We start from the raw sequence: 72089 nt of genomic DNA, 5'->3' as shown, positions 1-72089 counted from the left end.
TGTTGAATAAAGAATAAATAAAGAGTTAAAAAATAAATTATAATAATAATATTAAAAGAGACCTAAAGATCCCTTTCACAGACAATTCTAATCCATTTATGTCATTCCTAGGAGTGAAAATATAGTAGAGACTAAACTATTGTTCTCAAATACTCTCTCAAATTAAATATTTATCTGAGCTTTTTTTGTATATTTCTAGATTTTTCATACACATGGTATAAACAGATAGATATAGATAAGAAATGATCTACTGACTTAGAACAAGGCTTACAAATAAATTAGAAAAAATGCTTATAAACCGGTACAGAGAATCCTTATCTTGGATTTATCATAATCATATTTTATTTTTGTGCCTGTGTAGCACACTGCCTGCAATTAGCTGTACACAAACATTACATGGAGATAGATTAGGAGGTGATTGAAAACAATCAGTAATGTTTTTAGAATAAGGTAAATGTGGTCTTGATGAAATTATAAGCCACCTACTTCTCTACAGGAAAGTAAAAGAAACATATGTTATTATAATCTGAGACATTAATAGAGATGAGTATGCTCTTCCTTAACACATTAATTGTTATGAATGGGACATGAACAAGAAGATATGTAAACAATCAGATGCAGGTGCCTAGTTCCAGCTTCCCACTTACCTGGACTAGTTTTCCAACCAGTCAAGCCCTTTCGAACCCAGATCCACGCTCCTGCTGCAGTGCTCTCACACTCCCCTCTCACTCATGCTAGATTGCACTTTTCCAGCTTTTTGCCTCTTTTTGTCTTTTACTCATGCCTCTCTGCTTCTTTGCCGTTTACAACTTTTGACTCTTTTTGCCCAGTTTGCCTTTCAGTCGTGCCTTTTTTGCTTCCTTGCTATTTCTCAGCTTTTTTATCCTTTTGCCTTCGCTTGTGCATCTGTGCTCTTTTCTGCTTTGCCACCTTTTGCCTTCTCTTCTGATCTCTTTCCTTCACCCCTTCAACTGTTACCAGCGGTCTCCACCTGCTCCCCTCTCCCCTCTAACACCTCCTCCTTCTCCTTACCTGTTCTCCTATACATCTTTCGGCCTCTGCTTCACTCCTTTGCAAGCCCCACCCACTTCCCTCCACCCCCTCACACCTCCCAGGAGCTCTTACTGGTGGCCACAGCATGGCTGCGCTGCCGCTGCAGTGAAGGCAGGCCAAAGGCAAGGCCATTTACGCCAGTCTATGGCTAGACCACGCCCAGTTTCCCGAACTGTGGGCCATCGGCCCTTTTTAGAGCTACACCTCCTCCGCTCTGTGCACTCTTGACACTGGTCGCCGCAACTAACATTGATGCTGAGTTGCCCCTCTTACCACGGTAGGACCTTTCACCTGCCACTCCATGCACACTCCTACAACCATAGGTCACCCTCTGACCACTCCAGGCACTCAGCACAATAGTGGATCTACTGAACATGCGCTCTCTCACCAAACACTCTGCTGAGGTCTGGGAGATCATCAACTCGCTTCCACCAGATGTCTTCTTCCTCACGGAGATCTGGCTCAACCCATCATCAGCCTCCAACATCGCAATGGCTATCCTGAAGGGGTACAAGATCACCCACTGTGACTGTGACAACAAACCAGAAGGGTGGCATGGCATAATTGACAGAGACTTTATCAAATACACCACCAAAGTAGACGCCACTTCCGAGGCCATGGAATACATGAACTTCAAACTCCAAACCAATAAAAGAACAGCCATGAAAGGAGCCCTCATGTACGGCCTACAGGACCACAAACCAGTTTCACAAAACTCATTGCAGACTTCATTGCTCACCTCGTCAAATCCAAAGAGTACATGATCCTTGGAAACATCAATTTCCACCTAGATGAACTCACAGACCCCAACTCCGCACAACTCCTTAACTTCCTGGACAACAAACACTCCTATCTCAACCACCGCCTCCACTTCCATCAACCCACTAGTTCCTATGGTCTGTCTCTCTCTCTCTTTTGCCCAAGTACCCCGCATATGCAGAAGCAAAGCCGGAGACCAATCCTTCTCCTACCCCACAGCGAAGCCCTGGAACACATCCCTCTCCAAATCAGGACCTCCATGTTCCTCACGGAAATCCGAAAGGAGCCGAAGACATGGCTCTTTGACTAGCACTCTAGTCGCTCCGACGACCACCGCTAGACTCAGGTTTCTCTTACCTAGCACCTGGATACCCTCACAGATGATAAGTCGCGCTCTACAAATCCGCTAAAATAACATAATAATAATAATATGAAAGAAAAGTACACTTGAAAGTTAAATAAATAATTTGAACTGGGTTTGTGCTGATTATCAGAACTATGTTTGGCATGTGTGATGGGCGAAAGTAAAACAGGTTTCAAATAAAAAAATATATTACAAAATACAAATGTAAAAATGTTGAATAAGGGAGTACTTAGGGGCTCATTATGATGGCGGGCGGAGGCACAAATGCAGTGCTGGCGGAAAATGACCTTTCCCGCACTCTAAGAGCGGTCTTCGCGCCCGCCATATTACAATCGGCAAACATAACCCATTTTCCACCCATCGCAGAGCAACGTGAACTGCCAGAAATTTGCGCCCACCACCACGGCGGAGGGAGCCAATAGAGACCGATGGCCGTAAAATGACGTCCCGTCCGCCGTACAAATCACGATGCCCCAAACAGCCCATCAGACTGCAGTGGAGAATCCACCCACCCGGAGACGGTGGCAGCACGACAGCAGAGCGCGAAACCAGACTCCCGGTCCCCTTCACCCAGTCCGGACCGCAACGGATCCTGCTCTTCAAGCCTTTCCGCTGCTGTACCTCATCCACTACCAGCCAATATTGGACCGTCGTGGACAATGCCGCATGTACGGAAATACACTACTCCACACACTACAACAACACACAACTCCTGTGCTGATATACTGTTCCTGTCCACATCAGACACTCTGGTGGGGACAGGAACACATTCCCAAGTGTACCCACACATGTCCTACCTGTCAGAAACACACCCCTCCACATCTGGGTCACCCATCAACCGCAAAATCACTGCGATGTCCCGGTCACGTCACCACAGCGGTGAAGACGTAGGAAAACCTGCGCACAATGTAGTAGGCAGGGCCGGCGCCAGGCATTGGCAGTCCACAAAGATTTACAGGGCTCCAGTTCCACCTTTCACACACTACACTTCCCACGCCCATTTAGGAACATGCTGTGTGCTCCTTCTGTGCCCCCCTGCACAATTCATCTGCCAGGTGTACCTAGACCTTGCACCTCACACACCAAAGGACAAGGGAGCCTGACTTGGAAGGTGGGGGTGGAGAGGACCACCCTGCACAGAAGCTCAGGGGCTGGACAACTCTCCTCCTCTCACCTACCTTCCGCTCATGTGAAGCAAACTGAGTATAATTCCAAAATAGAGACTCACACTGCCTAGAAACATCCACCGAACTGTTCACACTCTGTCAAGTCACTCACAAACACCCCACACTGACAATCTGCCACATACTCATACCATAGGTCAACAGCAATGGAGGATAATAAATGGGCCAGCCAAAAGTGGACAGTACTGGAAAGCCATGGAGCAAGCCACATAGCATGTGTGCATCACATGCAAGAGAAGGAACATATCACACCATTCTTAGGCCATCAAATCAGACATGGGTGGCACAGTGAGTGAAGTGACCTCCATGCAGCAACTCAGGGAGACATCAAGGCAAGCCATGCATTAGGCACAGGAATGATAGGAAGTGTCTGAAGTAAGCCTGGGCAAAGCACTACACTACGCTTGCGTAGTTTGCAAAGTTTGCGCTACTTCGCTTTACGCGAATTGCACGTAGCACAGTGCAAACATGCGTAGCGTAGTGCAGCGGTCATTTTTTGATTGCTCGTGGTCCTCAACATCTAGTTGGCAACCGCGAGCAAGCAAAATGACATCCCGGCGAGACTTTTTCCTCGTTCGCGATCAGCAACATCAAGTTGCCGATCGCGAGCGTGGAAAATAAACCTCCCAGCGAGCTTCTCAACGCAGAGAGTTCAGGTTTCTCATTGCGAGTGGTCGTGTATACTCGTGACCGCTCGCGATGAGAAACTACCAGTCCGCGTTGAGAAAGCTGCCGCTCGAGTAGAAATCTACTTGAGCGGCAGAAAACGACCGCTTGCACTGTGCAAGATGCAGTTGCACTGATTGCACAGTGCGGACAAGCATCCAGCACTGTGCAATCAGTGCGAACAGCATCTTGCACAGTGCACTACGCAGTTTGCGAAGCTACGCGTAGCTCGCGTAGTGCGAAGTGCACTTTGCTTAGCTACGCGTAGCGCTACTTCGCAAACTACGCCCAGGGTTAGTCTGAAGTCAAACAGTGATCAGCCACACATCTGTGTCAATTTACTTGACGTGTATGTCATCTGCACAACACACATGGCTCATTGTCACACTCCCTGACTGTCAAACACAAGTAGGACCTTCACACATGCCCCTCCTCTACCCACCTGACACCTGCAACACTCAACATCTGTGTGAAACACACAGAATGGTGCAAATTATGTCCTGTGAGTTCACTGACAACCAATCACACTCCCTGGTGTGCATCCACAAACATCACACTCACACTCAGGGATGCTTGTACCAATGCGGACACAAAAACAATAGCCAAACACAAAGCTCACAAACCTACACAGAAGTCCAACAAGCCCACACATGGGCAGCCGAACAGTGGAAAGGCAATGTGACCCTAGACAGAACAGGAATATACAACATTGTCACTCAGGGCCAATGCACAGACACCATACCTCAACACAAACAAGAAGTGCATCCTCAAAAATCAATGATGAACACTAACTGGGATCAATGAGACAATCAGCTAACACAAACAGAGACACCACACCACTCATAAAGAGGAAAAGGTGCCATATTGTACCACAAGCATGCACATGCACAATTCTGACAAGTGACAGGTCAAAAATAGGAGGACAAACCACCAATGTGCACTCAAAACAAGCCCGGCAACAAGAATCCACCTTGCTGCATGTGACAGACACACAAGTAATGCACACCACATCTGCTAAATCATCTGAATGTATCACACAGCAACTACTCACACACAATGTCATGCAAATAGAACATCACACACACATAGCATCTGTCAGTAGAAAGAGCCAACACAGGCCAAACACTGCATACATCCACAACAAAAACACAACAGATGCACAGACCAATACATCACATTGCAAAGTCAGCTGCACATCAGGGGGATGCACAACAAGCAAGTACAAGGCAACATACACTGACAACATTGCATGCACAACAAGCAGTGTATGCACACCAACCAAATCAGAAGCACACACATCTGAGTGCCACACCATATACTCCCACGAAACAAATCATCAAGGCACACAGAGAACATCACACTCAGGAAGGGTAGCAGTACCTCAGCAAACACACATACAGCTTAGCCATCACCCACAGATGCACAACTCAGGGACACCCAGGTGCGAACAACACTGTTCAAAGCAAAGGACTGTGCTGCCCAAACATCTGCACTGCACATGAGCAACCATGACAGCAAACCAGTACAAGAAAATAACACAAAGCTAATTGGGAAACTGTCCTGAGTAGCACATTGGTCCTGTACACAGATCAGCCTTACACAGCATAGTGTCACACTGTGAAGTGGTGGGGAGGCTCACACACTGGCAAACCATGGTTTGGAAGACACGAGATTGAATTGGTGTGTACTTCAGTAGTGGACAGATGAGGAGTGTACAGTACACAAACACATAGAGAAGCTACTCACAATGTGTAGGCATCAGAAGCACATATAGGGGATGGCATTACCACATACCATACTGGAGCCAAACATGGGTCAAGTGACAGCAATGCATGACAAAAATCACAAATAATATCAGGTTGGCTGAGCAGGTCTGCACAGTGAGCACAAACAGTAACAAGAAACATGGCTGATCAACAAAACACAACACTGACTTGGCTGTCACACACTGTGCATACTCACAACTGGCAACAACAACAAGTAGGTGTCCCCCAGGAGTGCAAGGACACACCAACACACTGCACAGTGCCCAACCTACAACTCCTACATGTGCCCACATTAGGAAGCACATGGCAGACAATTGAAACAAACAGGCACTCATCTTCTGGGTCATACATGTGTGCAGTTGGCATTGCAGGGGCACATACACATCAACACTACTGACAATGTCAGCCCTTTCACACTTTATAACCACTCAAGTGCACACATTCAAATGTACCCATGTGACGAGGAAGACAGATGACCATACATCAACACTGCTGTTCACACATCAAGAAAGATCACACAGATATGATGGACCCTGGCCCGCCCATAAGTACTCCTGTGGATAGAATTCACCTCTGTTGTGGTATTGCATCATAATATGACATGTGTACAATTTAGCAAACATGACCATATGATGAGTATGATAATAGCAGATCATCACAAACACCCATCATTGCACCCTCAAGCCTCAGAATGAAGAAGAACTAAAGTGCCTCTCACCACTGGCAAACCCTGAAAAAGTAAAAGAAGCAATTGGCAATGTTAAAGTGGCATACAGAGCATTTGTCACATGGAACCATACCCATACAGAAAACACTTTTATTTAGCAAGGACACTGACAAAGCAGACAACAGGAGTAACTGTCTTCATTACATATCACCAAGATAGGAATCAAAAGTAGACAACAGCAAGGCCAATGGCCAGTCAATAGTTCAAAGGAGGTACATGTGTGCATGAGAACCTGCACAGGAAATGGGCATCCAAAGTGACAAACAGTACATGTGTGCATGAGAACCTGCTGCACAGGGAATGGACATCCAAAGTTACAAACAGCAAGGCCAGTGGCCAGTCCATAGTTCAAAGGAGGTACATGTGTGCATGAGAACCTGCACAGGGAATGGGCACCCAAAGTGACAAACAGCAAGTCCAGTGGCAAGTCCATAGTTCAAAGGAGGTACATGTGTGCATGCGAACCTGCACAGGGAATGGGCATCTAAAGTGACAAGCAGCAGGGCCAGTCCATAGTTCAAAGGAGGTACATGTGTGCATGAGAACCTGCACAGGGAATGGGCATCCAAAGTTACAAACAGCAAGGCCAGTGGCCAGTCCATAGTTCAAAGGAGGTACATGTGTGCATGAGAATCTGCACAGGGAATGAGTGACACCGTACACTGCCATGGTAAGCAACACAGCTAGGGGGATAACAATGGGCAGTTCAGGCATCGTTGTGGGAGAGATAGGTTTGGGAGGGGGACTTTTCCTCAGACTTGGCTGTCAGTCGAAGTGGGAGGTGGCTGATTGTCGTGGCCAGTTGGAGCACTGGACCTGGGGGAGAGAGAGGACCGCTGAGGTAGATGCATCAGTGGCTTTGGGAGCCAGAGGGCTGCTTGGACCGGATGGCGTGGTGGCACGCGGAGGCGAAGACATGCTGCCATGAGACACAGTGTGTGAGGGTGAATGTGGAGGGCTGCCTCTCCACTTCTTGGGGATTCGATAGCCCAGAACCGTCTTGGTAGGAGTGGGAAGTGGGGAGGGCACAACAGGCATACTCTCCACCAAAGGTGCATCAGGTGCAGGTGGTGGCCCTCCCTCCGGGGATCTGTTGGATCTGGTGGTACACTTGGCCTTGCCTTTTCCCCTCCATCCCCTGTTGACCAGGTGAACTCCCCACAGTGCCCCCCTGTCCCAGCTTCACAGGGAAGTTGGTGGGAGTAGAGGTTGTGGGTGAATCTGCCTTAGAGCACTGTTTCTGCACACTCTTTGCAGGCACCAGCTTCATCGCAGGCACGGCAACGGTTTACCTGTATTTGAGAGCCGGTTTTGGGATGAGAGTGTCCTTGGGGCTGATTTTGAGGCATGTGAGCCTGAGGCCTGTTTCTTGGCTTGATGCCTCTGAGTGCCACATGAAGGACTCTTCCCTTTGAGCTCCTCTGTGACTTTTTTTTGTTTGGGGGATGGTGTCTGCGCTCTGGGCCGCTTGGGGTGCTGCAGTTGTGTGCTGCGTGTGGAGTACCTGGAGCCTGAGGGCTGTGGTGTGTGGTCACTCTTGTCAGATGTTGCCACTGGCAAGGGGGGTTGCCGAAGGGACTGGAGCTGGACTCTGAGCCTGTGACAGCTGAATGGCTGCCGTCACTGTGGAGGACAAAGACTGGACAGTTCTGTGTAGCCCACCCACGTCAGAATGAATGCCCTCCATGAAGGCAACTACCTGTGCCAACTTCTTGTCATGATCCTGGTAGGCATTCAGGAGAGTAGTCTGACCTACACACAGCTGGTGCAAAATGTCCACCATCTCAACACTGAGGGAAGCAGGGAAAAAAGGGGCAGGGGCAGCAGTGCCTGGGGAAGGACACTCTTCCTTTATTACTTCTGCTGGCATGTGCAGCACTAGTGGAAGTAGCTGGGAGGGTGGGCACTGGATGATGTGTGGTGGAAGAAGAGGCAGATTTCCCACTTCCTGTGCCCTCCAACATCGAGGAATCACCCCTGGCATCAGATGGTGTCTCTCGGCGTAATTCTTCAAGTGTACTCCTGTCCCCCTCTGAGGCGCTGGTCACATCAGTGTCAGTGAGATCATGAGTAGCGGTCGTGCCAGAAGCTTCACCACTGGTGTCCGTCGCCTGTCCTTCTTTGCCCTCGGTAGATGCTGCAAGAGACATAGACGTAGGTTCAGTTTAGTGCCATACTCACAAACATCATATGCAAACATAGCACAAAACAAGATGATGATAACCCCATGTTGCACACAACCCTGTGCAGTCTGCATGTGCAACCTTAATGCAAAAATCAAAAGATGCATGGTAACATGCCTCATTGGCATTAATGACCCATGTGATGTTCACACAGCCAAATAGCTTGACCGTGCCTCCATGCAACCTGACATGCAGATTCCTGTAAGCATACCTATGTGCCTGTAGGTGAAAAAGATGTACATCTCAACATGTTGTCACAGTCACATATGGAGTCACTTTAAGGGGACAACACAGATACAGACTCCCAAATTTCCTTTTGCAATGGCCAGAAGCTCCTGCTATCCACCATGTTGTGCTTTGAAGCACAACTACAGTTGCACATTGGTGTCAGATGTGTAGTTCTCACAATTTCGAGGTCAGGCATCGATGAAAGCACACTAAGATGAGGCACACTTCCGTTCACTGCCCAGTGATGTCCATGACTCCCCTAATGCAGCAGATGCCATAAGGTCACATCTCAGCATGCAATGTCAAGGGACATTACATTAAAGACATGAGAAAGTTAATGTATTGTAAAGGCATGACAGCTGCACTCAACACAGAGGCCATAATATCACACTAGAAACATCACAGAGCTCCGCACTGGCTCAGGGTTGAGATACATGCAGTCACTCACACCCAATTCACACTATGCAGAATACTCACCCCCAAATTGCTGCTGATGGGCCATCAAAAGTCCATCCAGCTCTGGCTTTGTCACTGCCAAGATGCGGGCCATTAGGGGTGTCATGCTCCTGCGCGCCAACCTGACAGTTCGAGGGAGCAGACCCAGCGTAATTTCTGCTATGTTTTTGCTCAGCCGGCAGATGTCCTCCCACCTCTAGTGACAGTGTGTGTGCTGTCGGTTGGAGACACCCAAAGCCCGCACCTTGCGTACAATGGCCATCTATAAGGCCTTACGCTGGTGGACTTTAAGTTGCAGGCATGGGAGACAAGAGGAAGAAATATCAGTAACACTGGGTTATGTACCACTGTGCCTCAGTACAGGAGCATGCACAAACTTAACACAGCTATTCTAGATATGTTTAGCAGAGGCCATACAGCATGACACGTAGTACATTAGCATAAGACAATCGTACCTAAATGCATGCAAGTATGAGGATGGACACAGTTCCTGGCCATCTCATACACATGCAGAATGCCATCACAGAAAGCAATGTGAAGAAGACCCACATCTGCAATGCAGTTTGTGAGTGAGCAAGAAATACATCATATTATAAATGATGTTTCGGGGCAGAATCACTGTGTCCAACAATGCACACCCCTCAATGTCCTTGGCCTGTGAATGGCTACCTGTGTCATGGAGGTCACATTTATGGACATGATCTTACATTCTCACACCCTTCTCACAAGGTCTGTCTTGTGCAATCCACAGGCCAGAGATAGCTCATTGAGGAATAGGGTGGCAGACAACACATATGTCTCACTCTGTCCATTCAGTGATGGGTCCCTGTCAAATTGGGCAGTAACTGTGCAGGCCAGGGGGGCTCACACTGAGGTTAAACGTGGGCCATCAGAATAGTCACATGCATGTATAATATGAGAGGGCAAACAGTGCCTACACATGCGAGTCAGTGCACATAATGAAAAGACTTCAAGGGGGATGTTTCAGAAGTACAACAACGTGCTGTGTCATATGGGAATTTCCACAAAGAGTGTCACCCGCAGGCATTTCACTCTTGTGCATACTTCTCACAGATCCATGGTGGCAATAAAACACACTTCCATCAGTACCCTCTGGACGAATAGTCTTTGTAATGTCACAAATGAGCACGTGAAAACCTCATGGACTCAAACATCCATTAGCACAGACAATGTCTTTTCTGACTTCCACTTTCCAAACCAGCAGTGTCCCTGTATGGCTGCAAAAACACTGCATGCACCTCCCATCCTGAAATGTAGCCCGGGATATGTGCAAAATAGGCTGCAAACCCCATTTTCCTGAAGTCAGCATGCTAGGCAGTGTATCACACACACCCACACTCTCAGGCACATACTGCAGCAGATCAGCTTCATGTGTGCACTCCCTGCACTCTCACTTCCACTCTGAAACACTTACCATGACATCTGGAGCACCATATCGCCTCCCATACTGTGAGAGCACCTCATCCACAAGGACCTCCAGCTCCTCTGTGGTGAAGGGACAGGCCCTGATGTTCTCAGTTCTCATCATCACTGGGTCCAGGAGACAGGAACATCAGCAGTTGGTGGTGAAGAGTGTCAGTCAGCAATGTCTGGAAGCAATGGAAATGTGTGGCTCTCTCCCACACATATATAGCCCCCTGGGGTTGTTTCAGTGGTACTCAGCTGCTGCAATGGGTGTTCCAGGTCAGCTTTTTTCAAATGCGACCAATGACCAGCCCTGCGGTAGCGGAGCACACCTACCGCGATTTTCAAAACTGCAATTGTCTACCACGATTGCGGTTCCCATTGGCTGTAATGGCATGGGCATTGGTGGTGACACACTGCGGTCCCAGGCGGTTGCTACTGCGATTGGCAGCTTGACATTGGTGCCTATTGCCATGATTGTGGTGGCGGAGCACGCCAACTTCCATTTTCTAATGTGTATATCACTACCGTGATAACGGTTCCCATTGGTTGAATGGACATTGGCGGTGCCACACTGCGGGGCCCAGGCGGTCGCTACCGCAATTTGGCAGCTTGACATTGGTGCCTATGGCTGTGATTGAGGTGGCGGAGCACGCCAACTGCCATTTTCTAATGTGTATATCACTACCACGATTGTGGTTCCCATTGGTTGAATGGGCATGGGCATTGGCGGTGTCACACCACGGGGCCCAGGCAGCCGCTACTGTGATTTGGCAGCTTGACATTGGTGCCTATGGCCGTGATTGTGGTGGGGGAGCACTCCAACCGCCATTTTCTAATGTGTATATCACTACCGCGATTGCGGTTCCCATTGGTTGAATGGGCATGGGCATTGGCGGTGTCACACCGCGGGGCTCAGGCAGTCGCTACCGCGATTTGGCAGCTTGACATTGGTGCCAATGACCGTGATTACGGTGGCGGTGCACGATTACGACACCTATGGGCACATCATGCTGTAGCAATGGCAATGGCCACTCAACATTGAACAGTAGACACTTACTATGAATCATGCCACCAGATAGTTCAAACCAATGCTAGTGTTACATTTAACTCACTGATGACTACACATGCCATGTCAGTGCACAAGATTACATGCATTGGCATGTACTCCCTCACATGTCACTTATGATATTGTTGTGCATTTACACAGATCCGTGGTGTGATGGACTCTCAAAAATGTACACATGTCAATGTGTGAGATGGCTAAGCATCACACAGTAATGAAGGTCTGACTACATGATGTGCCTATTTCACTGTGTGCATTGCTGAGCTCATGTACATACTTGATCTTTATGCACACACTGTGCTAATTGTGTTGTTAATGTGTGCCTTGTCCGACTTACGCAAGAAGGTGTGGCAGGTACAGCAACTATGTAGAAGCCAGCAGTGTTGCTCTTTCACACATGTGCTATGTCAACTACTCTCAGGGCTGGTGACACAAGATGTTGGAATGTACCTTTTGGCATTCACATAGTCTGAATCTGTTTTGGTGGTACTCACTGTGCAAATACTGGACAAGTGTACAACTAGTTTAGATCAAGGTGTCCCTACATGTGACTTGTGCTGTAAGCTGTAGTTTCAAGCCAGTCATTGTTGCTGCTGTGTCAGTCAAAACGTAAGATGTTGGACACATCTCATAGGGGAATTGAATTGACATGTGTCCCCTTTCATCTCACCTAGGAGGCGACCAAATGTGCATCGTCCATTCACATTGCTTGCGGACATGGAGGATGAGGACATCATACGGAAATTCCGTTTGGATCGACCTAACCTTCAAGACCTATGTAGTCAGTTGGAGCCACATTTGAGGCTTCACAGAACCTATCCTACTGCTTTGACACCAATGTGTAAGGTGATGGCAGCCCTGCATTTTTTGCAACTGGTTCATTCCAGTACACGGTGTGCAGCACAGGTGGGATGTTTCAACCAATGTTCAGCATGGTGCTACGTGATGTCCTTTCCGCTATGATGACCTACAAGGACAGCTACATCCATTTCCCCAGGAGGTATGAATTGGCAGCTGTGAAGGGTGAATTTTATGACCTTGGCCACATCCCTAATGTTGCTGGTGCCATTGACTGCATACATGTTGGCCTGGTTCCACCAGAGGCACGTGAGCAAATCTACAGGAACAGGAAGCATTTCCATTCCATCAATGTGGTATGCCAGTCGGATATGATAATCTCCCATGTCTGTGCCAAATATCCAGGATCAGCCCATGACTCCTACATCCTGCGTAACAGCATCGTACCACAGCTGATGGCAAATCTGCATCCAGGGCGTGCATGGATTGTGGGTGAGTACGCAGAGTCAAGTAGCGTGCTGTATGTGTGACATGCTGTCCTCTGCCACAACCATGGTACAAAATTGTTATGTGTATCTCACACCTAGGTGACTCTGCATATCCCAACCGGCCTTGGTTGCTGAGCCCACTGAGGAATCCCAGGACCCCAAGTGAAGTCTGCTACAATGATGCTCATGGGAGGACACGTCGTGTGGTGGAGCGTACTTTTGGTCTTATAAAGTCTTGATTCCGGTACCTGGACAGGACCGGAGGTGCACTCATGTACTCTCCCCAAAAGGTATGTCAGGTCCTAGTTGCATGCTGTATGCTCCACAACCTGGCCTTGCGCAAAGAGATCCCCTGCTCCTGGACGATGATGAGCAGCCAATGCCCCAGCCTGCAAACCCACACATGTCCAGTGACGAGGATAGTGGAGAGGAGGAAGGTGTTGACTTGCGTCAACAGCTCATCAACCGCTTCTTCCCTTGAAGGTGAGAGACATTGTACAATGGTGCCATTGTCAGATGTTTTTGATGTCGTTGAAAAGGCCTAGGGAAGCTCTGTGACTGCTGCCTGTTGTTGGCTCTGTGCTGAGGGCTAATGTTTCTGGGAAAGGGTAGTTATGCACAGCTACATAATGTCTATGTCAATATTCCTGCTCATTGTAATGTGTGCAGGTTTGAGTACCTTGATAACAAGTGTTGTGTAATGACTGTGATGCCCTCACCTGACAAGTGAATGTTCTTCTCTTGAGTTTTCCTAGGTCCCTTTAGCCTCTCAATGCCTCAAAACAATTAGTGCTCCTGGTACATTGTAATCAGAGTCAACATGGTACATTCTGTGATATACATGGAGCTGACACGAAAACATAGGTGTGGAAAGAGTGTTTATTTACAATAAGTATTTGTGACAAGGAAGTGATTATTTACAAAAAGGTGCAAAGTGAATCAATGAGTTGTCAGTGATGGTAGACAAGACAATAGAGTAGTCACCACAATGATGTGGTGACACAGTCCAACAGACGCCTACCATCAACATGGCAGTGTGGGTAAGGATAGTCAACAAAGTCAATTCTCAAGGTGAAGAGAGGTGCCATCATGGCTGGCTCTTTGAGTGGCGTTTGGCTGGTGCTTTGCCATGTGATCCTCCCGTGGTGTTCCTCGGATGGCCCCTTGAGCGTTTGGCAGGGGGGGTCTCTGCTGCGGGCTCAGGGGTATCTGAGGACTCATCCTGTTCCAGATCACCACTCTCTGTGGCCGCAGGTGAGGTGGTGGGACTGTCATCCTGCGGGCCACTGGAGGGAGGTTGAGCTGTCCTTAGGGCCGCAGGCTTGTCCCTCAGAATACCCACAAGCTGGCCCAAGAGGTCCACGATTTGGCCCATATGCATGTCCATGGACTTCAGCAGCAGGCGGACCTCACACACTTCTTCCAGAACCTGGCCCATTTGTCCCTGGGTGTATTCATATGCCCCAAGGACTCTTGCGATGTTGGCCAGGGCTTCGGCCCCAGTGTCCTGTTGGATTTGTCTCCCAGTTGCCCTCCCACCTGCCCTGCTGTCCCGAACCTGTGGCGTCACCACTCGACGCACCCGCTGACTCTCCCTACCCTCCTCAGATTGTGGGGTGGTGTGGGTATTCTCTGAGGCAGGGAGAGCGTTGCAGGCAGCACTGGTGGAGGCCACACAGGTCGTTACAGAAGGGGTCAGAGCAGTTGTTGTTGTTGAGGTGGTGGTGGCGGGGACAATGGTGGCCTGGGACCTGGTGCGCCCTGGCACGCCTGATGGGCCAGGTTCTGGGTCGGCATCTGAGGAATTTAAGGAGTCTGCATCCAAGAGTCCATGTTTCGGGGGGGGGGGGGACTGGCTCTGCAGGTTGGTTATGTCATCTGCAGCAGTCAATTCTTGGTCACCTGTTGAACAGAGATGAAATGGTCATTGAAGTGCACCCCACAAACTTGGTGTTAGATGTTTGGATGTTACATGTTATACACCACACAGTTTACATTGAGATCACTTTGTATCGCTGCACGGTACTGTGCATCGTAACATGATGTAGAGATACATACATTGCTTGTCCATGGTATGACATGTCAATAGAGAACATGTTCCACGTACAGATTGTGTGATTACAACAACTTTATGTAAAGCGTCTTTGTTGTTTACTCTGCATGGAAGACGTTCATTCTGAGCATGTACTAGCCATTGTTATCTCATGCATCCCTCTGTCATATCATGTGCTTTGCTTTCTTTTTACAACTGAGCATGCTTGGTTTGTTGTCATATGGACCTTAATGATCTGCCCACATGGCACTTACAGATAGCATTCACTGCTGTGCATGATTGTGCCCTGAATTTCTTCAGCATGTGGTTTGGTGAGTCAAACTTTAATTTCTGTGATGGTTAGCTGTCTGCACACTGGAAGTGGCTATTGTATCTATGCCAAGTTGGGTGGGATGTGAGGGCTGGTGTGGTCATATGGCTCTATGCTTTTTGAAAGAAATGGCAGGGTGCATGCACTGTCTACCTATCTCTTTTGTGGCACAGTTGCTGGGAATTGCTGCCGCATGTTTCTGGGTGTGGGGGGAGTGCTCCATCCTGCTGAGATGTGGGACAAGGGGGCCTGGTGGGAGTAGTAGTGCAGTCTCCCCACCCACAAACACCCCTCCCTGTTAAGATGGCCACCTACCTGTTAGATGAAGGGGAGCAATGCAATGGCTGACACATGCTTCTGGGTGGGGGGAGTGCTCCATCCTACTGAGCTGTGGGACAAGGGAGCCTGGTGGGAGTAGTAATACTGGCTTCCCAATCACAAACACCCTTCCCTGTTAAGATGGCTACCTACCTGTTAGGTGAAGGTGATCAATGCAATGGCTGACACCTGATTCTGGGTGGGGGGAGTGTTTCATCCTGATGAGCAGTGGGACAAGGGTGACAAGTGGGAGTTGTAGTGCTGGCTTCCCACCCACAAACCCCCCTCCCTGTTGAGAAGGCTGCCTCTCTGTGAAGTGGAGCAGAGGAAGGGAATAGGTTGCACATGGCTCTTGGATGGGGGAGTGTTCCATCCTGCTCAGGGATGGGACAGGAGAGCATAAGATGGCTACCTACCTGTAAGTTTGATGAGTGAAATACAATGGCTGCCACATGGATATGGGTGTGTGGAGTGCTCCATCTTGCAGGGCAGTGGGACAAGGGGGGTCTGGTGGGAGTTGTAGTGCTGTCTTCCCACCCACAAAGACCCCTCCGTGTGAAGATGGCTACCTACCTGTAAGTTTGTTTAGTGAAATACAGTGGCTGCCACATGGCTGTGGGTATGTGGAGTGCTCCATCCTGCTGAGCTGTGGGACAAGGGTGCCTGGTGGGAGTTGTAGTGCTGGCTGACTATCCACAAACACCCCTCCCTGTTAAGATGGCTACCTACCTGTAAGTTGATGTGAGCAAACCCCCTCCCTGTTAAGATGGCTACTTACCTGTAAGTTTGATGAGTGAAATACAATGGCTGCCACACGGTTGTGTGTGTGTGTGTGGAGTGTACCATGTTGCAGGGCAGTGGGACAAGGGGGGGCTGATGGGAGTTGTAGTGCTGGCTTCTCACCCACAAACACCCCTCCCTGTGAAGATGGCTACCTACCTGTAAGTTTGGTTAGTGGAATACAATGGCTGGCACATGGTTGTGGGTGTGTGGAGTGTTCCATCTTGCTCACCTGTGGGACAAGGGGGCCTGGTGGGAGTTGTAGTGCTGGCTTCCCACCCACACACACCCCTCCCTGTGAAGATGGCTACCTACCTGTAAGTTTAATGAGTGAAATACAATGGCTGGCACATGTTTGTGGGTGTGTGGAGTGCTTCATCTTGCTCAGCTGTGGGACAAGGGGGCCTGGTGGGAGTTGTAGTCCTGGCTTTCCACCCACAAACATCCCTCCCTGTGAAGATGGCTACCTACCTTTAAGTTCAATGAGTGAAATACAATGGCTGGCACATGATTGTGGGTGTGTGGAGTGCTCCATCTTGCTCAGCTGTGGGACAAGGGGGTCTGGTGCGAGTTGTAGTGCTGTCTTCCCACCCACAAACACCCATCCCTGTGAAGATGGCTACCTACCTGTTAGTTTGATGTGATCAAACCCCCCTCCCTGTTAAGATGGCTACCTACCTGTAAGTTTGATGAGTGAAATACAATGGCTGCCTCATGGTTATGGGTGTGTGGAGTGCTCCATTTTGCAGGGCAGTGGGACAAGGGGGCCTGGTGGGAGTTGTAGTGCTGGCTTCCCACCCACAAAGACCCCTCCCTGTGAAGATGGCTACCTACCTGTGAGTTTGGTTAGTGAAATACAGTGGCTGCCACATGGCTGTGGGTATGTGGAGTGCTCCATCTTGCTGAGCTGTGGGACAAGGGTGCCTGGTGGGAGTTGTAGTGCTGGCTGGCTATCCACAAACACCCCTCCCTGTTAAGATGGCTACCTACCTGTAAGTTTGATGTGAGCAAACCCCCTCCTTGTTAAGATGGCTACTTACCTGTAAGTTTGATGAGTGAAATACAATGGCTGCCACACGGTTGTGGGTGTGTGGAGTGCACCATGTTGCAGGGCAGTGGGACAAGGGGGGATGGTGGGAGTTGTAGTGCTGGCTTCCCACCCACAAACACCCTTCCCTGTTAAGATGGCTACCTACCTGTAAGGTTGGTTAGTGGAATACAATGGCTGGCACATGGTTGTGGGTGTGTGGAGCGTTCCATCTTGCTCAGCTGTGGGACAAGGGGGCCTGGTGGAAGTTGTAGTGCTGGCTTCCCACCCACAAACTCCCCTCCCTGTGAAGATGGCTACCTACCTGTAAGTTTAATGAGTGAAATACAATGGCTGGCACATGTTTCTGGGTGTGTGGTGTGCCCCATGATGCTCAGCTGTGGGACAAGGGGGCCATGTGGGAGTTGTAGTGCTGGCTTTCAACCCACAAACACCCATCCCTGTGAAGCTGGCTACCTACCTGTAAGCTTGATGAGTGAAATACAATGGCTGGCACATGGTTGTGGGTGTGTGGAGTGCTCCATCTTGCTCAGCTGTGGGACAAGGGGGCCTGGTGGGAGTTGTAGTGCTGGCTTCCCACCCACAAACATCCCTCCCTGTGAAGATGGCTACCTACCTTTAAGTTTAATGTGTGAAATACAATGGCTGGCACATGATTGTGGGTGTGTGGAGTACTCCATCTTGCTCAGCTGTGGGACAAGGGTGCCTGGTGGGCGTTGTAGTGCTGGCTTCCCACCCACAAACACCCCTCCCTGTGAAGATGGCTACCTACCTGTTAGTTTGATGTGATCAAATCCCCCTCCCTGTCAAGATGGCTACCTACCTGTAAGTTTGATGAGTGAAATACAATGGCTGCCATATGGTTGTGGGTGTTGGGTGGAGTGTACCACCCGGCTCAGCTTTGGGACAGGGAGGCCTGGTGGTAGTTGTAGTACTGGCTGCCTGTACACATGCCCCCATTGTAATGCTGCCAGCTACCTTTGGGGTGAATCAGAGGGAGTGAATGTTGGATCTGTGAGACATGTGTTGGGGAGTGTGTGGTGCACATGAATGCGTTTGTTCCTAGGAGGTGTTGCTTTCTAGTTGTGCAAGACAGTACATAACAGTGTGATGGTAGACATTTGTTGGTACTTACCAGCCTCCACTCCCCCGGGTACTTCTGTGAGACTCTCTGGATGTAGTATGCCAAGCACCTTCTCCTCCCATGCGGTGAATGTTCTTAGTTGAATGGGAGGGCCACCGCCAGGCCTCTGAGCCAGCTGACTGTTCTTCTTCTTTTTCACCTTGCTCTTGAGGTCATGCCACCGCTTCACGATCTCCTGCTTGGTGCGCGGGACAGTCCCTACTGCATTGACCTTGCTGACTATCCTACCCCACATTTGTATTCTGGTGGCTAATAGTGTCTGTTGGACCAGGTTTCCAAACAGTTCTGGTTCTACTCTGATTACCTCATTTACCATGACTGACAATTCATTGTCAGTGAATTTGGGCATTTTCTTCTGTGCCATGGTGTATGATGTGCAAATTGGTTAAAGGCGCAGGTGTGAGAGTGGTGGTGGTGATGTAAGTGGTATGTGTGTGTGTTGTTGTGCTGGTGAGATGTGTGGTGGTTTGCCTCACCTTTGCGCTGTAGGGTTGGTTCCTTCAGTGGTGGAGTATTGCAATGGATTCTGGTCAGGGAAGGCGCTGGTTTTATACTCAGCTATGTGGGAGTGTCAAAATGGAGTATTGCTGTCAGGTGTGTTGTGTAGGTTGACCTGGGATTTGTATTTTTTTAGTTGCCATGGGGATGTGTCATTGGGGTGTGTTAGGTGTTTTCTTAGGCTGAGACTGGTTAATCGGTACACTTGGTGGCCTTGTTGTGTGTTTTTTTGGTCGACCGCCATAATTCTTCCGGAGAGGCCGCGGCGGTAGATATACAACCGCCCTTCCGCCGGCTCTCCATTCATCACTGGTTGCAATCTTGGCACTCGGAAACAGCGGATCGTTCCGCTGTCACCTCAATGGTATCCTAATTTCACGTGTGGTCAATTCACTGACCGTGCGGCGGTTTGGGGCTTTTCCGCCGCGTATCTGACCGCCATGGACGTATTTTCACCTGCTCCGCACGCTACCGGCGGTCTTTCGTAGCATTCTTACGCCATAGTCTGATTTTTCTGCCGGTTGAGCCTAATCGGTCTGTCAGTTTTGCCGCGGTACATGCAGACGGTTTATTTCCGCGACCACGGCGGTCGGAATGGTTTTCCGACTCTCAACCTAATCGACCCCTTAGTTATATAAACCTGCATACTCCATGCATAGTCCCTTAGCCTGGCATGATCCGTCTTTGATGAAGTTAGGCTCTGCCTTTATATTCTGCTATCTTGCTTAGGCTCTCAATATATTTTTCAATGAAAGTGGCACACATTGATAGCTACCTGCTAATAGCTGAGTTCCAGTGTTCTGACAGCTGAGGAGATTATAGCATTTTTGGAAATAGTGGGACCGGAATTTAGGAAACCTATTTATATGCAAGTGTACAAATTATTTTCTCTAACTATTGGCTTACTGAAAGTATAATTTTCGTAGTGGTTGCTTAATTTGCCGATCTATAGGATAACTCAATGGAAACTCTGCACTTAATGTTAATGTCAAGAAAGGCACAACTACCTCTGAGCGCATTGTATATTTCAAATATATTTCAAAGAAATCTCCAGGAGGAACGAACTTTGAAGAATTATATTTTGTGGAAGTAAGTTAAATTTGAAGAATTATATTTTTTGCGAGTCATTAATACAGTAAACCACCTGTCTTCGATTGTCTTAGATTGCAAGAATAATACACACGTTTTGGAACATTTATCTAGAGTATGAATTAATTGTTCATAACTTCACCAGAGACTCCCTGAACCTGTGTTTACAGCCAACAAAATATTTTCTTAACAATACCCTCCCATTATTTTGATATTTGTTACATAGAGAAAACAATTTTCAGCAGCAATAGATCTTGCAAATGTTGAACTGTTTGTTTAGTGCAATACAACCTCTAAAGACACAGATGTTTTAACATCTAGGTGCACATTTATCAAATTTTCATGCAGAGAAATGCAGCAAGCCACATTACTGCACTGCGCTGCATGAAAGAGAAAGGGTAGGAACGCACCAAATTTTACATCATATGGCCAATTCCTGTCCTATCCCTGCTCTGGCTCACTCTTGGCTGCCTAGCGCCAATGCAGGCACCCTTGCACCATGGTGCAAGGGTGTCTGTGTTGTAAGCAGAATTGTGTTTGTGCAGAAAGGGACACCTTCCTGCACAAAAACAATCCTCTGTGGCATTTCCCTCTTTTTATGTGTGCTGCAGAACACAGCAACCGTAGAAAGTGGAAAAACATTTCTCCTTGTTACACCTCACCTGGGGAGGTGTAGCATTTTGACACATTCACAGGTCTACCAGTAATGGTGAATCTGGGAATGGGCCAAAATCCATTTGTAGATGCATGGGAACACCCACATTCAACCCATGGAACTTCTGCATGGGGCAGAGTAATGCAAGGCAGAAATTAAAGGAAATCTTCCTGCATATTATGCAGTGGCGGCTGGCAGGAAATGAGGGTGAAGTGCGGGGGGAAGGTGGGCATAATAAGAAAAAACACCACTTACCTCTTCCACTGGCGGTCTCTCCTTGCCTCTCCAGAGTCCGGAGCCAGGAAGCACCCAAGGTCCCCATAGCCAATCACAACGCTGCAATGCAGTGTTATGATTGGCTCCCCTAAGCCATGGATTGGTCTGCGTATTTAGTAGGTATTACTTCAAATGTTATTTGATTAAATATTATGGATTTGTCTTGTAATAAAGCAAGATGAATGCTTGTTGATACTGTCTGTTCAACAGACCGAATGAAATAGTTTGTGTAAAATGTTCAATTTCAACCAGCCTAAAGAAAAAGGGGTGTCTATTTTATTCTGCATATTCCATTTATGTTTTACAATTTTTCCTCATTCTTTGTTTTAGTCTAAGTTCAAATTAGATCTCTGGAGTCAAGATTTTCTATTGAGAACCTGCCTTGCAGTGCAATATTTTAGTTACGTGTGTTTCAGCCGGATTCAACAGAAGATGACTCGTTATTTCTTGCAAAGTAGCTGATGTGGCATTGTGCTTTGTATGCAGGGCTATCAATACATTTTGATCTCATTGAGCCAGAAATTGTTTTGATGGAATCTGTGAATTATGCTGCAGATGGTCATGTATGTGGCAAGTGTGGCAAACTGGAATCATGTGGGCCCACCTATATTTCGCTGTCCTCAGTGACATAGTATGCGAAGGGAACATGCAACAACGTAAGAGGGAATTTCCATTCCATAAGAGGTATTGGAAAAGAAACCAGCACATGGAATTGTGGTGTGTGGAGTGAACTCTATGGTATTGTAAAGCACTAGCCTGATGTGGCCTTACGGACAGAGCTGCCAGCTTTGGAGCTGGGGAACCAAGCTTGAGCCCGGCATCAGCTCAGCATTCTGGGCAAATCACTTGGGGGCATATTATCAAGCCAGGTGATAAAATTATCGCCGCTTTAGCTGCAGAAAACTGCCGCTAAAACAGCGATAATGGGCTTGATAATATGCTCTATGGAATTCCAATTGAAGCCCATGTTAGATGTGAAGGACATCTAACCTGAGCTTCAATTGGAATTCCATAGAGCATATTATCAAGCCCATTATCGCCGTTTCAGCGGCCGTTTTCTGCCGCTAATGCGGCGATAATTTTATCGCCTGGTTTGATAATATGCCCCTTAATCTCTCTGTGCCTACCAAAAATTAATGTGTCCTCTTGTGTAACGTAACTGGTGCTCATGTAAAGCACTTCAATACCTTCGCGTCGAGTTTGCACCATAGAAATCTGCAACAACAAAAAAAATAGCTTACATGCAACACTGTGAAGATTATGTTGTTTTTGTTCTGAGCCTACGAGGGAAGTGTTTCCATGTTGTGCCTAATCTAAACATAGCAGTGATTATCGTGTTATGGGATGCAGTGCTTAGATGTGTGATGGATTAGGAAGTCTGAGAGAAAGGTGCGCACTATATGGTTTTGAGTAAACTGGCAGCTTTGAACAGGTTTGCAGGACCATTTACAGTATTTAGAATCCCCTTAAATGATTACTGCACTGGGATGTCCATGCTGAGATATTGTGTTCAAAATTTATGGTAATGACAGGTTGGAGGAAAACATGGTGGAGAGATCTGCTGAGATGGACTTTGGTAATATCATTCCATGTCAGATCGTCATTATGAGATGGCAATAGGCAGTCATAGTATGTACTCTAAATAAAAAAGGCAGAAGATGGATATGCTAAATTGATCTGCACATCATCACTGTACTTATTTCATCATAATTACTTTGTTATGAATACACAAAATGGTATAGGGTGCTGATACAGTGCTCAATACTTATCCATCAATAGTATTGTACTTTGTTTTATAACCACAGTGTAGTCAAAAACCATTCAATTGATCCAATAGGCACGGCAGCACACCAAAGTACAGTTAAATAATTCGTAGTCCAGATTAAAGCACTTCCTCATTGGTAAATCTCAATTTGTTCAAATTCTGTCAGGTACCCAAAATTTTATAGAAAATTGTCCAATTCCATGTTGTGATGTCAAAATATATTTTTATTTCCAAAACCACGTGACAGCCGACGCGCGTTTTGCCCACAGGGCTTTTTCAAGGCTCTAGAAAGTAAATTCTTTGGACATAAGTCCTCCCTGAGTTATTCCAATAGAACCCTGTTGTGCATGTTCCGATGTAGTGTTTTATCCAAATTGAGTTGTTGTCATCAAACGCCACAAGTATAAACTTATATATCCAAGTAAAGGACCATAATACGTCCTAATCATCCGCTGTCCTGTATTCCGACAGCCACGTTTCCCGAGTCATTCCGCGTTGCACAACAGGATTCTATTGGAATAACTCAGGGAGGACTTATGTCCAAAGAATATACTTTCTAGAGCCTTGAAAAAGCCCTGTGGGCGAAACGCGCATCGGCTGTCACGTGGTTTTGGAAATAAAAATATATTTTGACATCACAACATGGAATTGGACTATTTTCTATAAAATTTTGGGTACCCGACAGAATTTGAACAAATTTAGATCTACCAATGAGGAAGTGCTTTAATCTGGACTACGAATTATTTAACTGTACTTTGGTGTGCTGCCGTGCCTATTTGATCAATAGTATGTACTCTGTTGGGACCTGCAATTGTGGACTAAATTAAAGTCCTCCTTTGACCATCATCATGTGTCAGATCTCTTTAGTTATTTCATACCTGTTCAGTTGGTGATTGGTGGATCTTTACCGTAGTCTGGTACAGTACTGAGTGGTGGACATGACCCCTAGCAATTTTGTCTGATGTGAGTGTGAGAGTGTCGAGCTGAATAAGGAAATTATTATGCAATCTGAATGAACTACAACTGACTGCCCGACCACTGAGAGTTATGGTTTTAGTATCAGCATGGAACACATTTTTTTGTAATTGTATTTACATAGTGCTTACTACGCCGATGAAGCATTGAAGCGATTTTCACTGGCGGCCTGATGCTGCAGAACCCAAGGTTAGTTGGTGTTTTTTAGTGGTTGTTGGGATTATTCTTGTGAAATTATTGCAGGAATTTTCTCCAGTTTCTATGTGGTAAATTACATTGATGGGAATTACGAGTGATATTTAGTCAGAGGGGGTATGTGAATTCATACAAATGATTTGCAGAAGAGTTACAGGAGATTTTTTATGGTTTATAAACTTTGTTAATAGGTTAGAAAATCGAAGAACCAGGACATCATCATGTAAATTTTCTTTGCAGTCTTATAAATGAATATCCACCAATATAACAAGCCAAGAACAGTTATATAATGGCTTAGTACACAACACTGAAGAACACCCACATAGCGAAATTGGGCCACTATTTTAGAACAGTATCTACATTTGTAGTTGCTAACTAGTAAGTTAGGAAGCGAGTTCCACTTTGAAAGAAGAAATACTTGCAATTTGAGGTGGATTGTAAACAAAAGGAGACACCACCTGATGTCGATGGAGTGAGTAGCGTCTTTTTGACCATCCAGCCCCATCCTGGTGATCCTCCTGCTGCTATTTCCCCCAAGTTGGCGCTGCCATACAGGTGCCGGATTACCCTACGCAATGGAGGGTGCACCTAGCTCATAGACTGAGCGGCAACCAAGGTCTTTGCTGCAGAACACCTCCACAAGGGTATCCAAGATGGCAGCCGGTGATTGTATGGGGCCCTGAGGAAGCAACCCACGAGTACCACGGCTGCGTCCCTGACTATCCAATGGACTTTAGCTTTGCTGGGCCGCCAGCAAGGCAAGTGAGTGTGGGGAGATTACACGGAGCCACCTGTCCAGAGGATGCCGACCGAGACAAGAGCTGGGGAGCCACTTCGGACATTGGTGGTGGCTCTGCACTAATGGTGTGCCTTGGTGGGAGTTGCACGGAGGCAGTGCACTAGTCGATTATGGGCATCCTTGCAGGCACTGGATGTGCGATGTCCCCCTTTCCTCTCCCTCGCACATTCCCCCTTCGGGGGTGGGCAGTGCAATAGGGCCTATTAGGTTGGATCTTGCAGGGAGCTTGAAGGAGCAGTGCTGCCCTGCCGTGCCTAGGATGGGCTTGGGCCCTTGCCTACCATCTGTGTGCTTGCACTGCTGCACTGCCATGATGTAGATGGCACACAGTGGGGGACTGAGTGCGTGAGTCCACAGGCCTGGAACTGTGGTGCAGCCCGGCCTCGGTGACATTGTGTGACTCGGACCATAGGTATCTCCTACATGACTGGCGTAGCACAGTTGATTGCATACTTGGTGGACATTGGAAGCACTAGGGTCCCCTAAGGCGCATATCACATTGTGTCCTTGCAGGCGGCCAAATCAACCCCAGCTGTTGCCTTTCTTTAACGTGCCAGTGGAGCTGTGAGTGGAGAAGCGCGTGAATTGGGAGATCATTTTATACTCCTCTGCCTTCTAGGGGTGCAGATCCAATCTCCCCCTTGGAACCTGAGCTGGAACTACTGCTAAATTACTGCTAATGGGCCTGGCTCTCATATGAAATTGTGCCCCCTCTGTTGTGCTCCCCTGGATGCCATGGGCAGGCATTCTAAATGGAGGAACTCCTCTGGTCATCCTAAGACTACCATTACTACAAAGGATCCCATTGAGGATGACACTGTGGGTTAGTAGAAAGCCCCTGGGGGTGCTACTGTGGCCACACAAGATTATGTCCTTATGGCTATCAAAGACTAGAGAACCCCTAGAACTCAAAATTGACACTGTTGTATCGGACATTAGCATTATACGTGATGATCAATGCAAAATGGCAGTGAAACTCTCCTAAAATGAAAAATCTGTCAAAGAACTGGGTCCCGCTAATGGGGCATTGACGGGCCAAATACTGGAGATAGAGGTAAGGCTCCAGGCATGAGAGAAATGGGCTGAGGATGCAGAGGGGAGGGACTGGAGGAACAAAATACGCATAGTAGGAACGAATTGAGGGTACAGATATGGTTGCTTTTCTGGAAAGCTGGGTATGGGACAAGGTTGTCAAAGAAGGACTGCCCCCCTTCTTTGCCCTGGTTTGGGCATAGAGGTACTAGGCTTGACTACTGCCACCGGGAGCACCTGCCAGGCTGGTGGTGGTCAAGCTGTCACATTATTGCGACTGACATCACATTGTATGACAGGCACAGACGAAGAGGGAACTCCACATTGAAAAAAATACTTCTGTTCCCGGACATTTTTTTGGCTGTGCAGAAACAGGCATCATTTTTAGAGGTTAAGAAGCGACTCTGACAGATGAATGTCCAATTTCCCATGCTGTGCTTGTGAGGCTCTGGCTCGTCATGGGCAGAGATGCACAATTTTTTATGGATGTGAACGATGTGTGAACTGGATCAATTTGCAGTCACAGAGCGCTGGGTCCTCCAAGGCCCACCGGCAATCGCGACGGTCATGGCAACTGTAAGGATAATGGGGTGACTCGGTGTCCCTCAGAACCTGGGTATTGATAATATAAAAACAATTGGTTCTGTAGGGTCATGGCAACTGAGCACATGGAGGTCAGCAATGAGACACTTTCCTACCAAGGCCCAGCAACAACAATACAGAGAACGAGGGGTAGTCGCGGATGCGACCATCACCGGTTCTGGGAGCAAAAGACATTGAGAAGTGGATCAAGACCTGCAGCATGACACGTCTAAGAGCCAAAGACACCCTTTGCAACAGATTCAGGCCTGACCAAGTATTCCCCACACCCTCCACTGTCTGGCAAGCTGAGGGAGTTCTTAGCAAAGAAGTTTAGGGGTTGGCAAAGACACTGGGGTTTGTGGCTCGTGGTGCGTTACCTAGTCACCAACCCGCAACTATTCCTACCTCTCTGCACTCTATGAGCTTCATGTTAGACTGGATGCCTCCCTCTGTACGCCAGATGCACACACGGCAATTGTCCAATCTATATATTTTGTCAGGATGATCTCAGAACACAATCCTATAGCCATCACACTGGCATGGGTTAAATCATGCACTACCATTCCTACTTGGCGTTTGAAAGTTGAGAACCTAGAAGATCAGTTTTTTTGCCACACTATAGGAGAGGGGTTCCAGAATTATTTTGCAGATAATTCTGGTACAGCCACTTCCACACTGTTGGAATTGGATGTCTTTAAACAGTGATCGGGGTGCATTGTGACAGTTCAACACATGTTAGTGGGTGATCTTAGCATCCAGGAAGGGACACTTGAGGTGTACAAAAAGATAGACCTGGGAAGCTGGACTTGCAAGGTAAACTATTGGAGGCGAAGGAGTCTGTCAGAGAGGGTGGAGTGGCTCCGGGGCTTTGATTATAAAGAATATATGGTGAAAACAAACGGCATGCTGAGAGGGAAATTGTTGGCATGGCTGGCTAACCCTTCTAAAGGCGGTTCACAACTTAATTAAATAGACAGTGAAGTGGGGGTACAAATATAAAAGTTGCATGGCATTAATTAGGATTTTAGATGCTATTACACTGAGTTGTATGCCAGTGATGATCTGGATAACCGGCTAGGGGTCCAGGACTTTTTACATCTTTTGCCTCTGCCGACTCCTACTGCGGAGAAAGGTGGGTAACTGAGTGGTGTCATTAGTGTCAGTTAAGGACATGTCCTGTGGGAAGGTTTCCGACAATGACGAACTCCCAGCGTAGTTCTATGCTGTATATCTTGAGCTCTTATTTCCACAACTGGTGGGGATTTATAGGGCATTGTGGCATAGTTGCTCCGTACCGAAATGGACGAGAGAAGTATTTATAGTCCACTTACTTAAGCCAGGTAGTGATCACCATGATGTCAAGGCATACAGGCCACTATCAATGTTAAAATCAATGTTAAATGTTGATTACAAAGTACTGAACAGGGTGTTAGTGACTTGCCTGTTGCCAGACATGCTGCAGCTCATACACTCACACCAAGACGGTTTTATACCTTGCCGGAAGACTACGTTAAATATACAGTGGTTGGTAGACATGTTACTGGACACCACGAATATAACCATGGATGCACTGGTCATGTCTGTTGATATTGAAAAGGCATTTGACAGCCTGGCTTGGTCCTAACTGTATTCTGTCATGGAGCAGCTGGACCTGAGCCCTGGGTTTCTCGCTTTGATACATGTCCTACACTAACACTAGGGTGCGGTTAAGCCTGGGGAGTGATTTCTAGCACATACTGAGTGGAAGGGGCACCCATCAGCGAACCCCGCTGTCCCCACTGTTGATTGACATTAAGGTGGAGTCCTTAGTTAGTGCTACATCAACAGGTCTTTTTTATTTTGGGGTGGCCAGCCACAGCAATGTGCAGATGATATGTTGCTCATTCTAAAGGATAGGTCTTTGGACCCTGGCAGAGCAATTCATCCTGAACGTTAAGTGGCAGAAAACAAGCTTGTTTTCAATCTGACCAGGGTTGGACACACCTTCTGCTATTCAAGGGGTAGCATGAGAACCAACCTAATTTAACTACCTTTGTGTCCATGCATATAGAACAGACGCTGATCTGGTGGAAGGCAACACTGGGAAAGCCGTGGCCTCCCTATGGGCGATGGTTGGTTTCTGGCAGACTCTCCCACTGTCGGCAGCTGGGAGAGTTGCAGCTGCCAAAACGGAAGTACTACCCCAGCGCCTCAATTTCTTTAGAACTACTGGTTATAAATCCCGGAGTAATCGTTCTGGAATCAGATTCCTCACTCATTTATCTTATATGGTCCACCTGTTGAACATTGAACGCCACTTGCTAATTTACAGCGCCCAGTACTGTGGGGAGGCCTGGCAGCCACAGATTTTGACTCCTACTATATGTCGGCACAGTTGCAGGGAGTTGCATGGCTAGTCCAATTGAAATTGGAGCCATGCCACACAGTAGCAACACCAGGTGATTTTTGGGGAGTTGCCAAATACTGTTGGATGCATTGATTGCAAAAAAACAAAGCGAAGAGTCCCACTTGTCCATTGTACAGCTGCAGTGGCTGTCCGCCCTTCTCCCAATGCATCTCCAAAGCAGGTTGGCTAAGACGGTCAGGTGAGACGTTGAGAAATTTGGAGACTTGTATAGAGTGTGGAAGTTGCTTTAATTTGATGAGTTGCAGGCCGAATTTGATGTTCCGGCAGTGGTGTAGCTAGCCACCTGCAGCCTGCCTGCAGACTGCCAACCCCCCCGCCCCAGAACAATTCTTCCGTATAGCTACACCACTGCGTTCCGGCCGGCCACTTCTTACTGTACGGGGCACTAGTGGCGGCTATAAAATGTAGATTGCTGGGGGAGCTGGTTGTGCCTAAGATACATCTGGGTTGCCATTTTATCTGTACATATTCGGGAGAGGCTAAACTTGTTTCGGGACTCTACTGAACCCTGAGTGACATGGATTCTCCTTTGGCCACACTGAAAAACAAATGGGAGGCAGACAAGAGAACAGCCATTGCAGATGAGGCCTTCAGGAGGATTTTACAACATACTCTGAAAGTCTCTAGAAATGCGAGATATAAGATGATTAACTTCAATATCTTACATAGGGTGTATCTTACACCGGAAATAATTAATAGATTCTTCCTGAGTGCCCAAGCCACATGCCCCAGATGTGGTGACTTTGGGGCAAGGATGCTTCATTTGGTTTGGGAAGGCTCACGGCTCACAGCATATTGGAGAACTCTGCTCCCTGAGGTTCCAGACTGCAAAATCTCAGAAAGCCAATGGTGTGTTTGCTGGGGCTTTTCCCGCACCCTGGAATATGAAAGCACCACTCTCCTTTAGGAGGCTAAATGGGTTAAGAGTCCCATGGAGACTGTCAGGGCATGGGATGGTTTGTTGGTGGAGCTTAGAATGGACGATCGTGCTTCAGACAGTGAGTCCAACCGATGAGGGCGCAAACCTGCAGCCTCCCCACAGGCCCGCAACGGAGTAGAGCTTTAAGAGTGGTGGGTTGCTGCTTGCAAGGATGTTTTTGAACACACCCAAGTTCATTCCCCTTCCCCTCAGGTGATTCAGGATAACAGCAGGTGCCTATAGAGCATGTGCCATGCAGTAGAGATCTGTTTGGCCTCTGCCCTGCACTACTGTTGGATACTATACTGGACAGAATTGGGTGGGGTGATGGAGTTTGCTGAGGAGTTGGTCTAGGGGATGGCATTGATGCTGGGTAAGTAAGCCCTTGGCTGGGGGGGGGGGCGATACCACTTGTAGAATCTTGCTCTGTCAGCTGTTTGATGACTGCGGCCTACCAGTTCACTTACGTCACTGTATTGCTTTGAAAATGCCAATAAAGTTTGTTTACAAAAACAAAATACACATACCAAAGGGTGGCACAACAGGCAGCAGAAAGAAGTCACCCATGGATGGGCCTGGTGGGCAGGTGGGATGTTATTGCTATTGGGGGTGCAACAATCACCCCAGATGTCTAAGAAAGCTGTGTCTGGTAATTTTGTCTATAGTTCAGGGGTTCTTGGGCTGCTATTTTCCCAAGATAGCCCATTCAGTCCTCAAGGTTCTGAATAACACAAATCTTCACCATCTTCAAGGAGTTGGACAGCCATCGCTTCTCGTGTCTATTGATAGCAGAGACCTTCTGGGTGCCGTGTAACACTGTGAGGGCCACCGATGGGGTACAGTTCAGGTTGCAGATAGCTGGAAGAACTCACCATATCAGACTACAAGTTGGCCGAAGTGTAGGGCAGCACCAGAAGATTTGTCAAATATTGCTGTTGGGTGGGCACATCCAGCAATTCAAGGTAGTCAACATTTTCTCCTGGAGAAGTCTTTCTAGGGTCCAGTGCCAGTCGTAGAGGATTTTAAAAAACCTTAATTTTGTCCCAACCTCCAGAAGATCTCTGTTGTGCCCAATGAGTAGTAGAGTAAGTGACATTCAGCAGTCGTTGCCATGTGTGACAGAGGAAACATTCTAGTGGATCAGACAACTGTTGGTTAGTAGGAGATCATAAAGTCCTGTGATAAATTTTTTGTAGTGGCCCCAATGAAACAGGTATGTTGAGCGAGGGTGTGTGAAGCTATTTGCGGTTCTTTTGCATTGAGTGGAAGCTGTGGATATCTCCACAATTGGGATCTGGGTAGTCGATACGCTTCTGAAAGTTCTGTGGAGGACTTCATAGATACATTTGTCTGTAAGTGGTCCACCTCAAAAATGCTCTTGAGAGACCTATCATGCAATAGAATAGGGCTGGAGTCACTGGTTACGGCTTCGTTATGTCATAATCGATCTTTAGGATGAATGAATCTGTCTTCTTGAAGAAGATCATGTGTTGTTGTCCATTTATTTCGTATTTCCAATATGATAGGGTTATGCAAGTTCGTTGAGAACTTGGGATTAGCATAAAGTATTGATGGACCTTCAATCCCGTTGTAAAGTTGGGATTCAATTTTGACCCACTTAGGTGATGCCATATGAGGAATTCATAGATGATCCATCAGGAAAATGTGTTGCGCCTTGTAGTAGGATCAGAGGTGTGGAAGGCAGAGTCCTCTGGATGTCATGGCCTTGTGTAGTTTGGTAGCTAGCAACCTAGGGGGTGTAGAGTCCCTCAACCGTTGTTGAATGTTTGCATCAATCTATTTTAAGAGTCCTGCCGGTATTTTAAACGGAAGCACATCAAAAACTTAGTTAAATCTAGGAATGATTAGCATCTTGAGAGGCTGGACTTTAACCTAGAAACTTTAAATGCAGTGTTTTTTAAATATGCAAAGGGAGGGCCATGGTGACACTGCATCACTAATGGTTAATCCCAAGAAGGGATAGGGAAGGGAACTACAGCTATTCTACTAGGAAACCTTTTAGAAGAGAAGACAACAAGGACCCCAGTGTATGAGGTTAATGGCCTATAAAAGCATTAGTAACTCGCCTCTGAGAATGCAATGTAGAAACAAAATGGTACAGTAAAAAGCAGTTACTGAGAAAATCATAAACCTGGCATGTTCTAAGAAACAGAGCTAAACTTTTTAATAAAGCACTGCTTTCAAAATGTTTCTAGTGACAAGAATAAATTCTAATGCCCTAATTTTAGGTGCTATTTATCATACCTGATGAATTACCATACCACTGGGTATGTTATTTATTGGGTATGATAAATAGCACCTGTTTTGTGTTTGTGGGGAATAGCATGCATAATTTGGTGATTAATGTACCAAAATCCGCGATACGGTAAATACAGTATTCTTTTCCACACTAAATTTTGGATGGTTTGACCTACCAAAATGTTATGAAGGTTGAGGTATTTAATACAAATAATAATTATCAGATGCATTAAACACCTACCAACTGGTAATTGCGACCCGTGGGTAAACAGCAATGTATGCATGGGTTGGACTATACCAACCAACTCGTAATCAGGCTCTAAGTGAATTAGGCCATCTAGCTTGTTGGATGGAAGCAGATACCTCCTCAGAACAAGCTAAAATTGTAAATTCAAACTTTCAAGTGCCAAAACCCCAGATGTAGTTGTTGAAGTGAGTGGGCTAACAGAAGTGAAACTTGCAGAGAAGCAGGAGATAGACAAAAAATCCAAAGATCCGGTACTGCTAGCTGCAGAAGCATGGGACACAAGATACTTGTTGGCCAACAAGGCACCACCAACAGCACCACCAACCAATCCTCAGAACCTGCCCAACAGGATAAGAAGTAAGGCTTAATTGAGAATACACCCATTACCCAGCATCCCTGAGTAGGAAGAAGGTTGCAAACGTGGGTAAGAAGGGAGTTGTGCTGTGTTGCAAAACAGCCAACCATAGTAGGCCAAAACGTTCTACTATTGCAAAGAAGAGCTGGGGACACAGGCAAATGGAGACTGAGGAGGGAATGTCTTGCTGAGCTAGTGAGTATATAGCTCTTTCCTGGGAAGATGCTCTGCCATTAGGGAAAGGAGACTGGCCTCTGGCCAAGACACTATTTTCTGGGCTACAACTTTTAAACTCTGGGATATTGTTCTCGCTGCCACGTTATGTATGCTTGGACATGCTGACTGTCAACATGACTCTTTACTTTATGATTCATCAAGAGTTGGGCAAACCCCAAAAGAGCCTGAAGTATGGCAGCTATTTCCCTCAAATTGGAAGAAGCCATCAACTCTAATGGAGACTATAGGCCCTGTATGGACTTGTCCTCCATGTTTTTTCACCACCAGACTTAACTGGCATACATTGTTAAGGCTATGGAAGCAGGTGTATCTAGAAGACTCCCTTCTGTAGGAACCACTATAAACCCATACAAATGTGAGGAGTTACTGAAATGTGTTTACCATAGCTCTATAGGACTGGATTCCAAAAGTTCAACAGATATTTTCTGAGCGGTTTTAAATGCATTTCAGACCATGGGACAAGACGCAGGCTGGCAGATATGTCACCCTGGGCTCCTACCTACTTGCATGCTGAAGCATACAGTTGAAGCGGACAGTACTTTGGGGGATTAACCAGCTTCTTCTGATGAGCTTAATGAAGGAAAACTTAATTCAGGTCCATTTTGAATGTGTCTCCTATGAGTTTTAGTTTCTGAGAATGGTTATGATGAGACTTGGCTTGATTCAAGATGAACTTGTGTGCCTGTGGTAGGCTGCATGGGCTGCATACTTGCTGAACAGCAATACCTCCCTTGGGAAAAAGAGGCACGATATAGATTATCAACAAGGTAATGGAAGATTAACAATCCTTTGAAAAGAAGAATGCTCATGAATGCGCTAATAACTTGGTGACTATCATAGTCATGACTTTGAGGCTGCAGACGTTTGGAATTTGGTTGCTGACCTTTCAGAGAGGAAGTGCCTCAGAGGGCATGGCCCCTGCATGAAAAGGGCTGATCAGTGCCTTTGAAGGAAATCAGTGGACCAAAAGCCCTATGAGAATTTAAGCATCTGCCCATAAAGGAAGGATGGACAGGAGTATTTAGCTTCTGAAACTCAGCAAACTACATGACAATTTCCTCAGCTGGGAGCCAAACTATTTTAGTCCGGAGAAAAGAAGATGTGATATTAGTCCTTTCTGTGATGGATCCACCTTCTACGATGTTCTGTTCCAAATGTGCTCCCTGGCTAAGATAGCGAAACCAGAGGCTTCTGCAGCCACAAACAGGCAGTAAGATTACACGCCTTCAAGGAATCTGACCTGCTATTCCATCAAGTAAAGCGTACATGATCAGTTATGACTTTGCTTCATCATCTCAGCAAGAGCTTGAAAATGGCGCATTAGAGACTACAGTTTATGTGGATTAAGTGTTGACTCTAATTGTAACGTTCAAATCAAAATAAGGCTGTTTCACTGCTGAGTCTGCTTTCTTGTCCAAAGAATCAATTCGGGATGCTTCCTCTCATATGATAGTGTCATGTGAAGCCGATCCCACTATCAAGAAATCCACCATGACCAATGTTGAGAATTCCTATGAAAGTTGGTTAAGCAGTAACGTTGAAAGAGGAAGCGAGTAAAAAGTGGACAATCAAATACCTTCCATGCCCTTTTCAGAACATCATGGACCGCAGTGTGCTGAGGCAGGGAATCTGGCTCCTTGTGCAGATATTGCAAAAAGGTTGTCCTGTTCTTCCTTTTCCCCCCTCTTTTCTTTTATTATATTTCAGTCAGCCCTGAACCTTAAATATAGTGCACCTTTTGTTCAATTTGAGTTTGGATGGAGTTTTGAAGGAGTAAGGCCCTCTCTTGCCTTGAAAGAGGCCACCACAGCTTCATTGTGCATTGCTTTGAGAATTGTTTGAACAATATGAACAGTTCCAGAAAATTCACTCAACTTCAACATCAGCACAGTGCACGGCATTGTGTTGCCTTGCTACTTGTTTTTTGCTCTCTATAGGAGAACTTCAGCGATGGGTTTCAGCCGGGAACTTCAAGCAAGAACGTTATTTGCAACAGCTTTCTAAAAGCAATGGTTAGTTAGCAAAAAGCTCTCACATACATCTGTGATCTCACCCAACCTCTCCCATGTTGGGATCAGGTGCACGCAGCACTACTCGTGATCCCTCCAGACATGCTGCAACAAAGCGTCCTGGACATCCCCGAACCCGCTCAACAGGCTGAGTAGACAGCAGCATTAGGTGAGCAACACACAGCGCCCTTGGCTTAGTAGTGGCATCCCCATAATGGGACCACATCGAACACATAAGTGTGGAAAAGCAAATTGAAGGTAGGCAAACAGGACAACAAATCTCTCCACACAAAACCACTGTACAGGCTCATAGTGACTGAAAGCATAATTTGGGACAAAGGTCCCTTCAATGGCTCCGGCACAGCCACAGTGACTTCCATATCTCTATGATAACAAAATATTTTAGTCTAAAATTCTTCACGAAAGGAAAGAAATAGGAAGTGATATGGTTAATCTACCCCTTTAGTGGAAGTGGTAGGTGGAGCAAAGGTTCTAATCCAGTTCTCTTTTTTTCCTTTAGCATAAGATTAGAAACAAAAACAATATTGCAGGTGCAAGGCTATGGTAGAAAATTCCTGTATGTGTGGCAGGGCAACATATTGTAGGAGGAAGATGAATGAGGAGTTAATGGGCTTTTGCAGGCTTTATTGTTACATGTATATTTTCTTAAACAAGCATTGGCAAAGACAATAGGGTTCACCTATGGGCGAGGTATTAGCTTCGGCAATTGGGAGGGGGTGGTGAACAGAAGGGGTCGGGGTCGTGAACAGGACTGCAGATTAATTAATGAAAAGTGTGCACACCCTTAATGGAACATCCCCTAAACAATATATTTTCATTCGGGTCTTGAACCATTTTTGTTTAACAAGACAACCTAGCAGTTATTTAGCCAATATGATGTCTGTTGTGACAGAAGCAATAAAAAGGCTGCATGCTGATTCACAAGGGTGCTCGTAAACACACATTGTCAAGCTTGTTGTTGTAGGCACACAGAACTTCACTTTGAGTTCTGCTTCGTTTTCCTTCCATTCATCTGCCACGATAATATGGAAGCTTGCAAGCAGGCTGACCTTGCTGCAGTGAAGCTGCAAACAAACGAGCAATTCTACAAAGAAAATACAAACATAAATAAAGGAAATGCTTTATCCAAAGAAAGGCTTTTTGGTATTTTGGTTATTTACAAACAAAACCAGTGACGATGTAAAAAAAAAAAAACAAGAGTAGACATAAAATAAGTATATAGCGGTTTGCGTTTTCACCATCTATGCTATGACAAATGTAAGAGTCAATTTATTTATAAGAAGTGTTATAAAGTGCCACACGTCACCTACAGCACTTCAGATCATTATCCAAAAGATAGCACTGAGATAAGAACGTATAGCCTCTTCATTGCACCACCTGACCTGCTATAGCGACACGAAGCAGCTCCGAAAAAGCTGCCGACTTTGCAGCTGGGTAACCAGGTTCGAGTCACGGTGTTGGCTCAACATCCTGTGATGCTGGGCAAATCACTTAATCTTCCTGTGCATGCTCATAATGAATCTGTCCTTGTGTAAAGTGCTGTAATAACTTCGGGTCGAGTTCGTGCTATATAAAAACGCCAACAAAAACAAAAGACAGAGGCTTTCATGAAGGAGGACGGCGCAAAGGCATCTGGCCTCTTGGATCATTTATTGTGATGGGTGGGAGGCCAACATGGCAATGGGAGGGAGGGGCAACACAGAGGGAAGAAACAAACACAGATTATGGGAGGGAGCAGACGGCAGAGCCAGCTACTAAACATGCTCTCTGTAGAATGACTCAACAAAAAGAAAACAATTGCTCTGAAAATCATGAGCACAATTAGGACCCTAGTACTTGGGCCATGCTCTAGGGGAAGGTCACATGCAAAAAGATGGAAGTGCCGATTCTAGAGCCGACCAGCAGAAAGCAGGCAATCGAGAGTGGATTTGAAGCCAACCAATGGTAAGCAATGGGCGGCCTCCAAGCCCACTACCAGTAAACAACATGTCTCGAAGACCTAAAAATGGGAATTGAACGGTACCTATTCTGCTCCATCAGTTTTCCCCACTAAAGCCTTTTGTACCAATAAAGCTAAGGGTCTTATTTATGAGGCTTTGCGAGTGTTTTGCGCTTCCGTTGCGTCACTTTTTGTGACGCATCGGCGGCGTAAAACATGCCCCTTGTTGCGCCCTATTTGCAAAGTGACGCATCTAAGCAGATGCGTCACTTTGTAAACCCCTGCGCTACATTATACCTGCGTCAGGTATAATGTATGCAGGGTGGACATTCCCACGTAAGTGAGCCTCGTAGAAGTGAAGCAGTGAAATCTACGAGAATTCATTGCGCCACTTCTAGGGTGCAAATGCGTCAATATCTTACGCCTGCCTCAGAGCTCGCATAAGACTGCCGCAGGCCCTTTCACTTGGGGCTTGCCCCATGTGAAAGGACACATTGCTGGAGTTGCGTCACTTTTGTGACACACTCCAGCAATGCGTCACTTTTGCACCTACAGATACGTCAGAAATACTGATGTATCTGTAACTCCATGCGATATGATGCGTCATACAGTAAATATGACGCATCCATCATGTCGCAAGGAGTGTGCACTGAGAAGTGACGCATCGCTGCTTTCACGCAACGATGCGTCACTTCTCCTAAATGAGGCCCTATCTATTTTGCAGATGAAGCCCATTAAGCCCATGACCATGCAGTTTCATTTAGAATTTATGACGTTTACTGAAGGGATATCATGCACCTTCCTATGCTTATACATTTGAAGGGAAGGGTAAAGATAGGGGTGAAATCTTAATTGCACACAGGTTTTTGGTGCCAGTTCTTAATTATTAAAAACATTTCAAATTAGTAGAATTCCAGCTTTTATCAGTCACAAAAAAAGGACCTACAACTTAAAACCGCTGGTAGTGATGACAGGTTGACTTACATAGTGTAACAAGGATTACCATCTTTTTTAGATTACAAAAAAATTACAATTTGATCAAGTTTTTATATTCTGGAGTGGCTTGGAACATTACAGTGTGAATTTGTGTTAAACCCCCAATATTCCCTTTTAAACATTCCAATCCTGTCTTTTTGCTTTAATAAATAATTGAAAAATAGATTAAATAGCTCGGCAAAACATTTGAAGTGATTTATACTTGTATTTACTGTTTTCAGTTTATTTTTCTAACAGGAAAAATACAATCTTTTGCTCAATTTCGACATTTTCACAAGCCATGATTTAAAACTCTAGTCCATAAAATGCTTTCCAGGTGGTAACCCAAAGGCCCCATTTAATAGAACCTTGGCGGTTGCAATGTTTATCTTTATAGGTAAAATGTGATACCAGGGATTTCTGAATTTACCGTCTGTGGTAAAAGCCACTCATTATGAGATTTTTCCTTAAAAAGGGGACTGCATTCTTGATTTGGTGCTTTCTCCACCAAAATTCACAGCTGTGTTTACTGGGCCTTTTGCCCTGTTAAATTTCAACAAGTTTGACCCACAGAAATGCATGCAAGGGTGCTTTATTGCACCTGATAAGTACCTACTGTGGGGCATATTCTCAAGGAGCTATCGCCGAGTTAACGGCACTTTATCGCAGCCAAAGTCACGACAAATGTATCGCCCTATTCACAAGCTGGTGCTGACAGCCCATAGCACCAGTTCACCTGCGATAGCAGCGGCAAAAAACATCGCCACAGATGACCCCCAAAACTATCGCTAACGAGATGCAGAGTAGGTGTTCCCGAGCAAAAAGCTGCAACAACACCACTTCGCAATATTTTCAATGACCAGACAGATCGCCGATACGACCACAAAACATGCGATAAGGCGCGTTAGCAGCCGGAAATTAACACCTGCTCTGACCTGGTGTAAAGTCGGACGGCAGACGGCACCAGAAAAGGGAGCCCAGCCCACAGCCACACCTGAAGAACAACAGATGCCATGGAGCTACTGATCATGCTGCTCGGAGCCCCAACAGGGCCACAACATCCACCGCCACCACCCCCAGGCTCGCCACCATGCCCCGGACACCCCCACCCCCCCGGACCACCACAGAGGCAGCGCAGACACAGACCGCGGACCTTCAGAAAATGCACCGGCCTCACAGGCCTAACACCAGAGAATGTCTTTGCCCACTACAGGCTCAGAAGGACAACCATCCTCCGCATCCTGAACATCATTGCCCACAGCCTGACGGTACCAACACAGCGGATAACCAATACCCCACCTCAGACAAAGCTGCTGGCTGTGCTGCACCTGTTGGCCTCTGGTACCTTCCAACCAATAACCACCAGAGTCGGAGGGGCCTCACAGCCAGCCCTATCAAAGGTCCTCAAACCTGTCCTAGATGCCATCATCAGCTTGGTACCCCAGTACCTATACTTCCCCCACTCTGCGCAGGAACAGCTGGAGACCAAGCAAGGCTTCTACTCCATAGCTGCATTCCTGGACGTGTTGGGGGAAATCGACTGCACACATGTCCTACTTGTGCCCCCTGCCGACACTGCACACAATTACCGCAACAGAAAGCATACGCATTCCATCAATGTGCAGGCAATAGTGGACAACCTGGGACTCTTCACCAATGTCATCGCCAACTACCCAGGCAGTGTGCATGACTCATACATCTTTCGACAGTCCATCATCAACTGGCGCTTCCAGGATGGCACCTACAGAAATGCTCTGCACGTTGGTAAGTACCAAATGAACACAGCACACACCTCAACTCCACAATCATGCAACTCACGACTCTGGCAATGCACATGTTACAAAGTCACATACAACATGCCAAACAACATGCCCGCCTACCAGACACGACAGCACAACTTACTGTGGTAACCTGGGCTAGCCATGTACACAAGCCATCAACGGCATGGCACCTCAGCCACACAATAGCAGATTGTGGGGAGAGGTGGGAGCCAGGCATGTGCAAAGGAGGCAAGTGACCCATTAATAAGCATGTACACAATGCCAAGTGTGGCGGTGATGTGCTGGACAGACTGCAGTATACAGACCACAGACAAATCCATGTCGACATACACCGCTGGTGTATGGAGTGTAGTTGGCAGTGGACGCCACCATGTCACCCCAGCCAGGGGGAAAGATCACGGAAATGTGGCTCGTTACGTCCCCCCTGTAAGCGTAAGCGGGGTGGACAGGCGTACAACAGTACTGAGTAGGGGTCTGGCTCCTCCACGCATGGATCTGGGTGTGGTTCAGTATGGGCCTTGCCAAGGATGTGGCTGATGCGTGTGTCTCTGTTGTAGGGTCAGCGCCACCCGTCATGCAATTGACAATGTTGCTATGTGGCATTTCCCCGGTGTGCGTGGTCGGCTGAAGGGGTACATGGGGGAGGGCATGCCCGCTCTGGGTCAGGGATCACACATGCCAACTGTTGTGTGTGTTTTTTAATGCAGCATGGGCCAAAGATGTACCCTCAACTGCATGTCGAGTTCAGCCAGGCAGGTGCTCTGCAGCTGTATCAGCCCTGTCCTTGCAATGGGCCTACACACACATGGCCGGCCACATTCTGCGCAGCATCATCAATGTGTCGTACTCAGGCATGAAGACATGCGCAGACAGGCATTTCAATGGTGTGCCGTAGGGGTGCATGTGATGTAATCGCGCTGCACACACTAGTGAATGTGCTCGGGGGTGCAGCAGTGAGGCTACGTAGTAAACAGTGATGCAGCTCATTTGCAACACGCAGCACATGCCATACAGGAATCACTAGTCACACATATCACACACCAATGAACCAGTGAGCCTGCCAACACATTATGCAGTATGTAGTCGTGACTCATGTCTCTTTGCACTGTCACAGGTGATCAAGGATATGCACTCTGCACTTGCATGATGACACCCCTCCGAGCCCCGAACACACAGGCCCAGAGGCAGTACAATTTGGCCCACAAACGCACCAAGAACATCGTGGAGCGCACATTTGTTGTGCTGAAGTCACGTTTCAGGTGCCTGGACGTCACAGGTGGTAAGCTCCTGTACAGCCCAGACCTCGTGTGCAAGATAATTGTTGCATGTTGTGTTTTGCACAACATATCTGTACGCAGCAAAGCCCCATGGATACGAGTGCCAGATGCACCGGACGATGATGATGAAGATGAGGCAGGTGGACCACACCCCACTGCAGCCACAGCAGGAATAGCCTGTAGGGACTACATCATTGACAATTTCTTCTCTGGTTGACGTCACATTGTGTGGGTCCTTCGCAGTAATGGCACAGTACGTTGACTATCACAGGCACTGCATGTGCTAATAAAAGCATTCCGATACACATTCCCTGCGTGCATGTCACTCATCTGTACAGGCACTTCACTCAGACAAGTGTGGGTGCGACATGTTGTGCTGTCAATTGAGGGATTTGTTGATGGATGGTGGATGTGTCACCTCTGTGCAGTGAGGCGGTTTATGGTGTCACGTATTCTGTGTGTCACAGTTGTTACGGTATCCCACTCTTCGGCATTTCACATGTGTCCAAAATCATTCAATTTTGGCTGTCATTTGTGGCCTACAGGTGACAACAGGGATTCTTTTTTGCTCTGATATGTGCAGCCGTGATACAGGGATGCACCCTGTGACTCAAGTCCCATGACATGGGCAACATGTACGTAAGGGGTAGTCACTGTCCCTACATTAGTCCGTGCTTTCATTCTTGTTTGGTCATGGACATGGCATGGTGTGCAGGGGGTGTTGTTTGTCCCTCTGCAATGTGAGGGGGAGATGCGGTTTCACAGTGTGTACCATGTATGTTTCTACCTTGGCGCAGGTTACATACTGAATGCATGTCAATGTGCATTGTGGCTGTTTGTGGGGAAATGCCTATCTGATATGGACAATGGTCATTTGTTCTGCGTCACAGCTGTGGGGTTGTGCTCGCACATTGTCATCTCAACGTTTATTTACTCTGCTTTTATGGTGCATTTTCCTGCTAAACGCGTGGGATTTGCAGGCCGGTCGCTGGATTTCAGTGCTTTTTGTACCTGCGATTGGCCTCATCGCAGGTTTTATTGCGTTCGCGTTTCACATTTTTGCGGCGTGGCGTTGATTTTAACGCAGTCAGTTGACGCCTTATCTGGTGACTATCGCATGGTACCTCCGTGTTGAGAATGCTTCGTTACCACGGCGTAATTTTCCCGAGATAGACTGCGATGTTGGAAGTTGCGTTAAGTTACTTTTGTGATGGTTATCACTCGTTCTTGAGAATATGCCCCTGTGTGTAGTAAACTCTGCACCACTTTTTGCGATCTTGCACAAAAGTGCAAGGATTGTAAATTTGGGAGAGTGTAATCCAGGCCTACATGAAACTGCTTAAACAAGAGCTCACTCTCTCCGCTATTAATCAAGGGTGGGTGTCTCTGTTGGAAGACATTAGTATAAGAACGTTTAGATGTGTTTTCATCAGGAGCAGTGCCCGCTTTAACGATGGTGGCACCCAGTTCGACAATGTTCTCTGGCAACCCCCATGACCTTCACCTCAGATTCCCTAACTATAACCCAGCAAAGGTGCCCTTCATCTCTCCACAGCCCCTCTCTTGTATACATTTCCTTTGTTTTAAACCGCTGGTAAAGGCTGGCTTTACTGATCTACTCAGCAATCCACATAAAATACAGATCTGTTCTTTGCAGCAGGCATATGAACCCTATACACTATAGCGAGTCAAAACTGCCACAAGACAAAACTTTGATCCCTCTCTCTAGCAGCAACATTAATCACAAGAGTTATTTTGACATTTTTATTGTTGCCTGAAAGCTGGACGCCAAGGCACTCTGCAGCAGGTGCTTTTAAATCTTAAATTATTCCAAACACAGCCTCCTCCCACTCAGGTGAGTGCCCCCCTCGAGCAGGGTCGGATTGGTAAGGCGGGCACTCGGGCAATGGCTGAGGGGTCGGTATCCGAGATACTGCTGTGGACTGCTTTTTTTTGGCAGCCTGGGGGCTGATTTGGGCGGTATCTGGCCTTTTCCGATGCCGCCAGCGGCTCAGTTGGTGCCTGAGTGGCATTTCTGGAGCCAGATGGGCGGCCATTACATCCCTTTTATCAAGGGGCAGAGGTATCACTCCCTTTCTCTAGCTGGCCCGGCCCATTAATGTATGCAGATTGAGCAGGGGCGGGGGCCTGAGCAGAAGTGGTCTCACTTGTTTGCCATTGCGAATTAATCTGTGTTTTCTTTAATCCAAGTGAAGTTAAGAAAACTTGCCTCTGTCAGATATTCCCCCCCCCCCCCCCTTTCTTTTCATAAAACTTCACCTAAGTAGTGTTTTTCGGAAAGGCAATATGAAAATGAGGGCCACGTTTTTTTTTTAGCGTGCCCTGGCCGATTTTTTATCCCAATCCACCCCTGCCCTCGAGGTCAGCGGCCCATTGCGGCCTCAGCTGTCGCACTGCCCTAAAGCCACCCCTGAGCAGTTAGGGCATTGGCCATCTGATGATCTGTGTGACAAAACACTCCATTTAATAGGGAATGCATCGCTGTAGCATTTGGAACTACAGTCCAGCTTTAGCAGAATTTCCACAGTGTAAATATTAGTATTTCTCGAGGGCCTCCTCTGTTGATAATTTTGAATACAGACTAAGAATAAAAAATTGAATAACTACGAAAAACTACGAAAGCTGATAGCGAATGTTACAAGATTTCGGGAACTGGATATGAACTTTTGAACCTGACAATATAAAAAGAATTACTTTGCCTGGGAATTAGTACAGCCCTGCTAATGGGTGCCAATAAGGCATGTAACCCTGTGTGTCAGTAACCTAATCTTTTAATTAAGAGTGGAGTGAGCAGCAGGCTGGGAGATGCAATAAGTCAGACACGGGTCAGATGCATGGGAAGTGAAGGTACACGTTACAGGACTATAGAAGAAGCATTGGCAAGACCAACAGGTTTGACACTCATATTTCAGCGCATAGAAAACCTACAAAATGTCTACTGCAATGTAAAGTAAATTTAAAAAAGGGTTATTTTATGTATGTAATGCATGCTTAAGATATCATATTTGAATGTGTGACAACAGTGTAGTTTCCACTAGAGGTGAAAAACTTCACCCAGACAGCCAATAGAAAGAAGCTGAGACTAAAATACTCCCATAGACTGATCCAAGTGTTGATAAACATTTTCTCAATACCTGAAACTTTTTTAGCCAAAGAAGTCATAAATGAAGGAGCTTCAACCCACAGCGCCTTAGGGTCTGTATATAGTACAACTGATTCCACGCACACACTCCACTATGACAAACCTAACAAAAGCTAAACTGTCCAGAACATTACAGTGAAATCATAATTTCTGCTTCCTCCACGGAGGGATGAGTGCAGGGCATACCAGCATGCCTGGGACACTGATCATGGCTGGGGAACCTCTGCTCAAAGTTTGACTTCCTTCTGTCTAGCAGGAGTGGATGGTATCTGTGCATTTTAAAGTTTAACTAGTTTTTGAGCTTGTTTCAAGCCTTGATTGCTCTTCAACATTCTTTCTCTTTCATGGTGCGTATTCGTTCAGCAGTAGGCAGTATAAAATAAATACATTAAATAAGATGGTGCATGACTCCTGCTTTTGTCACAAATTCCCATTCTTGCCCTTCTAGTCGCTTTTTACCAATTCAACAGCATCTCTGCCTGGTGCATGCCTTTGCATGGTTTACTGGGCCATCTCTGATTACTCTCCATTTTGGTGTCCCGCCTCTGTGGCTAAGCTGGCTCGTCCTTATTATAAGTATAATTTTTGCATCTACCTTTCACATAGTCTCACAATGCACACCGCCAGGCGCTGCACCCATAACATGATAACCGTACCTCAATGGTCATCATGCACAACATGGCAACATTCCACATTTACGCTCAAAACAAAAACAAGCCCCTCCCCACCACACACCCTACTCCGTGTAGCTTGCAGTCCATGTGGGAATGCGTTTCAGTGCCCCACATAGGGGAACTAAGCGATCTACAAGAGATATAACACAATTGAATAGTACCAGTGAGAAGAGGCTTTTTCAAATTTTCAGATTTGAAGGGAAAAGTCCAGACTGCTCCAACTGACGCCCCTGCCAACAACATATTTCTGGTTAAACGTAAGATGTGTAAAGTTACCAGTGGGCAGGGCTGAACGTACTCCAAATTCAATTACTGATAATGGCAGGGTGTGTGCAATATCACTACAATGTTGTTGATTGATGAAGGCAGATTGCAAGTCATATCTTCATAATGGAAAGGGTCGGCCGAACACGGCCACTTCAGATGCGTCAGCGAGAGTCAGGTAAGATATTGCGACCAGCCTTAATTTGGAATGGATTATTTAGATTTTTCCTGACTGGCATTGCTTAGGGCACTTGCATCTTCTAATGCAGAGAAAGACAGATTGTGGGTCATATCTCCAAGATGCGAATGGTGGCTCGAGATACACCAGTCTTAAAGTAGTAAGGGGTAGTCTACTTTTTCTGTTCAATGTGCTTGTATTGCCAAACAACAAAGTTCTTCAATGAACAAGGGAGGCAAAGGCTCTGCTCTCTCGGAGCTGACAAACTGCACTCAATCAACACACACTACTGGATGAAGCCAGCAAAGAGAGTGGTTGAAGATGGAATTGTCAACGGCAGGATTGAAATCTATTGGCTACTATTGGTCTAGTTCAAAGGCCTCTTACTTGAGGTGAGAGCAGAATTACTGGGCGGGATACAGGTAGTGTGGGAATAGACCAGACAAAGGAACTTGAAAGGGAAGTTAACTTGTGGAGGCATATATACAAAGAGACATATTTATAGAATGTTTTGCATCACCCTTGCGCCACGCTAGGGGACACAAAACCTAGAATGAAATTTGCCAAGAGACGGAGGGCCACCTTCCGTGGCCCTGTGTGGTTTTGTAACTCTGAAGTAACGCAAGCCAATGCAAGTTGTTGTCTTGCATTATAGTGTACCAGGGGGGCGTTTCATGGGTGGGGCATGGGTGTCCCTATGCATTCACCCATGGATTTTGGCTCATTCCCAGATTTACTATGAGTTGTAAACCTGGGAATGCATCAAAATGCAAAGCCTTCCCAGGGGCGAGTGACGAGGAGAAATATGTTTATTTCTGCTAATTTTTTCTCTTTCTATATGTGCCGCATTCTGCAGCGTACATAGAAAAAGGAAAATGCCTCAGAGGATTGTTTTTGTGCAGGAAGATAACCCTTCCTGAACAACAACAATCCTGCCTGCAACTTAGGCACCCTTGCACCATGGTTGAAGGGTTCCTGCGTTGGCGCTAGTGCACCAGGGCAAGGAGAGGACAGGAAAGTGCCGCATAATGTAAAATATATGTCTTGCTGCTCTGCATTGTGTTGTGTGTCGATTTAGATACCGTATATAGGTTTCCCGATTTATTTCCTTATATAGGCACAATTCGTATTGCCCATATTTAGGCATAGAAATCCTACCCTTATTTAGGCATTACCCCTGCTAACCAAATACAGGCATGGCCACCTACATCCGTTCATCTACGTCACAAAGAGTTCTTGGAAAACCAGACTCTTAAGCCTTCAGAACTTCCCCTTGCTTGGATATTGATTTCACCAAGAACTAATTTTATTATGCATGAACATCTATTCCTTAGGGGTTCATTCATGACGTTCTTCTGCCCGACTTTTACGTCAATACTGGCATTCCTAAACACCTTCAAGGTATAAATATACCTTCACTTACCATGGCAAACCACGGTTCGGCTGCCTACTTGCACGACGCGGCTCGCCACGGCAAGTTTGGAAGGAAGTCAAGTCCCCGCCTGACGCACTGACCAGACGCTGTCATCCTCCTCGCAGAGAATCCAGCTCCGGTGTTTCTGACTTCCCTTGCGGGGTGTTAGAGATCGAGACTCAGAAATAGATTCCAACCTCACTAATTCTAAGGTACGGAGCTGACTAGAACCTAGAGGGACTTTTGGCAAATCTTGGCAACTATAGCTAAACTAACCTATAGACAAACATCACCTACTTCTCACCTCATACTACACTTAGGTTAGGTACACTGGGGTAGAACTAGCTAGAAGCATCAGATGAGTATTAACATTTTAGCCTGTGTTATTTATGTATGTATTTTTATGAATATCTGTCATAGCTATAAACCATGCTGTTGCAGTATTAATGTATGATACTGCTAACGCTGTACGTATTATACTTTACATTCTGTCCTACGATTGTAGCAGTTCATATCTCTTGCACGAGAAATAAGACTGTTCAATAAACCCTTTTTATTGAAACGCCCGTCTATCTATTTCTGTGTAACTCTGTAGAAACGAAGCATGCACGATTGACTGAGTGAAACTGCTATCTATTGTTTCCATGATTCTGAGATTGTTCTGATTCTAAGGGAAACAAGTTGTCATGTTTATGCGGTTGTCAGAAACAAATCCCTTCTTGTTTATTCGAGAAGTTTCTAGTGACCTCTGAGTTAGCTGGCACACATAAGTAATTAAGTTTAATGTACTCGATAGAGACATATTGAGCTCAGTCCTATGTCAAAACTATAGTGTATATTATTCCAATGCGCAGAGCTTATCAGGGATATAGGAACTACACTCTAGTCTGACATTTTGATAAATCTGCCCAAAGCTTTTACACATGGCTCACAGGTCAGAGAAGAGCTCAGCTAAGGCTGAACAAAGTGAGAACTTCCAAAATGGTGCTATGCTGTTGTCCTAGCCGCTATACTGGAACCAGTGTAAGTCTCCATTCACTACATTGTCTCTTTTTACCCTGAAATGTCATTCACTATTAATAATGACATTGAAATTTGGTATGCTCTCAGTAGCTCAGCTGATCCCATCAGCGTATGAATAAGCTTGTCCTACTGCTTTCATGGGAAAACACTTTTTGATCTTCATGTGCTAGCCCAGTGATATAATTGTTCAGACTAGCAGCTAAAATGATTGGCCTTTGCATCACATTTCATCAAGGACATTGTCCTACGAGACTAGCATCTTTTAGTATCACTATCAGGCTTCAATAGCAGCTTCATTCAAAAGATCCTGGGGCATATTATCAAGAACGGCGTTAAAATTATTGCCGCTTTAGCGGTAGGAAACTGCCGCTAAAGCGGCAATAATCGGCTTGAAAATATGCCCTTGAGAATTCCAATAGAAGCTCATGTTCACACCAGAACATGGGCTTCTATGGGAATTCTCAAGGGCATATTATCAAGCCCATTATCGCCGTTTTAGCGGCAGTTTCCTGCCGCTAAAGCGGTGATAATTTTAACGCCGTTCTTGATAATATGCCCTCTGGAGCCTTATTTTTAATCATTGTGCTATGAAACAAATCATGCTATATTGGTAACATTTGATCTATTAACGCTTTGTATATTCCAGCCAAAAAGCCACCCCACACCTGCAGCTTTACCCTTGTTAAGTTCATTCATTGCAAATGTTATCTCTTCACAGGCATTTGAATCTTCCAACTTCACTGGCTGCTCTGAGTTAAAAGAAGGGGCAACCTAAGCTGTTTAAACCTTTAACTAATCTGTACATCACATGGAAATAAATCTTATTCATACATCTTACATATCCTAGAAAAGCTAGGTCAATTTCATCCCTGTTTACGTCTATGATTGATTCTGGTTTTTTTACTGCTCTGATTAGGTTTGATTAGATTATGAAACATGCTTGATCTGTTATTCTAGGTTCAGAGTGACCCACTGCCTCACTATCCTCAAAATGTTGAAACTTGATTTGATTTATTATTTATAAAGCCCGGGGCATCTTGGTGCTGCTCAAAATTAGTAAAATGATAGACAGAAAAACGGGGACACTAATCATGCCTGAAAAGCCAAGTCTTTAAATCTTTCTTAAACTTCAGTAAAAGGGGGCCGTTTTTAACTCCAGAGGTAACTGATTCCAGTTCCAGGCCGTACCGTTTACTAGGCTCCTGCCTCCCCAGGTAGCCAGTCTGAGGGTGGGCACTACCAGATCTCTTGCTGAGCAGGAGTGAAGTTACCACCTGAATCTATCTTTTAGTTAAGCGGGGCCAAGGCCATGGAGAGCTCTGTAGGAAGTGCAAAGGCATTTAAAGGCAATCCGTTTCTTCACCGGAAGCCAGTGCAGCAGTTGCAGCAGGTGCAGGTAAAACCGGTAGGGTGGGGCGGGTGGGGGGGTAAGTCGACCGACGACAACGAGGGAAAATAACATTTTAAAAAAAGAACACCACTTACCTTGCTCTTGCCGCATAGCCCACTTTGCGATGCAGTGAGGACAAGGTAAGTGGTTTTATTTTTTTATTTTTATTTTCTCTCGCCGTCCTCTGTATACTTCTCCCCCGCACTGGCCCACCGCTCTTACCTGCACTGGCCGCTACTGCAGTGCAGTTGTTTTTTGCTTTGGAGGCCAACTCATATCTAGGGCCCTTCATCAGCATACAAGCCGCTGAGTTTTGAAAAAACTTGAAGTTTATTCAGTGATATTCTTGGTAGGTTTTGGTACAGACCACTGCAATAGTTTATTCTAGATAGAACTAGTGCAATATTAACGGTCCTTATCAGAAGGAAGGAATTTAGCAATTTTCTTGACTGAACGTAAAGCAAAGAAGGAAACCGAAGTGACTCTATTCATTTGTGCTTCGTAAGACAATCAGTTGTCTATCAAGACACCCAGATTTTTTACCTTCTGGATTGGCGAACGGTAAAGTACTGAGTTCCTCAGACCACCAGTCCTGTGTCCAGAATGATAAATTGTTGCCAAATCGAATAACTTCGGTCTTTGATGAGCTAAGTTTTTGGCAATTTTGGTCCATCCACCGCGCCCACTTCACTCATACAACAACAAAAGGTCTTATCCACCTCTGGGCTCTTATCCACCAGAGAAACCACTATTTGGGTGTCGTCAGTGTAAGAGACTTACAACATCCTGAAGGATTTGATTAATGCTGCCAAGGAGGTAACATACAAATGGAACAACACTGGGCTCAGAGATGAGCCCTGAGGGACCCCACAAAGCAGTATGAAGGGTTCCGACAAGATGCCCTTACAAAAGACTGATTTTATCCAGTAAGTCAGGAATTATCTCAAAAGATTGAGGGCAACCCCCGGAATCCCCAGGCTCTGTAATCGAGAGATGAGAAGGTCATGATTGACTGTATCAATTTCCTGCTATAGATCGACCTCATCTTTCCTGCTTTTGTGTCTGTTCTCATTTGGATGTTTCATGTTATCTAATGTGGTATCTTATGAAGAATCTATCAACTGAATTAAGTCTTTATCTTAGATTTGAGACCCTGGGGACACTTATTATCTACTTGTGTCTTCTGGATCACAGCTTGTGTCAAGCACCAGCTAAAGAAAGCTTTAAAGGATTCCCACTGTATATAGGTAGTGGGGCAGAACCCAAGTTAATCTTAAATAATTCACTGACCTTACTTTTCACAATTTTAACTAAGCGATCATCAAACAACATCTTTTTTATACTGTTCATTTAGCACATTCTGAGTCCTCCAATGAACATTTTACATGACATTTAATAGCAGCTTGATCTGATAGATTTACTGGCAAATACTTTAGATCCTGGACCCAATCCTTGATTGCATAAGTCACTAAAAAATAAACAATTCTAAAAATTGTCTCTGTTTCTTTGAGCTAAAAGAATATCCACATGACTGCCAAGCAATCTCTATTTCTATCCATGCATCACATAAGATGAAATATTCAATGAGATTACAAACAACCTTAGTGAACCATTATATAGGATGCATTGAAGACCCATCCAGAGCATTATCTACAAGAATATTAACATATATACCAATGATAAAAGCTGCATTAAAAGTGTTTACTTGTCGCATTCACAAAAGGGACTGTTCAGCAACATTTGGATCATAGAAAACGTTACTCATCAACTTGAGATTTGTGATTACCTGCCTGCCATTTTTATCTGTTATATGATTTACAAACCCAATCCCAAATACAGTTCCCCCCTCATAATACACAGCTGAGCAAAACTTATCATGTAGTGAAATCTAGAGTAGTACACTCATTTCTAACAAAATTTGTCTTCTTTTGTTGGAGGATAACCTGAAACTTGAGTTGCAAATATTTACATCAGAGCAAGTATTAAACTATGACAGGAATCTTACTTGTACCCTTAAAGGCATTTATAATATTCCTACTTTTCCTAACAACATTGTGTAAGTAAAAACAAATTACCCAAGTACACCCACCTCAATCTGCAAGGTCATAACATATTCAAATTGATATAAAATATGTATTAGGAATGTATACTTTGTTAATACTTTTCCTATGCTGTCCATAGCCCCTGCTGTGAATCACCATCATGCTTGAGGAAACCTCCCTTTATAGCAGAGGGTCCAGTTGGGAGAAGCCTGGTGTTTAGCTAGCACACTAAACAAGTGCTTTTTCTAACACACAGATGTATTAAATTTCCTGCACCTGTCCCAAACCCATTACTGTTGGGTTGATGGTGATTGGCCCCAGTAGCCCTGCAGATTCTCTGTGTTAATGAGAGCGGTGAGAGATTTGAGTTCCCAGTTGTTTGTTGGGATCACTCCAGATCTAATAATATACAGATTGTGAGTATTCCAGAAAGAAGATTCATTGCAAATTTATAATTCAGTGGATTTAGAGCTAGAGTTTCAAAGGGTTTTGATTAAATTCTAAGAGGCAGAAACCCAGGGAGATCTCGGCAAACCTTTTAACATACACCATGGATGAAAGTAAGAATATCAGTTTCCTTAAATGTGTAGACTAATGCTCTGAGAACTGGATGAAAGATTGAAAGAGTTAAAAAAAGAAATCAGATGCCACACCACACCACAGCTGAGGCTGCTGGCTCTGCTCAAGGTTATGTGGACAAACCAAATGCATATCTTTCACAATGTGCAAGAGGTCAACAAGTTTATCAGCAAAATAAAAGTTTGTTAGAACTATCGGTTTTAGGGTGGTCTTCCCCCAGTATTTTTGCTTTTGGCTCCTCGTTTTGCTGAATCTTTTTCATAGCCTTAGGCCTCTGACCACATTGCCACTACTAATCAGTGATAAAGTGTATGTGCTTCCTCCCTAAACGTGTATAATTGATGTATACCAGATTGACTTATTTGTTTTACTAGTAAGTCCCTTGTCAGGTGGAATACCATATACTCAAGGCCTGTAAACTGAATGCTACTAGTGGGCCTCCAGCACTGATTGTGCCACCCACAGAAGTAGCCTTTCAAACCTTTCCCAGGCCTTCCACTGCAGTGCCTGTGTGCCTGTGTGCCTGTGTGTGCAGTTTACTACCAGTTCGACTTGGCATTTAAAACTACTTGCCAAGTCTTAAATTCGCCTCTTCTTACATATAAGTCACCCCTAAGGTAGCTCTAGGTAAATCTAAGGGGAGGGTGCTATGCAAGTAAAAGGTAGGACATGAACTTTTATATTTTACATGTCCTGGTAGTGACAAACAGCCTATTCCGTTTTTCACTATGGCGAGGCAAACTCCTCTCGTAGGTTAGCATTGTAAATTCCTTAATACACTTCTAAGCTGCAATTCCTGATCAGAGAGCGGTATCTTTTTCATACTTTACATGATTTGAATGGTATTGATAAATTCTACTTACTGGTGAAGTTTGATTTAACATTACCATTTAAAAAAAGCTACTTTTAGAAGGTGGCCATTTCTCTATATCAACTTCTTTGTGTGACTGCCAGCCTGTCTTCAATACATGTCTGGGGTGCATGATAGCTACTCTTTGTGCATTCCCTCTAGACAGCCACAAGACAGGAAGGATAGACATGTCTGTGTGCCCATCTACATACATCTGAATTCTGATGGCCTTGCCTGGGCAGGATGGATGGGAGGGGCCAACACTTCACTTGAATAGAGTGCGACCTGTGCCCAGACAAAGGGGCAGATTTAGACCCCATAGATAGCCCAACAGACATGACTGGGTTGAAAGAGGAACCTGTGCACTTCAGAGAGCTGCTTTGAAGTCACCCCCTACATCAGAGGCACATTAAGTATTGGGTCACTGACCCCCTAAAATCAGACATTACTGGATTTTTACCTGAAGCTATGCCAGAAGAACTGCTGCACTGGTAAAGGACTCAACTCAGCTGCTGATCTGGAAGACCTACTTTTCTGTTTGTTGTCCTGCTGCCTGTTGTTCTTTGACTCTGCTTTCAGTCCAAGTGATCTCCAAGGGCTTGTTGGATTGCCTCCTGTTGCTTGAGACTAAGAGATGTCAAAGTCTCTACCTCTGCTCCTGTGCCAGGCTCTCTGGAAGTGACCCAGATACTTGTAACATGGACTTCTATGCACCTCCTTTCTACATATATTAGAACCGGTGTAAACACCATGGTTAAAGGAGTAAAATCGATGCATCGCATTGAACCAGTACTTTGTCTCTAGAGATTGATGCATCAAACAGCATATCACCACTATTGCAGCTGGGTGAGATCGATGCATCCCCTCAACTGCGTGGCAGAATCCGGTGCATCGCTCAGTGCTTCTCGACTCTGGCACCCATCTTTGGAACTGACGCATTGCTTTCACTGCATGGTGAAGATAGATGCACCTCGTTGTTTGCGTCCAGGAAAGTTACTTTGTTCACTGGTGCCTGCGTAGGTCATGTAGTCGACCGGCCCGAACTTTGACTTTGCCCCAGTCCGGCGCCACCTAAAGTAACCTTTTTAGCACTACTTGCTTATTAGAGCTTTACTGCATTTATTCCTTTAAAATTCAGTATCAACTTCTCTTCATTGGATTTTTGTTGTTTCGTTCTTGTTTTGCTTAGAATATAATACTCAAATTTTCTAAATGTGTGTGTAGTCTTTTTGTGGTGTATTCATTGTGTTACTGTGTGTGTGTGTGTGTTGTGTGTGTTGCACAAATACTTTACACATTGCCTCTTTAGATAAGCCTGACTGCCCTGTGCCGAGCTACCAGAGGGTGACCAAGGTTATCTTTTAGTTTGCATCGACCCTGTCTAGGATTGTGGTTTTGCCTTTGACAGGGTGCATATCTTTGACAGCCAGAAACCGAGTGGCATATGTACAAGACCCTATCGCCACGGGAACGCCACTGTTTGTGACATTTCCGCGGCAATAGATGCTTTGCCTTATTTACAAGGAATCGTTAAGCCAGTTAATGTGGCTTAACGCTCCTTGTAAATAAGGCCCCTATCAAGCTATGCTTAGCGTGAAAGGGGTGGGCAGTGGGTGTTGTCTTGGGCATTCCACCTCAACACCCATAATTTTGATGCTGCCTCCTATTTACAAGTTACAAAAGTAGTGTGCCAACAAGGGATTTTGTTTAGAGGAGTTAAGTTTCTTTGTACAAAGCAAATTAATTTTTAGATGAGTTCTAGACTGATACTCAACCACATATTATTTGATTGAATTTGATCAAAAATATGCAACACACACGGGGTATCTTTTTTAGTGAAACAATCACTGGCTTTTTATATATATAAATAATATATAAACAATCGATAAAAAGGAGTACAATGGACAATTAAATGTGCAGTGTAACATGAAAGGAGAAAAACAACCAAATATTATCCACAATTCATGACACAAAAAATATCCAATCCAGTAGAGACAATAGACTGGCGGACGGGTTTGAATTTGCTTCCACTCTGATAAAAACGTGAGTAATATAACTAACATACTTGGTCCTCATTAGATGATGTAAGGTTAATATACCGTTTTGTTTAAGTGGTAGCGGTCGTTTTTTGCAAAAGCACAACTAGTGATTTGTTCTCAGACCTCCTAATTTGTTCTGTAGTCTTAACATCGTGTCAGTTTCTAAGACCGGCAACTAAGCGCTGAGGTTCACTTTAAATGATGTTGAACTCTATGACAAACATATTAAAATGTTGTCTTTCAATTATACAAAACAAGACTACAAACTCCTTTTGTAACTATGTTTCAAGACCCGCTTACACAGCGCCTCACGATCTAAATCAATGACTAGCTTGGTGCTTGACCAAAATGTTTTAACCATGTGGCAGTTAGTCTGTCGCCCTACTTAGCTGACATCATGTTGCTCTTCCGCCTTGTAGATTTTTCTGAACTAAGAAACCTCAACCAAGGAAGGACCAACTGGCCCCCTTTGACGCACAAGAACAGTATATTCAGAATACTGACTTTCAGTGCCCCACTATTCCTCCATAGACATCAAAAAGGAATACTCTTACCCAACTAAGACCGGGTAGGTCTCAATGAGAGAAATATAAACAAACTCTCATTTCCTCTAATAGCTAAGTTCATTACTACATTGTATTTGTTTATTGTTTTATAGAACGAGCACAACCAAAATCGATGAGGAAATGATATCACCTCCAAATGAATGCAATGATTCATAAGTAAGCATAGTATCTGAATGTTAGACTCTATTGAGCTACCATCAATAACATGCATGCTTTTCACTCTTTCACTGAACCATGCGGCAATTATCAATGCTGCGACAACCATTGGAATTTGGTGTCTTCCTCACAATATTTATCAAAAAAGATCGCTCTTTCACACACGGGCTATCCCTCTTTTCTCTATCCAGTACGAAGAGAATTTTATGTTTCATTTGTTGTAATTAATTGACACTATGTTCATACAGGAGTCCCCTTCTGAATTCTCTACTGTCCTGAAGATGGTCTGACGGATTGACGCCCTCACAGACCGAAACGTCGACTACATTATCCATTTCCACATCATACATGTACAGCTGATTGTTCTCCAAATATGAGATAGATCTCTGTTTTCTCTACTGGATTGGATATTTTTTGTGTCATGAATTGTGGATAATATTTGGTTGTTTTTCTCCTTTCATGTTACACTGCACATTTAATTGTCCATTGTACTCCTTTTTATCGATTGTTTATATATAAAAAGCCAGTGATTGTTTCACTAAAAAAGATACCCCGTGTGTGTTGCATATTTTTGATCAAATTCAATCAAATAATATGTGGTTGAGTATCAGTCTAGAACTCATCTAAAAATTAATTTGCTTTGTACAAAGAAACTTAACTCCTCTAAACAAAATCCCTTGTTGGCACACTACTTTTGTAACTACATTTGCCCAAGCCCTCAAGGGTATATTGGGTGTTACCCCAAGACTATACTCCTATTTACAAGGGCAGCGTAAATAGGAGGAAGCAACAAAATTGAAACCAGTGAAAAACCTGGTCCCAAGTTGGCGAAATGAGGAGAAATACTATACGTCTCCTTGTTTTTGCTTTTTCCATGTGTGCTGCCTTGTGCAGCACACATGGAAAAAGCAAAAAGCCTTTTATTGCTTATGTACAGGAAAGTCCCCCCTTCGGGCACATAAACAATCTTTTTTTAAAATGACATTTTGTGGCTTCCATGTGTGCTGCATTAAGCCGCACACATAGAAGTGACAAAATGGCATTTCCAGATTGTTTATGTACAGGAAGGGGACCTTGCTGTACATAAACAATCTTTCCTCTGCATGCAGACATCCTTGCACTATGGTGCAAGGGGGCCTGCATTGGTGCTACACTGCTAAGTGTAGCCCCAGCGCAGAAGGAAATGCAAGACTGCACCATATTGTTGTATATATGGTGCAGCCTTGCATTTCTGAAGTGGCGGAGTGAGGCGTTAAGCCATGACGGCTAACACCTCACTCCCCCCCTTCTGTTGTACATATCCCCCCCCCCCAATTTCTAACAGTTGTGTTTGAGGACAGGGATGTATGAATGCATTTGATTTACATGGGGCGGTGGTCTCAAGCTGGTGCCTTCCAGCTGTCAAAGTAGAAAAAGAAAAGGGAGGGTTTTTACTGATCTTTCCTCTGGTCTTCAAAATGCATTCATTCCCATGTATTATTTTGCTTTTCTACAGTACTACATGCAATAATAGCATTAATGCTGTGCTAGATAGGCATCTATATGGGGGATGGAAAAGCAGTTATGTGCTGGCAGAGAACCAGTGTTGTCTTCAGGACTGAGATTCATGGTAGTTAACCGTAGAATGGAGGGGTGAAAGTAAAAAATGGGGTTGGTGGCAACTCCAGAAGAATAGCGAGGCTAAGCAGAATATTTGCTGTGGTATTGGGTTGTGTTGAAGACCAGTTTATAAAAGCAAATTTCCATCTGTAGAAGGCATTTACACAGATTTAGCATGATCCAAGTATGGTCTCTGATCAAATTCTAGAGTTGATTACTTAGTCTGAGGGAATTTTCCCCTGATTGGGTCAGTATTGTTTTGGTAATGTAAACGTCACCATCCGTTTTGAAGAACCAGAACCTTTTGGGCCTGGCGGTGCAGGGTACGCCTTAATCTCCTGGGTTCTCCTGCTCAGCTACACAGAGACACGGGACACTCTGTTAGGCGTTAGAAGATCAGCTTTATTAGCTGCAGCTAGTACAGTTATCCCAGAAGTACACAAGGTAGGTTCTTAGGAGACTGTCACTTCACTCCGTGGCGCACAATCTTATATACCACATAGGTGACATATACATTAACCAAATACACACCCAGAACATATAAGAAAGAGCCAATAAGAAAAGTTGAAAAACAGGACAGAACCAATAGAAAAGGTTTAAAAACAAAGTGTCAGATGACTCGAAGCAACTGTGTTTATCACCCCTCCTTCAAACTAATTCATTAACAGATTCGTAACTAACTTGCAGGTGGCGAGATACGTTTGTGTGTGTTGGAGGACAGTTGTGAAACAAGAGAATGCTAGCAGAGGACAGTGAAGGCCAGACGATAAGATAAAGTCAGAAGAGAATAGAGTGAACCAATAGATAGTTCAGACGGGGATTAGAAAAACCAGACGGGGATTAGGGTACTCGGCCAGTCCTAACATCAGCTTTGCAAATAGAGGCAGAAGGCTTATTTTGACACGAAGCTGCAGAAAAAGCAGAAAAGACTATGTTTGCCGTGCTGCCTGAGTGAGGGCAACAAAAAATGGCGGAGGAGCACAAAATGGCGGGTCGATTCGATCATGATCGAAAATCGAAGTTCCTCAGACCCTCCTTTTGCCAGAACTCAGGCAAGATACTCAGATTCACGTTAATCTGAGTCAATGTCGATGGCCATGAGGTCATCGAGCTGTTGCTGTAACATCATTCTTATATTCTCTGTTCTTTGTGACTTGGGTTTAGGGATGCACACAGTAGCACAAAGGTTACAGATGGCGGGACCACAGTGCATACAAAGGCAACAAGAGAAAATAATGGTCAACACTATTCCAAGGAATGTCAATGCTTTCCAACCCCATTTGGACAGTAGTCCCCAAAACCACTCCGTAAAAGACCAATCTCCTTCGTCCTGATGAATCGACTCAGAGATTATATGCAACTTGGAGATAGCTTGGTATACTGTCGGAGCGTCATTAGGAATGAAAATACAGCAAGTTGACCCGATCAATTTGCACACTCCACCACGATCCGCAAGGACAAAATCTAAGGCAACTCGGTTCTGTAAGGTCATAAGACGATCCGCCTGTAGTTCCGCTGTGATGTTACTTATGGCTCCTACAGTGATGTCTATTGTAGTTTCTATGACACAAACCAGTTGCCTTATATTTCTGCTGTTAGCCATTGGACCCCAGAAGGGAAGAAATCCTTTGAGGAAATCTCCTCCCTCTTGTCCTGCTGTGTCTTTTGAATCAATAATTCCTCTGCCATATCTGTTTCGATGAAAGTTTGCAGAAGCGGTGTATGTAGGGGGAAGAAGGAAAGCTATATAGCAGGTACCAGAAAAACCAGTTGGCAACCACGTGTAAGCCCTATTGTTACAGATAAAATACGTGCCTTGAGATGGCACTAGAGGAGGTGAATTCTGAGAGGAGTAGACGTATGTATGAGAACAGTTGTTTCTTTGTATGGTGTCAGAAGACCGATTATTTATTTGCAGACAGAAATTTCCCTGATGAGGAATAGTCCAAATTGGTGGAGATTTTCTTTGTTTAACCTTATCACTAAGGCTAGTGACATAATGGGTGACGTTCCAGTTTGTATACGCTTTCCTTTCGTCAATGGAAATCTTACTATTTTCCATGATTTTAGCCATAGCTACCATTCCCTTAATTAATGAGCTATGACTAAAATCTGGACCACCAATATATGAACTAATGGATCGTTTGAACTTGCTTTGGTAGGCATTGGAGAAGATAACAAAATAAGCCCAAGCAGAACCCTCATAAGAAAACGGGAGAACTAAATATGGCATTCCTTTTTCTGTGGTATGTGGCATAAGTCCACACACCCAACAGTCAGTTGTATTGACCACTAACTGATGTTGATGTAATAACTGGATAAAGGAATTGTTATAATATTCAGTTCTTCTAATGAGGTCATGTTGAGGAAGGGTATGAAATAGATGTGGAGAGACAGTAGAAGAAGACAAAGAGAAAGAAGGGGAGATAACTTTTTGCTGCAGAGCATAAATAATCCAACTTATAACCGCCAAAAGGATACACAATAATATAATGATACATAAAGTTATACTGAAACAACTGTACATTATTTTACAGGATTCTTTCTTCATTTCATCTTTTCTCTCTCTTTTGCATAGTGTAGTTTCCATCTTTCTAATGGATGCTCACAGCAATCTTCCTTGATCACTTAATTATGATTATCTGCCGTCCTATGACACTGCAAGTCCTGCAGGCCTACTGCCACTACTCAGGTCACAATCAAGACTCCTACCGTGACCCTGCAACTGGGATAGAATACTACACAGGAGAGAAAAATCTTAAGTGTTCTTTGGTCTAGGTCTCAGATTATAATGTTCTTTATCAGGTACGGTTTTTTTTTGGAAAAATGTTCGTGGATTTGTCGTATCCAAACGACGATGTGGTGTTATCGCTTCCTGCAGAATGTCGTCGTCCTCTTTCTCAGACAATTTCCCATTCAGGAGTGCATCGCTAAAAGGTACGAATCGTGGAACCTTTTCACTTTCAGAGTCACCAATGCCCTTACGCATCCATTGATCAAAGGGTAGGGGCAAAGGCACTTTCTTACAATGCACGCCGTGAATCCAGTTTTTCTTTCCTTCGACCTTTACTGCTGTTCTCGTGGTCAAAAGCACTAAACGAGGCTCTCTCCACCTGGGCTCCAAATTTCTCGTCCTTTGAAAATTCTTGGTGCAGACCCAGTCACCTGGCCGAATGGAATGACCTGGGTCTGTGGAGGCCTCTGGTAAAGCACTCTGAACCTGTTGATGGAGAACACGCAATTTAAATGTAAGTTCATGCAAGTAGTCAATCAACATTGGATATGGCAAATCTGAGTATTTCCTAGGGCGAGGGACTCCCCATACATTAGCCGGACGCCCAAAGACCACTTCGTAAGGGCTAAGTCCCAAACAAGAGTGCACAGCAGTTCGGGTGGACAGGAGAGCCAGGGGCACAGCATCGGGCCAATTAAGTCCTGTACTAGCCTGGACTTTTGCCAGTTTTAACTTCAAAGTTCCGTTATAACATTCCACTAGACCTGCTGACTGTGGATGGTTTGCCGCATGGAACTTTTGCTTGATAACAAAACCCGCACAAACTTTTTGCATGACTTGGCCAACAAATTCGCTCCCATTGTCACTCCAGACAACGCGTGGCAAACCAAACCTGGGGAAAAATTATTTCAGTAAGATTTTGGCTGTGGATAACGCTGTCGTGTCTTTTAGAGGGTATGCTTCTATCCATCTTGAAAAGGCGCATACTACCACCAGAACGTATTTGAGATTGTTGCATCGTTCCATGTGTATGTAATCGATCTGCAACACCTCAAATGGATATGTCGGGGGAGCAAAGTGACCCGCTGGAGTTGGGGTACCCTTTCCTGGATTGTACATCAGACAAACAATACAGTGCTTCACTACATTGTCTGCACATTTTGGGATACCTTCATTCTGCCACACTGGAGCCAGAAGTTTACAAATCCCTTTTGCACTTAAGTGGGCTGGACCATGTGCCATAGTAACCACCGGGAGAACATAGGCATCTGGTAACAGCCAACGTTGATGTTCAGATAATTCCACCCAACAACCCATCTTATCTAACATTCCCGTACTTTCTTTCCACTTGCTTATCTCCCTCTCTGAAGCCTCTTTCTGAATCGCTTTTACACTTTCCACTGTATTCTCATACATTCCTCTCTCTCTGACCCAATTCGCAGGACCCGCCACATACATTCGACTTGTAGCGTCTCTCGCTGTCTTTTTCGCTACTTCATCTGCAAACGCATTTCCTCGGCCAACATCATCTGTAATCTTTTTGTGCGCACTACACTTCACAATTGCTATTTGGGTAGGCAAGGCAAGTGAGTCACCAACTGACCATGTTGGATTTTAGTGCCATGTGAAGTGAGGAATCCCCTCTCCTTCCAAAGATGCCCAAAATTGAACGCTACACCAAAGGCGTATTGACTGTCGGTGTATACATTCACTTTTTTCCCTTTTGACAATACACATGCTCTCGTTAAAGCTATCAGTTCTGCTGCTTGAGCTGAATTGTGTCTGATGCGTGCTGTTTCCACAACTGTATGTAAAGTAGTTACAGCATAGGCTGAAACTGTATCTCCATTAGGCATTTTAAAACAAGAACCATCTACCCATAGAGTTCCATCCAGATTCTCTAGCGGCGTATCTCTCAAGTCAATTCTTCCTTTTGTCTCTTCCTCGATACGGAAGAAACAATCATGTTGCTCCTCAACACTTTTCTCATCTGGAAGGGGCAACAGAGTAGCCGGATTTAGGGTATTACATCGTTTGATGTGTACGTGACTAGCCAAAAGCGTCAGCTTGTATCCGGTTAGACGAGCACTCGTAAGATGCTGCGTTTTCATTCTGTTTAGTAAAGTATCCACTGCATGTGGTACCATGACAATGAGAGTATTATCCAACACCACTCCAGCAGACTGTCGAATAGAAATTGCTGCTGCTGCTGTCGCTTTGAGACAACTAGACAATGCTTTAGCTACGGGATCAAACGTAGATGAAAAATAGGCACATGGCCGCTGTTTGTCTCCAAATTGCTGTGTTAGAACTGACAACGCACAAGCCTCTCTCTCATGAACATAGAGTGTAAAAGGCTTACTGTAATCAGGGGTGCCTAGTACAGGAGCAGAACACAGAGCAGTACGTAAGTCAGTGAAACTCCTCTGACACTCGTCAGTCCAAGGAAGGGGCTGAGGCGTATCTTTCAAAGTAAGTGCCAGCAAAGGCTTGGCCAACAGAGAGAAGTTAGGGATCCACTGCCTACAATAAGAGGTAATACCCAGAAAGGCACGAACTTCCCTTTGTGTGGATGGCACAGACATTTGCGTAATCGCCTGAATTCGTTCTGGGGTTAATCGTCGTCCCTCCTTTGATAGGAGATGACCCAAATAGGTAGGAAAAGTGGCGAACAAGTTGCAAGCAGATAGCGTAATCAATCACTTACCCAAACTTGTTCGCCACTGAGTCCCTACCGGAACTCTAGCTGTGGGTAAAACGAGCACCATGCACTCGACGTATAGGTCAGTTTGACCACTGAGTCCTTACCAGAACTCTAGCCGCGGGTGATACGAGCACTACGAACTCGCCTTAGGGGTCCATTTGTCTGCAACACGCTACCCTTAAGGAGCAACTATTCACGATGTAGTATATTATTATGCACTAATAGACGGAGACGTACCACAACATTAAACACACCTCCTATTAACCTCGTACATCGTGTTAGGATTATACGAGAGATATCAAATTTAGTTGCGATCTGGAGTATATATTAAAAAACCTGCTCAAGTATGTACCATTCCACCGCGGCAGTCCTTGTCACATCGTGTTATTTCACAGCCATGGATTTCCATGTTTATCACCACCAATTCTGGTCACCAACCGCTATCACAGTATACTAGACGAACCAGCCCACAGCACTTCACATGACAGCCCTGTATGAAGAGAGAGCCGATTGACACAAAGTAGCTTATCGACCACCTTGAGCAAACACATCTCACGCTCTTGATAGTGATAGAGTATTTCACTTACATGTTGTATAGCATGATATTTTGCGATGCTTATATCTTTGCCTTAGTGGGACCGTTCCAGTGGTCCGGTTGCTACTCCTTTACCTATGAAGCTTTGAACCCCTCATTCTGAGGTAAGATTTATATTCCGAATATTGGTTGTTCCATTCTATTGGTAATTCTAAGGAGAATAGAGTTTTGTATCACTGCTTGAGATCACTTGGTTGTGTTTTATATGTACTAGTTATAACTTCTTTTATTGTCCTCTCTCTAACGAGTTCGTTATTGTTGAGTAGAAATGATGGTCCCTTGAAGGAGATAATTGACACCTCATTATGACTTCTGGACCCTTTACTTTTGATTTAGCTACGAATGGGTGGCTTATGCTTGTCCTCTATATATATTTTTTGTCTCCTTCTGTTTAGGCGGAGCCTTTTATTCTGTACCATACATAGGTCCAGTTTTTATGTGGTTGACCTCCAATACCCCGTTATAAGAAACTGAGGTATACGCATTTATTACTGGTCCCACGGTCCTGAAGAAGTGTCGCTCGACCTTGAGCACTGTGACACGAAACATGTTGACCCCTGTCAACTATAGGCTACCCTGATACCTTGAATCACATAAGTAGCCTCCCTGGTTTTACTTAGTCCCAGCCCTACCTATCCTTATTAAAACTATCGAGGGGCCAGGGCCTATTTTAATCTTTCTTGAATCCCCACATTCTTAGGAGCTATTACCCTCCACAATCATTCACATGGTCTTCATACAAAACGGCGTACTCAGATCAAAAGATCTCCGATAAAGATGCCACCAGGCCCGTCGGACATTGCAGCGCCGGTCCGACGAGGAGCACGCCCAATGATGAAGCATGACACCCTAACAGGTGTGTGAGGGCAACAAGATCTGGATTTGAACTTTCCCTTCTCAGATCATAGTAATCACTACTATTGTTTCCAAATTGGCCAATTAGAGGAACTGCTCTTATCTGTCTTTTCCTACGTAGACTCCTGGGAGCATTAGAACAGGACCTCTTTAAATATCCAGCTCTCGTGTTCCCCCTTCCTGATTACACGCGACCCAAATAGGTAACCTCTCGACGGACATATTGTAATTTGGAAGGTGAAACCTTATCATTTAGATTAAACAAGTGGCGTAACAATGCAACAGTGACATTTTTGCAAATATCTTCTGAATCAGCAGCGATCAACAAGTCATCCATGTATTGTATAAGAGCAACACCAGATGGAAAATAAAAAAGTATCAAGATGACATTTTAAAGCTTGGCTGTAAATGGAAGGACTTTCACAATAGCCCTGAGGTGCGCGTTTGAACCGGAAGCTTCGGCCTCCAAGAGAGAAGCCAAAAATGTCCCTACTCTCTTCTGCAATGGGAATACTAAAGAAGGCATTCTTTAGATCGATAACAGAAAACCAAATCGCTGTGGAAGGTATCATTGTCAACAGAGCAGTGATATCTGGGACGACAGGAAATTGTGGTACAACAATTTTGTTTACCTCCCGAAGATCAATTACGAAACGATATACAGGAGGCTGAGAAGGATCAGTGCGTTTAAGAACAGGAAGAATAGGACCATTGTATATGTTTCCTCTCGTTTCCTCAACCGCATCCTTCTGAATCAAATCATGAATGATTTCCAAAAGCGCTTTTTCACCTTCAGTAGAAATTCTATACTGCGGAATATGAGGCAATTCAACATTAGGTTTGAGAGTGACAACATAAGGTGGAATCTCAAGACAGCCCACATCGTTCGGACCCGTGGCCCAAAGCGTTGCCGGACTAGAAAGCAATTCAGGTGGAAACTGATCTTTGGACAAATACATAGGAGAAATCAGTTTCTGTCCTAGAGTAAGATGTACACCAGAAGGAGAACAATATATCGTAGCATGCATTCTTTTTAATAGGTCCAAACCCAACAGATTCTCACCACAACCATTCTTCAACAGAAGTGTAGCTTCCAAATCATAAGGGCCAATTGAGATGGGCAGAAGGCAAGAAACCGGATTACGAACAGGGGCGCCAGAAAATCCTACAGATACATTCGTTAAGCCAGAAAAAGGTGCCCCAGAGAGTTTAGAATGAATGATAGAACTTCTCATCGCCCCAGTATCTAGAAGAAATGGCTCTAAAACACCCATTGTAGTGACGTTAACATAAGGTCCATTCTGATCTACAGGAATCGATACAACTCCCTTGCTTTGTCCACGGCTGTCCTAGTTAGCATGAAGACTTTCATTTCCGTTTTCAATATAATGGTCTTCATTATAGTACTGTGTAGACCTAACATTTTGCTGATCAAAGTAATTCATAGAATTGGGAGAAGGAAGAGCACGCTGTTCATGAGTCAACACACTTCGACCTCTACCTCTGTTTGCTGATTGGAGGCCAGCACGTCCTCGTGGAACAGACAATGCTCCATTGCGTTGTAATAAAACCGGACAACTATTTTTAAAATGACCTTCTTCTCTACAATAGGCACATTGATTAGGTCCTAACAAAGGTCGCGGATTGTATGGCTCAGGTTTTTGATATAACCTCTGAAACTGCGGAGGCTGTTGAAACTGAGGCTGAGCATAGCGAGGAGGATAAGCTTGTTGCAAGAGAACCTTCGTTTTTAATTCTTTCGTCTTTTTCTCTTGCTTTTCTTTTTCCTCTTTATCTCTGTTTTCATAATATTGTGCAGTAGCCAATATCTGGGCAGAAGAAGAAACAGCCCATGAACTTTCTGAATCTTTCAATTTGTGTGACAGCTCGGGAAGCAAATTAAATACAAATTTGTCCACAAATTATCGCTGCCCACCCTCTGTAGCCATATCTTGACCACTGTGATCAATAAATGTCTCCTCGAAACGAGTGAAGAAATCAGAGACACTTTCATCTTTCTTCTGCTTACACGCCGCTTATTTATCCCAATTAACTCTCAATGCAGGCATCATTGTTTTCATTAATGTAATAATCCTACCAGGGAGTTCGAAATCAAAGCGTCAGGTTTTGCACCACCCACTTGGTCTCTATCTGTGGCAGTTATAACATCCCAAGTAGCACCTAATTCCTGTGCGTGGTTTACCTTACGAATCTTAGCCCATATTGTCTGTGGGACTACATTTCCCATTAACATATCTATAACAGCTAGGTTCATGATGCAAGCGTCACCTGTCTGTGTTAATTCTTTATAATAACCCGCAGGGTTTTTACGAGGATCCGGTAGAGTCTGTTTTAGGGCCAAAACTTCAGATCTCTTCCAGGGGACATGTACCCATATACGCTGAAAATGAGCAGGAATAGCTGGATTAGCACCTACTGCTGCAACCTATTCCTTCCATACTGGAGGAACCTCTCTCATGGGATAATTTTTCAGTGTCAGTTTAACTGACGGATCAGAATCAAGGAAAGTCTGAGAGGATAATAAGTTTCTAAAGGAAATAAGTGTCCTTACAGCATTTTCAACTTTGGAACCCACAATAAGTCCTTTATCAAAGTCAGCCTGAACATCTAACAAGCCTTGTGGAACTGAATTTAAATTCGCATCCTCCCATTCTTTAATGAGAGTATCGCACATTACATCGAAAACATATCTTTGCCTGGGTGCATTCCATTGTGAGAAAGTGGGCATAATATCAAGTACACTGTATTGGGGACCCTTTTTGATCCATTTTTGTGCAAGAGATTCCAATCCCTCTCGTTCTTCCAAATCTGGGAACTGATTACGAGATTGTCTTCTAGCAAAAGCCGGAGACACATTTAAAGCTTCAAAGAAAGGAGATAGAATACCAGTGACAGTGTCCGTGAGTCGCTTACGCATAGACGGAGAGTTGGACATGAGAATAGGAGACAAAGTATTAGGCGAGCTAATGGAAGGAGAACCAATAATTGCGGGAGGTGCAGAAGGCAAAGGAGATCGAAGATCAGGAGATGAGGGCAAAGAAGTCGAAGTTAATGGTAAAGTTGGCAGAGGCGGTAATACTGGAGGAGGCAAATATGGAAGAGCCGGAACAGGCAGAGGTACCGCTGGCGGCTGAACAGGCTGTAACAACTGGGGTGCATTGGCACCTTGTGCATAGGGCGGAGGCAATCTCAATAAGTGAGACATTAGGGGATCTTCTTCTAAATCTTTGTCATTTTCGGAAGGGGAAACAGGCAACACCGGATAGCATTTATCTATTTCCATACGATGCTGTCTCTCTGAGATTTCTGTCGCATTATCAATTTTATCGTCTTTAAACTGCTGGGCAGCCTGTATAATTGTCATACCCTGTGCTTTTCTATCTCGTTTTGCTTGCTTAATTTCTTTCTGTTTGGCTTCCTTACGCCAAAGGCAGAAAGAGTCAAACATTGCAGGCCGGGCTTTTCTTTTGAACAAGACTGCTTCTAAATTGTGTAACACATCAGGATCAAAACTACCATTTTCTGGCCATTTTAGAACACCATCTTTCTTTGTGTATTGGGTCCTCGCCTCGTTAAAGGCAATGGGGCAAATACCATGTTTTGAGTAGAGCTCATATGTGGGAGTTCCAACGGAAGGAATCGGACAAGAGTCCTCAAGCTGGGAATCCCTATTACAACCAACGCAACAAAGTTTTCCAAACTTAGTCAGACCAGGCATCTCGTGATATCACCGGACTGTTCACAAACTTCAAGGGGGTAAAACTCAGTTTACGCAGCACAAATGCACCTACCCCTCGGCTTCGGCTATTGCAATAGTAGAATCTAAGAAACCAGAAGATCAAAGTAACTAATAAAACAAAATTGTGGGAGCGACCCACCAAATACTTAACTAAGGATGTCTTCTCACGCCAACAGAGGCCCGTCTATCGTCTCGCCTTACCATACATCACCAAAGAAAGGCCAAGGCAGGGCGGCAGTCAGGGCAGCAGTCGTCAGTAGCCGTCAGGAAGGAGTAACCATGCTGCAAAAGACCTTCAGACCACTTTCGACATACAGGGGTCGCTTGACGTGGCTCGCGAATCCTCCGAAATTTTCTTGCGGGGTTCCTCACGACCTTCAGGCAGAACCGGTACCACTGAAGCCGCTCCACGTTGGGCGCCAGTTGAAGAACCAGAACCTTTTGGGCCTGGCGGCGCAGGGTATGCCTTAATCTCCTGTGAGGTTCCGTAAGAATCGGAACAGCATTTTGGGTATGTTCGAATATGGACGAGTTTGGTATCTATGAACCGCAAATGACGAGTTTAGTGGGTGTACGCGTTTTTGCTACGCTACTATGTATGGTTCGTCTCATTCCTGGGCATGTCCATCTGAGTCCTTGGGTTCCATTTTAGATACAGCGTCCATTTTGTCTCTTGCCCTCAAGTAGCCAGCGAACGGACACTGACCGCTTCGTGACCCCGGGATTCCCAAGCTTTCGTGGAGGACACATGTTCCTTTGAAGGTGTCTTTATGATGAGGGGAATGACACGGCAAGGGCAGATGGCTCTGCTCGAGGCTCATCTTGCCGTGCTGGTCTATTGTTTCAGTCGTGCATACATTAGGCACGAGTTCTTTGATCCTGCAATCAAGTTCCCGGTATTGCCCTCTACACTGTTTTCTAAACTGTTATGCATCCTTGTCTTTTCCTTTGCATCTGTTTCTGTCCCTTCCTCTAATTCGTTACGGTCAGAATGGAATGTGCTTAATGTGCTTTTACAGTTGGGAACCGGCAAAGCTGCTGTAATTATGTTTCGGGTTTCTGAAAACATGAATGCAACCTTTCTGAAGTTTACTGTGGGAACTGAGTTGTAACCTTTTGTCAGCCATGTTGTGCAATGACCAAAATGTGTATAAAAGGAGCGATCCACTTGTGCAATTTGAAGCAGTCTCCCAGAACCTACACGCTGTGTACTTCTTGCGATTTCTGTATCCCTGCAGTAAATAAATGCTGATCTTTGACGCCGCAGGAAGTGTCCCGCGTCTCTGTGTTTTGTACGCCGGAGCAGGTAACCCACGAAGGTTTCAGGTGTTGTCCCCTGGCACCGCTGGGCCTTAAGAATAGCCCAGTCCTTCAGTTGGCGCCCAACGTTGGGCGACATCAGCGGTACCGGTCCAAAGCCCGACGATCGTGAGGAACTTCGTGTGAAATCTCCGAGGGAAGGTGCACCCCGCTTCATCGATCCAGTTGTCGAAATAAGTGGCCCGACGACTTTTCCCGCGAAGATTCCCACCTCCTGACGGCTGCGACGGACTAATGCCCTGACTGTCGACCTGTTTTGGCGCCTGGCGTAGTCCTTTGTACGGCGAGACGATAGACGGGCCTTCCTGGTGACGCCATTGCTCTTTCAGTTAAGTATTTGTGGGTCGCTCCCAGAGTAGACTTGGTTGTTTGCATGGTTCCATTGCATTTGTGGTTCTTAGTCATTGGTTCTTAGTTGTTGGGTTTTATTTGACAATTGCAATTGCCAAAAACCGAGGGTCTTGCATTTTTTGCGAGGACATCGTAATTCGATAGCCCTTGAAGTTTGTAAACTCGGTTAGTGTGCACGATGCCTGGCCGTAGTACTTTGTTGGGTTTCCTTACATGTTGCAGCACGGATTCCCGACTGGAGGATTCATGTCCGATACCTCCCGTTGGAACTCCAATCTATGAGCTCTATAGTCGCCATGGAGTAGGTCCTATCGTATATAATGAATGCTGGATTCGATATACTAAAAAAGATGGGGTTCTTAGTTGGCCGTTACAACAAACAAATGATGGACGGAATGCTGACAATGCAGACATTCTCCCCCAGTCAAGAGATCTGGGTTAAATCCATCGTTCTTTTGCCCACTACGCCACCCCAGTTTAGACATGGCCATATGCAAATCAGTCTTGACCCTGTGCCTCATGGGAACAGTCCAGCCCGAACTGCCAAGCCATGTCTTCCCTGGACCGGAATCAAGCATCCTAGGACCGGTTTCTGGCTATCAGCCGTCATCAGCCAGGATAGCTTGACTCCAGTGGCGTAGTGAGCACGGGTCCCACGTCTGGGAATACCCATCCCACTTAGGGCGAAAAGCGTTACAACAAACAAATGATGGACGGAATGCTGACAATGCAGACATTCTCCCCCAGTCAAGAGATCTGGGTTAAATCCATCGTTCTTTTGCCCACTACGCCACCCCAGTTTAGACATGGCCATATGCAAATCAGTCTTGACCCTGTGCCTCATGGGAACAGTCCAGCCCGAACTGCCAAGCCATGTCTTCCCTGGACCGGAATCAAGCATCCTAGGACCGGTTTCTGGCTATCAGCCGTCATCAGCCAGGATAGCTTGACTCCAGTGGCGTAGTGAGCACGGGTCCCACGTCTGGGAATACCCATCCCACTTAGGGCGAAAAGCGTTACAACAAACAAATGATGGACGGAATGCTGACAATGCAGACATTCTCCCCCAGTCAAGAGATCTGGGTTAAATCCATCGTTCTTTTGCCCACTACGCCACCCCAGTTTAGACATGGCCATATGCAAATCAGTCTTGACCCTGTGCCTCATGGGAACAGTCCAGCCCGAACTGCCAAGCCATGTCTTCCCTGGACCGGAATCAAGCATCCTAGGACCGGTTTCTGGCTATCAGCCGTCATCAGCCAGGATAGCTTGACTCCAGTGGCGTAGTGAGCACGGGTCCCATGTCTGGGAATACCCATCCCACTTAGGGCGAAAAGCGTTACAACAAACAAATGATGGACGGAATGCTGACAATGCAGACATTCTCCCCCAGTCAAGAGATCTGGGTTAAATCCATCGTTCTTTTGCCCACTACGCCACCCCAGTTTAGACATGGCCATATGCAAATCAGTCTTGACCCTGTGCCTCATGGGAACAGTCCAGCCCGAACTGCCAAGCCATGTCTTCCCTGGACCGGAATCAAGCATCCTAGGACCGGTTTCTGGCTATCAGCCGTCATCAGCCAGGATAGCTTGACTCCAGTGGCGTAGTGAGCACGGGTCCCACGTCTGGGAATACCCATCCCACTTAGGGCGTAGTGGGCAAAAGAACGATGGATTTAACCCAGATCTCTTGACTGGGGGAGAATGTCTGCATTGTCAGCATTCCGTCCATCATTTGTTTGTTGTAACGCTTTTCGCCCTAAGTGGGATGGGTATTCCCAGACGTGGGACCCGTGCTCACTACGCCACTGGAGTCAAGCTATCCTGGCTGATGACGGCTGATAGCCAGAAACCGGTCCTAGGATGCTTGATTCCGGTCCGGTGAAGACATGGCTTGGCAGTTCGGGCTGGACTGTTCCCATGAGGCACAGGGTCAAGACTGATTTGCATATGGCCATGTCTTAACTGGGGTGGCGTAGTTGGCAAAAGAACGATGGATTTAACCCAGATCTCTTGACTGGGGGAGAATGTCTGCATTGTCAGCATTCCGTCCATCATTTGTTTGTTGTAACGCTTTTCGCCCTAAGTGGGATGGGTATTCCCAGACGTGGGACCCGTGCTCACTACGCCACTGGAGTCAAGCTATCCTGGCTGATGACGGCTGATAGCCAGAAACCGGTCCTAGGATGCTTGATTCCGGTCCGGTGAAGACATGGCTTGGCAGTTCGGGCTGGACTGTTCCCATGAGGCACAGGGTCAAGACTGATTTGCATATGGCCATGTCTGAACTGGGGTGGCGTAGTGGGCAAAAGAACGATGGATTTAACCCAGATCTCTTGACTGGGGGAGAATGTCTGCATTGTCAGCATTCCGTCCATCATTTGTTTGTTGTAACATTCTTAGTTGGCCACCTCATGGTAGTTTCGAAACTGCAATATTGGATAATCTTGAAACTAAATTGTTTAAAAAGAAGGCTAGGCCGGCCATGTTTGATTCTTTTCGGTTATGGCGTAAAGAGGCCAGGCAGAAAGAAATTAAACAGTCTAAGAAAAATAAGAGAGAAGGTGTTATTGCGGTAATGCGCAATGCTGAACAGTATCAGCGAGACAAGGATGAGAAGGAGCAGGAAGTTTCTGCTAGATTGCATCATATGGCGGTGGATAAATGTTATCCGGTTCTACCGTCTGGTCCTGATAAGATGGGAGAAGAAACGGTCGAGGATC

The sequence above is a fragment of the Triturus cristatus genome, chromosome 7, assembly GCF_964204655.1.
Source record: "Triturus cristatus chromosome 7, aTriCri1.1, whole genome shotgun sequence".
In the NCBI taxonomy this organism is placed as follows: Eukaryota; Metazoa; Chordata; class Amphibia; order Caudata; family Salamandridae; genus Triturus; species Triturus cristatus.
The sequence above is the reverse complement of the archived record's forward strand: the minus strand, read 5'-3'. Positions refer to the sequence as shown.